Source organism: Theobroma cacao, chromosome 8 (genome assembly GCF_053813885.1).
Source record: "Theobroma cacao isolate CCN51 chromosome 8, ASM5381388v1, whole genome shotgun sequence".
Lineage (NCBI taxonomy): Eukaryota > Viridiplantae > Streptophyta > Magnoliopsida > Malvales > Malvaceae > Theobroma > Theobroma cacao.
In genome coordinates this window covers 26,916,737-26,977,684 of record NC_142646.1, presented here as the reverse complement: position 1 = coordinate 26,977,684, position 60,948 = coordinate 26,916,737, and the positions used below count along the sequence as shown (strand labels likewise).

The 60,948-nt window shown below is 33.1% G+C and overlaps 6 long non-coding RNA genes across 6 annotated transcripts; 3 read left to right on the top strand and 3 right to left on the bottom strand.

Annotated features, from left to right (window-relative positions):
• Positions 1 to 212: 212 nt before the first annotated feature.
• LOC148761282 (uncharacterized) lies at positions 213 to 2,005 on the top strand. Its single transcript, XR_016027833.1, has 3 exons — positions 213 to 309; positions 956 to 1,036; positions 1,888 to 2,005. It is a non-coding gene; the product is annotated as an uncharacterized LOC148761282 (long non-coding RNA).
• A 526-nt stretch (positions 2,006 to 2,531) lies between these two features.
• Positions 2,532 to 4,432, bottom strand: LOC148761281 (uncharacterized). Its single transcript, XR_016028023.1, has 3 exons — positions 4,335 to 4,432; positions 3,602 to 3,685; positions 2,532 to 2,733 (listed from the first exon to the last, which is right to left on the bottom strand). It is a non-coding gene; the product is annotated as an uncharacterized LOC148761281 (long non-coding RNA).
• Positions 4,433 to 9,579: 5,147 nt separating this feature from the next.
• LOC148761280 (uncharacterized) lies at positions 9,580 to 11,492 on the bottom strand. The gene is made up of 3 exons (XR_016028025.1): positions 11,395 to 11,492; positions 10,662 to 10,745; positions 9,580 to 9,793 (listed from the first exon to the last, which is right to left on the bottom strand). It is a non-coding gene; the product is annotated as an uncharacterized LOC148761280 (long non-coding RNA).
• A 5,147-nt stretch (positions 11,493 to 16,639) lies between these two features.
• Positions 16,640 to 18,552, bottom strand: LOC148761279 (uncharacterized). Its single transcript, XR_016028026.1, has 3 exons — positions 18,455 to 18,552; positions 17,722 to 17,805; positions 16,640 to 16,853 (listed from the first exon to the last, which is right to left on the bottom strand). It is a non-coding gene; the product is annotated as an uncharacterized LOC148761279 (long non-coding RNA).
• An 11,178-nt stretch (positions 18,553 to 29,730) lies between these two features.
• Positions 29,731 to 31,644, top strand: LOC148761278 (uncharacterized). Its single transcript, XR_016028051.1, has 3 exons — positions 29,731 to 29,858; positions 30,508 to 30,591; positions 31,449 to 31,644. It is a non-coding gene; the product is annotated as an uncharacterized LOC148761278 (long non-coding RNA).
• A 5,191-nt stretch (positions 31,645 to 36,835) lies between these two features.
• On the top strand, positions 36,836 to 38,611 carry LOC148761277 (uncharacterized). Its single transcript, XR_016027842.1, has 3 exons — positions 36,836 to 36,949; positions 37,599 to 37,682; positions 38,540 to 38,611. It is a non-coding gene; the product is annotated as an uncharacterized LOC148761277 (long non-coding RNA).
• Positions 38,612 to 60,948: the final 22,337 nt, after the last annotated feature.

Genomic DNA, 60,948 nt, shown 5'->3' with positions numbered 1-60,948 from the left:
TCAAAAATTACTCCACTAAGACTTTGGATAAGTCTGAGAATTTTATCTAAGCTTTGGATATGTGGGACAAGTGTATGGTGAAAATTTAGAAATAAATGGATGGCTAGAATTTAAGGAATTAATAAAACAACAAAAAAATGAATAAAATAATATTATGTTATTTTATCCTTTAAAAATGTCAAAATTCCAGAATTCTCATCTTCTTCAGCTGTCCAAACCAGGAGAGAAAAAGGGGGAAAAGAAATAAGAACCCTAGCTGAAAAAATTTGGGGAAAATCAAGAGAAATCAAGAAATCAAACATTAAAAAGGTAAATTTCATTGATTTTTCTTGTGATTTTCACTACCCATACATTTTTTTCTCATTTCCATGCAAAATTAGAAAGTGGGTATGGACACCCATGCTGGCCAAACCTCCGTGGATGAGTTTTGAGCTTGAGTTTTGGTTGATTTTAATTGAATTAAGTGATTTTAGTTAGATTATATTGAAATATAGCAAAAATAAGTTAGAGAAATAATTTTCTCCCATTGAAACCCATTATGCTGAATTTTCTAGGAGAATATTGGCTGCTGATCTTGATGTTTATTTGAGGAATTATGATGAATAATGATGAATTATGAGCCTAGAAAAATAATGGAAATTTTCGGAGCAAAAATATAAATTTTTACCCATTAGGGGTATTTTCGTAATTTGCTACCGAGACTGATAATTTGCACCACACTGAGGAACATTAAGTCAATTTGGGTGCAATTGAGGTATAAAAATTAAAAAAAATTAATTTAGAGTTTAAACGGACGCGTATATCGATTTATCGGATAAAAGACCGAAATAGGCTAACATCTCGTTTAGGCAAAATTTAGACATTTTGCACTTCATATCATGCATTAGTAGTACAAATTAGTTTATTTTGCTTTAGTACCAAAGTAGTAAACCTCTTAATTGTGCAATTTGTCAAGGTGGCGAATCCTTTAGCAAGGGCAAAGAAATCGCACCCGAGGAGTAATAGTTGGAGTACCCGAATTTAATTTTCGAAAACTGTGAGTAAACTTATTATTGTCTTAATTATCTAGAGTAGTTTTATACAATTGTGTGATTTTATGGAAAATGGGTTTAAATGGTAAATTGTAATGTTTTAAGAGAAATTGTGATTTTATAAAATGATTTTATAAATTTTCTGGAAAAATCGAATACTGGTTTTGAAAATGGAGTAATTGGAGACTGCCTGTTTGTATTGTAAATTTATGGTTTTAAATTGAATGGCTTATGACAATAAATGAGCATGAATGGCTAAACTGATTTTGGTGTTAGAATTATTTGTACTATGTATTTAGCCTTGAGAGGCTAGGTTGCGATAAATTGCCATGTCATGCAGAAAAAGATTTTATAAATCAGGTGGTAGATAAAAGATTAGCTACTGCAGTAGTTGGAGGTTTCGTGGGCCAACCTATTAGAGGGGCACGGTAAACTCCTTTATATTCTCACCTCGGTCGTAGAGGCGCGTAGGGTATCTCTTGAGGTGGGATTTTTGAGTGCACTTCACGTGGACCACCGCGTGAGAGTGAGACTCAGCCAACGCCAAGGAACGACTATGTTTCAAAATAAAAATATGATTTATGCGAAATATGAATTTTTAACAGCCTTGGCGGACTCGGTTGGATACCCTTGGTCCAGGTGTCATCGAGTACAGGATTTGGCATGAGCCAAGTTTTGATTAATTCACGAGCCATATTGATTTATTGGTTGAAATGAATATTCGTGATGTGAAAAATTTGCTAAAGTTAATTATTTTTTAATTGTCTTCATTTACTCGCCTTTAGATAGTTTAGATGGTATCTGTTTACTCACTGAGATTTTATAATCTCACCATCCTCAATTCCCCACATTTCAGGTTCGGGATAGCCGGTAGATAGCCGATTGCATCAAGGACTTCAGTTAGCCTTGCATTGTCAAAATTATAGGTTCACAGACTCGCATCTTATTGGTTAGTTGAGCGCCCACGTGTCATTGTAAAAGTAATTTTATACTTTAGTTATCTAATTTAAAATATGTATGAACATATTTAGCTTTTACACCATGTTTTTGGCGAGTTTCGGTATTATCGAAGAAAAATGACGAAAATTGTCACGACCCGGAACTCCCCATCGAGCCCGTGACAACCGCCGCGAAGCCTCGACAAACATTCTTCACCCCGAATGTCGATCGAAACCTCGCAAGGCTCTCGTATCAGCTTTCGCACTTCCCCGGTGAGCAATAGTTATCAAATAATCAAAATACGAAGGATTACAAATCATTTCCAAATCATAACATAACATTTTTTTTTTGCTCATAGGGGCATTTTTGTCATTTTTGTCGAAAACCTCGAAACTTGCTAAAAATGTAGTAGGTAAGCCGAAAATATATATTTAATGATTTAAAAAAAAATTAAGTATCTAAAACGTTCATTTGAAGTGAAAATTTGACCATTTGAATATAATAAAAATATTCAATAAAATAAATTATTTTCTTGTAAAATAATTTTCATAAGACTATCGATACATAATTCTTATAGCGTAAAAGATAATTATATACATATATACTATAAAACAAATAACCAAAGCATAAAATTTCTTTTACAGTGACACGTGGGCCCACATCTATCCAAAATGCATCGGAAGCTGGAAACCTACAGCTTTTACCGATTCGAGTCCAAATGAAAGTCCTTGTCAAAATCAGCTAACTATGGAATTCCCTGAGCCTGAAATGTGAGGAAATGAGGGTGGTGAGATTATAAAATCCCAGTGAGTAAACAGATACCATCTAAACTATCTAAAGTCGAGTAAATGGAGACAATTAAAATAAATCATCATACTGTAATTTCATTACCATTCAACTCATTTCAACCAAATAAAATCAATCCATAAAAATCGAGTAATCAACTTGGCTTATGAATTTCTTAAAACTTTGGCTCGTGCCAAAACTCATACTCGGTGATACCTTGCGCAGGGCATCTAACCGAGTCCGCCAAGGCTGTTAAAATTTTGTATACACTTAAAATATATTTTTGTTTGAAAAAAATACAGCCGTTCCTTGGCGTTGGCTGAGTTCCCCTTCACGTGGTGGTTTGGCGTGAAGTGAACCCTAAGCTATACCCCAGGAGATACCCTACGCGCCTCTCCGTTCGAGGTAATAATATAATGGAGTTTACCGTGCCCCTCTAATAGGCTGGTCCACGGAACCCCCTCTGCAGTAAATAATTAATATATAATCCACCAATCAATAAAATTCATTCTAGCATGTCATGGCAATTTATCACAACCTAGCCTCTCAAGGCTGAATACACAGTATAAATAATTATAACACCAAAATCAGTTTAGCCATTCATGCTCATTTATTGTCATAAGCCATTCAATTCAGAACCATAAATTTGCAACACAAACTAGCAGTCTCCAATTACTCTATTTTCAAAACCAATATTCGATTTTTCAGAAAATTTATAAAATCATTTTATAAAATCACAATTTCCCTTAAAACATAACAATTTACCATTTAAACCCATTTTTCATAAAATCACATAGTTGTATAAAACTACTCTAGATAATTAAGACGATAATAAGTTTACTCACAATGTCTAGAATGCAGACTTTCGAAGCACTCTGTCTACTGGTCCTCGGATGCAATTTCCTTGCCTTTATTGGAGGACTCACCACCTTGACACAGTACAAAATCGAGAATTTCACTAAGTTGGTACTAAATCAAAATTAAACTAATTTGGACTACCAATGCATGATATGGAATGCAAAAATGCACTGGTAACTATCTAAATCCAGTATTAGCCTAATTCGTCTTATCACTCGATTAAATTCCTAACGGGTTCGTTTAAACTCCAATTTAATTCTTTTCAGTTTCTATACCTCAATTACACCCAAATTAACTTAATGTCCCTCAGTGTGATGCAAATTATCAGTCCCAACAGCAAATTACAAAAATACCCCTAGTGGGTAAAAATTCGTATTTTTCCTCCGAAAATTCCCATTATTTTTCTAGGCTCATAATTCATTATTCCTTAACCAATTCTCCTAGAATAAAATCAAACTCATCCTCACTCACTACATGGTAAATTCAGCCATTAATGGTTGGGGGAGAAAATAAATTCTTTTCTTGTTGTTTTGTTTCTAAATATGCTAAACTAACTAAAAACACTAACATAAATTAAAATCAAATAAATCCAACAACTTTCTCTCTCCTAACCCATTTTTTCAGAATTGAATTCATCATGAAAACATGTAATTTAATCATGGAAAATAAAGAGAAATGCTTGGGAATAAGAAAACTCAAGCTTAATAGAAAAAATCTCACCTTTTTCACTTAATTTCCTTGAAAATTCACACTTTTTCTTTGATTTTCTCTCTCTAGGGTTTTGTTTTCTCCTTTCTCTCTCTTGTTTCTTGCTTGGCCGAATGTTGAAGAAGAAGAATGGGTGGGCTGATTTTTTTTATGCCTTTTTATTGTTTAATGAAATAATATTATTTTATTCATATTTTAAATATTTTATTAATTCATTTTTTTTTCTAGCCATCCACTTGTCCTATTTTTTTCACCATGCATTCCCTTTGACTTATCCAAGTCTTAAGTGAAATTTCCAGATTTTTCCAAAGTTTTGGTGGAGCAAATTTTTCAAAATTACACTTTTGCCCCCGAACTTTTCAAAAATTACATTTTTACCCCAAAAATTGAAAATTTTCCATAATGCATAATTTTCACTCCTCATACTCATTTCACACTCCAAATAATTAAATTTGATCAAAATCCTTTCAAAAAATTAAATTTTCGATTCCGAATGGTAAAATTACCATTTTACCCTTTTACTCCAAATTATACCGAAATTAAAAATTTTCACTTCTAAACCTCAAATCTTAATCCAATAAGTGAAATGGGGCCAAAAGTCTTTTCTAAAAATTTCCATTTTGTCCCCAGGTGGCAAATGACCATTTTGCCCCTAGATAGCGAAAATTCCAATTTGACTCCAAATTGATCCTCGAACTCCGAATCACCATATTAACCCATTCTGGGACTTTAAAATTCTTAATTTCATTGTAAATTCTCTATTTGATCTAGTTCGAGGCTTAAATCAACTTTATTGTACCTCTAGGTACAATACCGACTTTTGTAAATTTTTCAAGACTCTCTTAGCATGTAAACATGCTATCCACCACATGTATGTCATCACAAATATTTCTGTAGAGTCGGGCTTGTCATCTTCTCCCCCACTTGGATCAACCATATGATCCTCCTTCTTGATTGACTTCGACATCCGGCTAAATATTAATATTTTAATATTATTTTATTAATAAAATATTATTTTATTCTAAAAATTTTATCTTGTCTCCTTGGTACCAAAAATACCTTATTATGCCGCATTTGACTTCCAAATCGCCTTTTATCTCATAAATTCTCCTCCGAGAAAATTATTATTATTTTCTTACTTGCGAAATATTTTATCCTAAACTACTCCTTTCGTCTTTTATCACTTTTAAACATTTTAATTGACCTCAATTTGCATTCAATCAACTTTATTTATCACCATATCAAAGTATGGGGTATTTCCATCTCCCCCACTTAAATAGAATTCGTCCTCGAATTCCCATCGATGTTGCGTTATCAATCTCCTTCTATGATCCTACTCCTTGTTCCTTCTATAGGGACATTCAATTTATTTCCTTCGTTCACCTTCAGTTCAATTAAATGCTTTATTTACGGCAATTATCATCCTTTGGAATCGGATCAGTAATACTTTTCACAACCATGATCTCTTATATCTAGACACTAAGCATGCCTTTATCACCATTATTACATTTGAACCATAACTTCATCTCAATTATACCGATTTCGATCACATATCATACTTACTTATGTATACCTATTCATCGTTTTATTAATTTGCTCCATACCAATTTTCTCAACCTTGATTCATCCATCTTATACTAGTCCAAACCCTTCCTTTAATGGAGTTCTATTAAAAACTTAAACAATTCAAGGTTTACTTTCAAAGTCATTCATAACTTTAATCGTTCATTACATGTCTGTTAACACTTTAGCTCACTAACCTCTCTGGACACTATTTCAAAATCTCCCAATTACCGAGAACCATTCTTCACTTCAGTTAGTAAAATTATCAATTTCATATATACATATATACATGCATTTTCAAATGTCAACCTCTCTCTTTATATATAGGAATCCATGTGTTCACATGCCTTGGACTACATTCCCCCATTATTCATCCGTATCCCAATCCTAGTTTCAATATAATAATTCTTATAGTGCATGTCAACCTTCTTATTATACTTGTGTATAACTTCATATCATTCATATCATTTCCAACCATATGTTTGAGTTTCCTTATACTATATATCATTCATCACAATGTCATCTCCATTGAATTATAATCTATTATACGTGTATGCTTTATAATCCTATTGATGCCTCAAAGATTTATCTCAACTTGATCATTGCATCTCATGCAATACCACAATTCCTAAGAGTCATCCTTTTTGTCCTTAATCATCTTTCATGCCTCTATATTACCTTGTATCTTTCTTGCATTACGATATTGATTTGTCACTTAAGACTAAAACCCATTTGAATCATGTATGCCTTAAGCATTTTCGAATTCCAATTTCCATAATATATTAGGAAAGTTTCATTATCAGACTTCATTTTCAAGGTCAACTTCTATCATCCTTTGTTCCACTCCTTCATATGAACATAACACCATTCTTCCTTAACTAATTTATAAATTGTACTTGAAATTGTAAAACTTAAAACTAGATTCCCCTCAAGTATTTTTCAATATTAATACTAATATCACTCTCAGCTTACAGCTTCCTTTTTATAATCACATAACTTAGTGCTTGCTTTAACAAGATCCAGAGCAAAACTTCTCTTGAGTATTTCCTTGGGAATATCTATCTTAAACTTATGTCTCACAGCATGTGATCCCTTAACTTGTGATTTAGCCGTTAGGCTTCTCAGCAAGTTTTAAAAATTTTACGTTTCATACTTGCTGTGTATGATTATAATCTCTTCTCAAAGATGTTTATGTATTCTTAAAACACTTAATCTTAAAGATATATAAATACGTACTCATCCATTCAATCCTTAACTCGTCTTCATAGGTTTTCAGGGTGCCACACAATTAGCCTCATGTTGTTACTAACCCTTGTCATTTTACTGTATCAAAACAGATATTACAAATTCTCGTAATGATATTCTATATAAACTGATTTTCTATACCAGTCTCGTAATTCTTCCTTCACACTTTCATTATTTGGTATCTCATCTCAATATAGTCATTTCAAGAATCTTTCAAATTTTTTTTCTTTTAATTATATGCCTATATACAAGGCAATAAAGAAGTTTTTCAATTCATTTGGGCAAACATTCTCCAGAATATTTAAGACTCCCAGATAACAAAACACAAAGACCAACAACCAAAATTCAATTTGTAAGCTCATTATCGTGTCACTCCCATCTTACTCATGCATCATAAGTGTGAGGTATTCGGAGCATTACAGCGTTGAACAGTCAATGTTGAAGCACTGTAGTTAGTAGAAATTTTCTCATCAAAGCTATTTGTCTGCTTTCAAAGTCACCACATCAATCATTCTCAACCAGTGGTTTCCCTTCTAGATATATATCATGAGTTCCATAAGTATAGGTACCTTCTATTTTCTTGTCATACACACTAAGCCAAATTAATACTTTCATCTCATGTCATCTTTTGACTTTTATCAACATTCATAAAATTCCACCTCATAACATCCTTTCCATACAGTGTAATAAGTTCATGATACATATACCACTCCACACATAAGTTGCTCACTATCTACAACTTTCCTCAAATTTATTGTCATCCCTATCCCATTTATCTTCTTTTTCTTATATTCCAATAATCTTATTGACTTTCGGTATAATTAACTACGAAAACAACTCAGCTTCCTCCTTATTTTATTCTCACAATCCTTACTGAATCAAAATTTTATATTCCCCATATTTCATAATTTAACTTCATTGGGTTATATTTGTGCCCGACTATTACCTCATAGTGTCATAACATCACTAAATAATCCCCTTCATGCTTAAATTACAATCATTAACTTAATCACATTATCCATTCCGAATGTCATTTATGACCTTATTGCTTCCTTCTATAACCTTCCTCAATAATTATATTACCAATTTATCTCTGTTATACTAAAAGATTCCCATACATATCCAATTATTTAAACTGCTATTTTACATTCCGTTTGAGTCATACAAAATAAAAGCCACTCCTAACTCCTTTACACAGGTAACTACTACATCTTCCCTTAAACGACACTTGCCTAGATTTATGACAATACAACTTCAACTAAAGTATTAAACATCTTTAGGTTCCTCTTTGTCCTGATCCGGGCACATCAATGGATCCTCTTCCTCTTGAGATTTTCTCCTTTGTTCTTCAATCTAGGCTTGTTGTATTCTCCTATATTCTTCATCACTCACCGGTGCAGCATTTCTTCCACAACCGGGAGGAAAATGTCGTACACCTGACACTTTTCTAAGAGGTTTACTTGCCACTGTTACTTTCTCCTTATCCTTTTCTGGTTGTCCCCTTACATTTCTCCCACAGCCTGGTGGAAAGTGTCGGACTACTGTCACGCTCTTCCTAGAACGAATACCTCCTTCAGCTATTCTTAATTTCCCCCTTTCTTTAACATGTTCCTTAGATTTTCTCAAAAGGGAACCTCTTATGCTTACATTAATATTATTACTATCTGCACTTTTTGGACTACTCGATTCGAGTTGCCATCGGCTCTTAGCAGTAGAATCTAGCGATCCCTCGCTAATACTATAAGAGGCGTCGGGACTACCGTCTCTCCTAGACATGGTGTATGTGTCACTAGTGCACCTCAAAACCTATATGCAATCAAATAGTAATTGTTTAATTATTTATGCATCTCAAAAATAGGTAGATTTCTATATGTAGATGCATACATTCTATTCAATCTAACCTAACTTAACTTAACTTAATTGGACTTGGGGCCACGCAGTGTCAGTGTAGATTTCTTAAAACAACCTTAAAATCAAAAACTTTAAAATCCAAAGCTTTAAAATCAAAATATCTGATCTTTAAACCATGCTCTGATACCAATCTAAATTGTCACGACCCGGAACTCCCCATCGAGCCCGTGACAACCGCCGCGAAGCCTCGACAAACATTCTTCACCCCGAATGTCGATCGAAACCTCGCAAGGCTCTCGTATCAGCTTTCGCACTTCCCCGGTGAGCAATAGTTATCAAATAATCAAAATACGAAGGATTACAAATCATTTCCAAATCATAACATAACATTTTTTTTTTGCTCATAGGGGCATTTTTGTCATTTTTGTCGAAAACCTCGAAACTTGCTAAAAATGTAGTAGGTAAGCCGAAAATATATATTTAATGATTTAAAAAAAAATTAAGTATCTAAAACGTTCATTTGAAGTGAAAATTTGACCATTTGAATATAATAAAAATATTCAATAAAATAAATTATTTTCTTGTAAAATAATTTTCATAAAACTATCGATACATAATTCTTATAGCGTAAAAGATAATTATATACATATATACTATAAAACAAATAACCAAAGCATAAAATTTCTTTTACAGTGACACGTGGGCCCACATCTATCCAAAATGCATCGGAAGCTGGAAACCTACAGCTTTTACCGATTCGAGTCCAAATGAAAGTCCTTGTCAAAATCAGCTAACTATGGAATTCCCTGAGCCTGAAATGTGAGGAAATGAGGGTGGTGAGATTATAAAATCCCAGTGAGTAAACAGATACCATCTAAACTATCTAAAGTCGAGTAAATGGAGACAATTAAAATAAATCATCATACTGTAATTTCATTACCATTCAACTCATTTCAACCAAATAAAATCAATCCATAAAAATCGAGTAATCAACTTGGCTTATGAATTTCTTAAAACTTTGGCTCGTGCCAAAACTCATACTCGGTGATACCTTGCGCAGGGCATCTAACCGAGTCCGCCAAGGCTGTTAAAATTTTGTATACACTTAAAATATATTTTTGTTTGAAAAAAATACAGCCGTTCCTTGGCGTTGGCTGAGTTCCCCTTCACGTGGTGGTTTGGCGTGAAGTGAACCCTAAGCTATACCCCAGGAGATACCCTACGCGCCTCTCCGTTCGAGGTAATAATATAATGGAGTTTACCGTGCCCCTCTAATAGGCTGGTCCACGGAACCCCCTCTGCAGTAAATAATTAATATATAATCCACCAATCAATAAAATTCATTCTAGCATGTCATGGCAATTTATCACAACCTAGCCTCTCAAGGCTGAATACACAGTATAAATAATTATAACACCAAAATCAGTTTAGCCATTCATGCTCATTTATTGTCATAAGCCATTCAATTCAGAACCATAAATTTGCAACACAAACTAGCAGTCTCCAATTACTCTATTTTCAAAACCAATATTCGATTTTTCAGAAAATTTATAAAATCATTTTATAAAATCACAATTTCCCTTAAAACATAACAATTTACCATTTAAACCCATTTTTCATAAAATCACATAGTTGTATAAAACTACTCTAGATAATTAAGACGATAATAAGTTTACTCACAATGTCTAGAATGCAGACTTTCGAAGCACTCTGTCTACTGGTCCTCGGATGCAATTTCCTTGCCTTTATTGGAGGACTCACCACCTTGACACAGTACAAAATCGAGAATTTCACTAAGTTGGTACTAAATCAAAATTAAACTAATTTGGACTACCAATGCATGATATGGAATGCAAAAATGCACTGGTAACTATCTAAATCCAGTATTAGCCTAATTCGTCTTATCACTCGATTAAATTCCTAACGGGTTCGTTTAAACTCCAATTTAATTCTTTTCAGTTTCTATACCTCAATTACACCCAAATTAACTTAATGTCCCTCAGTGTGATGCAAATTATCAGTCCCAACAGCAAATTACAAAAATACCCCTAGTGGGTAAAAATTCGTATTTTTCCTCCGAAAATTCCCATTATTTTTCTAGGCTCATAATTCATTATTCCTTAACCAATTCTCCTAGAATAAAATCAAACTCATCCTCACTCACTACATGGTAAATTCAGCCATTAATGGTTGGGGGAGAAAATAAATTCTTTTCTTGTTGTTTTGTTTCTAAATATGCTAAACTAACTAAAAACACTAACATAAATTAAAATCAAATAAATCCAACAACTTTCTCTCTCCTAACCCATTTTTTCAGAATTGAATTCATCATGAAAACATGTAATTTAATCATGGAAAATAAAGAGAAATGCTTGGGAATAAGAAAACTCAAGCTTAATAGAAAAAATCTCACCTTTTTCACTTAATTTCCTTGAAAATTCACACTTTTTCTTTGATTTTCTCTCTCTAGGGTTTTGTTTTCTCCTTTCTCTCTCTTGTTTCTTGCTTGGCCGAATGTTGAAGAAGAAGAATGGGTGGGCTGATTTTTTTTATGCCTTTTTATTGTTTAATGAAATAATATTATTTTATTCATATTTTAAATATTTTATTAATTCATTTTTTTTTCTAGCCATCCACTTGTCCTATTTTTTTCACCATGCATTCCCTTTGACTTATCCAAGTCTTAAGTGAAATTTCCAGATTTTTCCAAAGTTTTGGTGGAGCAAATTTTTCAAAATTACACTTTTGCCCCCGAACTTTTCAAAAATTACATTTTTACCCCAAAAATTGAAAATTTTCCATAATGCATAATTTTCACTCCTCATACTCATTTCACACTCCAAATAATTAAATTTGATCAAAATCCTTTCAAAAAATTAAATTTTCGATTCCGAATGGTAAAATTACCATTTTACCCTTTTACTCCAAATTATACCGAAATTAAAAATTTTCACTTCTAAACCTCAAATCTTAATCCAATAAGTGAAATGGGGCCAAAAGTCTTTTCTAAAAATTTCCATTTTGTCCCCAGGTGGCAAATGACCATTTTGCCCCTAGATAGCGAAAATTCCAATTTGACTCCAAATTGATCCTCGAACTCCGAATCACCATATTAACCCATTCTGGGACTTTAAAATTCTTAATTTCATTGTAAATTCTCTATTTGATCTAGTTCGAGGCTTAAATCAACTTTATTGTACCTCTAGGTACAATACCGACTTTTGTAAATTTTTCAAGACTCTCTTAGCATGTAAACATGCTATCCACCACATGTATGTCATCACAAATATTTCTGTAGAGTCGGGCTTGTCATCTTCTCCCCCACTTGGATCAACCATATGATCCTCCTTCTTGATTGACTTCGACATCCGGCTAAATATTAATATTTTAATATTATTTTATTAATAAAATATTATTTTATTCTAAAAATTTTATCTTGTCTCCTTGGTACCAAAAATACCTTATTATGCCGCATTTGACTTCCAAATCGCCTTTTATCTCATAAATTCTCCTCCGAGAAAATTATTATTATTTTCTTACTTGCGAAATATTTTATCCTAAACTACTCCTTTCGTCTTTTATCACTTTTAAACATTTTAATTGACCTCAATTTGCATTCAATCAACTTTATTTATCACCATATCAAAGTATGGGGTATTTCCATCTCCCCCACTTAAATAGAATTCGTCCTCGAATTCCCATCGATGTTGCGTTATCAATCTCCTTCTATGATCCTACTCCTTGTTCCTTCTATAGGGACATTCAATTTATTTCCTTCGTTCACCTTCAGTTCAATTAAATGCTTTATTTACGGCAATTATCATCCTTTGGAATCGGATCAGTAATACTTTTCACAACCATGATCTCTTATATCTAGACACTAAGCATGCCTTTATCACCATTATTACATTTGAACCATAACTTCATCTCAATTATACCGATTTCGATCACATATCATACTTACTTATGTATACCTATTCATCGTTTTATTAATTTGCTCCATACCAATTTTCTCAACCTTGATTCATCCATCTTATACTAGTCCAAACCCTTCCTTTAATGGAGTTCTATTAAAAACTTAAACAATTCAAGGTTTACTTTCAAAGTCATTCATAACTTTAATCGTTCATTACATGTCTGTTAACACTTTAGCTCACTAACCTCTCTGGACACTATTTCAAAATCTCCCAATTACCGAGAACCATTCTTCACTTCAGTTAGTAAAATTATCAATTTCATATATACATATATACATGCATTTTCAAATGTCAACCTCTCTCTTTATATATAGGAATCCATGTGTTCACATGCCTTGGACTACATTCCCCCATTATTCATCCGTATCCCAATCCTAGTTTCAATATAATAATTCTTATAGTGCATGTCAACCTTCTTATTATACTTGTGTATAACTTCATATCATTCATATCATTTCCAACCATATGTTTGAGTTTCCTTATACTATATATCATTCATCACAATGTCATCTCCATTGAATTATAATCTATTATACGTGTATGCTTTATAATCCTATTGATGCCTCAAAGATTTATCTCAACTTGATCATTGCATCTCATGCAATACCACAATTCCTAAGAGTCATCCTTTTTGTCCTTAATCATCTTTCATGCCTCTATATTACCTTGTATCTTTCTTGCATTACGATATTGATTTGTCACTTAAGACTAAAACCCATTTGAATCATGTATGCCTTAAGCATTTTCGAATTCCAATTTCCATAATATATTAGGAAAGTTTCATTATCAGACTTCATTTTCAAGGTCAACTTCTATCATCCTTTGTTCCACTCCTTCATATGAACATAACACCATTCTTCCTTAACTAATTTATAAATTGTACTTGAAATTGTAAAACTTAAAACTAGATTCCCCTCAAGTATTTTTCAATATTAATACTAATATCACTCTCAGCTTACAGCTTCCTTTTTATAATCACATAACTTAGTGCTTGCTTTAACAAGATCCAGAGCAAAACTTCTCTTGAGTATTTCCTTGGGAATATCTATCTTAAACTTATGTCTCACAGCATGTGATCCCTTAACTTGTGATTTAGCCGTTAGGCTTCTCAGCAAGTTTTAAAAATTTTACGTTTCATACTTGCTGTGTATGATTATAATCTCTTCTCAAAGATGTTTATGTATTCTTAAAACACTTAATCTTAAAGATATATAAATACGTACTCATCCATTCAATCCTTAACTCGTCTTCATAGGTTTTCAGGGTGCCACACAATTAGCCTCATGTTGTTACTAACCCTTGTCATTTTACTGTATCAAAACAGATATTACAAATTCTCGTAATGATATTCTATATAAACTGATTTTCTATACCAGTCTCGTAATTCTTCCTTCACACTTTCATTATTTGGTATCTCATCTCAATATAGTCATTTCAAGAATCTTTCAAATTTTTTTTCTTTTAATTATATGCCTATATACAAGGCAATAAAGAAGTTTTTCAATTCATTTGGGCAAACATTCTCCAGAATATTTAAGACTCCCAGATAACAAAACACAAAGACCAACAACCAAAATTCAATTTGTAAGCTCATTATCGTGTCACTCCCATCTTACTCATGCATCATAAGTGTGAGGTATTCGGAGCATTACAGCGTTGAACAGTCAATGTTGAAGCACTGTAGTTAGTAGAAATTTTCTCATCAAAGCTATTTGTCTGCTTTCAAAGTCACCACATCAATCATTCTCAACCAGTGGTTTCCCTTCTAGATATATATCATGAGTTCCATAAGTATAGGTACCTTCTATTTTCTTGTCATACACACTAAGCCAAATTAATACTTTCATCTCATGTCATCTTTTGACTTTTATCAACATTCATAAAATTCCACCTCATAACATCCTTTCCATACAGTGTAATAAGTTCATGATACATATACCACTCCACACATAAGTTGCTCACTATCTACAACTTTCCTCAAATTTATTGTCATCCCTATCCCATTTATCTTCTTTTTCTTATATTCCAATAATCTTATTGACTTTCGGTATAATTAACTACGAAAACAACTCAGCTTCCTCCTTATTTTATTCTCACAATCCTTACTGAATCAAAATTTTATATTCCCCATATTTCATAATTTAACTTCATTGGGTTATATTTGTGCCCGACTATTACCTCATAGTGTCATAACATCACTAAATAATCCCCTTCATGCTTAAATTACAATCATTAACTTAATCACATTATCCATTCCGAATGTCATTTATGACCTTATTGCTTCCTTCTATAACCTTCCTCAATAATTATATTACCAATTTATCTCTGTTATACTAAAAGATTCCCATACATATCCAATTATTTAAACTGCTATTTTACATTCCGTTTGAGTCATACAAAATAAAAGCCACTCCTAACTCCTTTACACAGGTAACTACTACATCTTCCCTTAAACGACACTTGCCTAGATTTATGACAATACAACTTCAACTAAAGTATTAAACATCTTTAGGTTCCTCTTTGTCCTGATCCGGGCACATCAATGGATCCTCTTCCTCTTGAGATTTTCTCCTTTGTTCTTCAATCTAGGCTTGTTGTATTCTCCTATATTCTTCATCACTCACCGGTGCAGCATTTCTTCCACAACCGGGAGGAAAATGTCGTACACCTGACACTTTTCTAAGAGGTTTACTTGCCACTGTTACTTTCTCCTTATCCTTTTCTGGTTGTCCCCTTACATTTCTCCCACAGCCTGGTGGAAAGTGTCGGACTACTGTCACGCTCTTCCTAGAACGAATACCTCCTTCAGCTATTCTTAATTTCCCCCTTTCTTTAACATGTTCCTTAGATTTTCTCAAAAGGGAACCTCTTATGCTTACATTAATATTATTACTATCTGCACTTTTTGGACTACTCGATTCGAGTTGCCATCGGCTCTTAGCAGTAGAATCTAGCGATCCCTCGCTAATACTATAAGAGGCGTCGGGACTACCGTCTCTCCTAGACATGGTGTATGTGTCACTAGTGCACCTCAAAACCTATATGCAATCAAATAGTAATTGTTTAATTATTTATGCATCTCAAAAATAGGTAGATTTCTATATGTAGATGCATACATTCTATTCAATCTAACCTAACTTAACTTAACTTAATTGGACTTGGGGCCACGCAGTGTCAGTGTAGATTTCTTAAAACAACCTTAAAATCAAAAACTTTAAAATCCAAAGCTTTAAAATCAAAATATCTGATCTTTAAACCATGCTCTGATACCAATCTAAATTGTCACGACCCGGAACTCCCCATCGAGCCCGTGACAACCGCCGCGAAGCCTCGACAAACATTCTTCACCCCGAATGTCGATCGAAACCTCGCAAGGCTCTCGTATCAGCTTTCGCACTTCCCCGGTGAGCAATAGTTATCAAATAATCAAAATACGAAGGATTACAAATCATTTCCAAATCATAACATAACATTTTTTTTTTGCTCATAGGGGCATTTTTGTCATTTTTGTCGAAAACCTCGAAACTTGCTAAAAATGTAGTAGGTAAGCCGAAAATATATATTTAATGATTTAAAAAAAAATTAAGTATCTAAAACGTTCATTTGAAGTGAAAATTTGACCATTTGAATATAATAAAAATATTCAATAAAATAAATTATTTTCTTGTAAAATAATTTTCATAAAACTATCGATACATAATTCTTATAGCGTAAAAGATAATTATATACATATATACTATAAAACAAATAACCAAAGCATAAAATTTCTTTTACAGTGACACGTGGGCCCACATCTATCCAAAATGCATCGGAAGCTGGAAACCTACAGCTTTTACCGATTCGAGTCCAAATGAAAGTCCTTGTCAAAATCAGCTAACTATGGAATTCCCTGAGCCTGAAATGTGAGGAAATGAGGGTGGTGAGATTATAAAATCCCAGTGAGTAAACAGATACCATCTAAACTATCTAAAGTCGAGTAAATGGAGACAATTAAAATAAATCATCATACTGTAATTTCATTACCATTCAACTCATTTCAACCAAATAAAATCAATCCATAAAAATCGAGTAATCAACTTGGCTTATGAATTTCTTAAAACTTTGGCTCGTGCCAAAACTCATACTCGGTGATACCTTGCGCAGGGCATCTAACCGAGTCCGCCAAGGCTGTTAAAATTTTGTATACACTTAAAATATATTTTTGTTTGAAAAAAATACAGCCGTTCCTTGGCGTTGGCTGAGTTCCCCTTCACGTGGTGGTTTGGCGTGAAGTGAACCCTAAGCTATACCCCAGGAGATACCCTACGCGCCTCTCCGTTCGAGGTAATAATATAATGGAGTTTACCGTGCCCCTCTAATAGGCTGGTCCACGGAACCCCCTCTGCAGTAAATAATTAATATATAATCCACCAATCAATAAAATTCATTCTAGCATGTCATGGCAATTTATCACAACCTAGCCTCTCAAGGCTGAATACACAGTATAAATAATTATAACACCAAAATCAGTTTAGCCATTCATGCTCATTTATTGTCATAAGCCATTCAATTCAGAACCATAAATTTGCAACACAAACTAGCAGTCTCCAATTACTCTATTTTCAAAACCAATATTCGATTTTTCAGAAAATTTATAAAATCATTTTATAAAATCACAATTTCCCTTAAAACATAACAATTTACCATTTAAACCCATTTTTCATAAAATCACATAGTTGTATAAAACTACTCTAGATAATTAAGACGATAATAAGTTTACTCACAATGTCTAGAATGCAGACTTTCGAAGCACTCTGTCTACTGGTCCTCGGATGCAATTTCCTTGCCTTTATTGGAGGACTCACCACCTTGACACAGTACAAAATCGAGAATTTCACTAAGTTGGTACTAAATCAAAATTAAACTAATTTGGACTACCAATGCATGATATGGAATGCAAAAATGCACTGGTAACTATCTAAATCCAGTATTAGCCTAATTCGTCTTATCACTCGATTAAATTCCTAACGGGTTCGTTTAAACTCCAATTTAATTCTTTTCAGTTTCTATACCTCAATTACACCCAAATTAACTTAATGTCCCTCAGTGTGATGCAAATTATCAGTCCCAACAGCAAATTACAAAAATACCCCTAGTGGGTAAAAATTCGTATTTTTCCTCCGAAAATTCCCATTATTTTTCTAGGCTCATAATTCATTATTCCTTAACCAATTCTCCTAGAATAAAATCAAACTCATCCTCACTCACTACATGGTAAATTCAGCCATTAATGGTTGGGGGAGAAAATAAATTCTTTTCTTGTTGTTTTGTTTCTAAATATGCTAAACTAACTAAAAACACTAACATAAATTAAAATCAAATAAATCCAACAACTTTCTCTCTCCTAACCCATTTTTTCAGAATTGAATTCATCATGAAAACATGTAATTTAATCATGGAAAATAAAGAGAAATGCTTGGGAATAAGAAAACTCAAGCTTAATAGAAAAAATCTCACCTTTTTCACTTAATTTCCTTGAAAATTCACACTTTTTCTTTGATTTTCTCTCTCTAGGGTTTTGTTTTCTCCTTTCTCTCTCTTGTTTCTTGCTTGGCCGAATGTTGAAGAAGAAGAATGGGTGGGCTGATTTTTTTTATGCCTTTTTATTGTTTAATGAAATAATATTATTTTATTCATATTTTAAATATTTTATTAATTCATTTTTTTTTCTAGCCATCCACTTGTCCTATTTTTTTCACCATGCATTCCCTTTGACTTATCCAAGTCTTAAGTGAAATTTCCAGATTTTTCCAAAGTTTTGGTGGAGCAAATTTTTCAAAATTACACTTTTGCCCCCGAACTTTTCAAAAATTACATTTTTACCCCAAAAATTGAAAATTTTCCATAATGCATAATTTTCACTCCTCATACTCATTTCACACTCCAAATAATTAAATTTGATCAAAATCCTTTCAAAAAATTAAATTTTCGATTCCGAATGGTAAAATTACCATTTTACCCTTTTACTCCAAATTATACCGAAATTAAAAATTTTCACTTCTAAACCTCAAATCTTAATCCAATAAGTGAAATGGGGCCAAAAGTCTTTTCTAAAAATTTCCATTTTGTCCCCAGGTGGCAAATGACCATTTTGCCCCTAGATAGCGAAAATTCCAATTTGACTCCAAATTGATCCTCGAACTCCGAATCACCATATTAACCCATTCTGGGACTTTAAAATTCTTAATTTCATTGTAAATTCTCTATTTGATCTAGTTCGAGGCTTAAATCAACTTTATTGTACCTCTAGGTACAATACCGACTTTTGTAAATTTTTCAAGACTCTCTTAGCATGTAAACATGCTATCCACCACATGTATGTCATCACAAATATTTCTGTAGAGTCGGGCTTGTCATCTTCTCCCCCACTTGGATCAACCATATGATCCTCCTTCTTGATTGACTTCGACATCCGGCTAAATATTAATATTTTAATATTATTTTATTAATAAAATATTATTTTATTCTAAAAATTTTATCTTGTCTCCTTGGTACCCAAAATACCTTATTATGCCGCATTTGACTTCCAAATCACCTTTTATCTCATAAATTCTCCTCCGAGAAAATTATTATTATTTTCTTACTTGCGAAATATTTTATCCTAAACTACTCCTTTCGTCTTTTATCACTTTTAAACATTTTAATTGACCTCAATTTGCATTCAATCAACTTTATTTATCACCATATCAAAGTATGGGGTATTTCAAAAATGCCCTTATGAGCCAGAAAATAATATTTTATAGTTTTGATTTGGAAACGACTTATGATTTCTTGAAATGCAAGATTTAATAACTATCACTCATCGGGGAGATGCGGAAGCTGATGCTAAGCCTTGCGGGGTTTCGATCGGCATTCGGGGTAATGAATGCCTATCTAGACGTCGCGACGGTTGTCACGGGCCCGATGGGAGTTTCGAGTCGTGACATTTTTACTCCTTCTAGATACTTTTTTTTTTATAATTATTATCTTTCTTTTATAGTTGTTCTTTCAGTTTATATTTCATAACAAGACTCAAATATAATTTTAATTTTTTATAAAAAAATCAATTTAAAAAAAATTTAAACATAAATAACATAAAATTCTTATTTTTTTCTCTCATTTTAATTGTTTAAGAATTTAATGTTTTTAATAAAATATAAAGAAAAATCTATAAAAATTCATTTTCTTTCTTGTGTACTTAAAATAAAATTTATATTTTGAGTATTATTCATTTGAAAAACTTTTGTATGCACAAAATAAATTTAAATGTGCATGTACAAACATTAATACAAAATTTATTATATATGTATACATTACATACAGAATATATATTATTTTTTATAATTTATGTTTATCAATATCTTGTATGTACATGAAGTTGGAAAAAATATATATTTAAATTGAATCACTTCATTTTTTATGAAAATATTGATAATTTAATTTAAAATATCATTACATTATTTTACTTCATAAATTTTTAATTAATTTTAAAATTTTCTATCTTACCATTCAATTCAATGTTTCTAAAAATTAAGATTTTGATTCACAATATGAATCTCGATTCGATAATGATTCACATGATGAATCTAGATTCGATAACGATTCACAGTATGAATCTCTTAATTCGATAAGGATGCTAAAAATGAACATTTAATAAGGAAAAATTGTCTTGAAAAAATTTCACATGACCAAACGTTTAAACAGACAAAGTTCATTGAAAAGACTCTAGTGATGGGTAGCAAAGCAATCATTTTGGAAAATTTCATTGAAGAGACTAAAGATAGGGCCTATGTATGGAATATGAAACTTGACAATAATGGCTTATCTTGTTCAGGTATAAGATGGAGTAGAATTGTAATTTGTTTAGTTAAATAGAATTGAAATATAGGTAAAAAGAAGATCTTTTCTATTACTGGCAAGAAGCCATTGTCGTAACATGTGAGTCTGGGAACCAGACTTCTAGATGTGAAAATTTAAAGAGTCGTCACTAATCTTTTTTCTCTATGTGTGATTGGTCACCTATTGATTTGGTTGTAGTCAACAAGGTTCTAAATTGATTTTAGGTCCGTCTAAAAAACAATAAACTGGTCTACAAATTTTAGAGTGGGCTTGGGAGTACGGTTATACACGGGGAAGGATTAGCATCCCAATGACATCTGTTCCACGAACGGTACCATTTAATCATATTTATCTTATTTGACCATTGATTTTTATTTATTTTTATGTGTCCTATATATATTTTCTAGTCTTGATTTTATATGTATATTTTCTAGTCTTGATTTTATATGTATTGCTTTTTCTAATATTTCTTTCTAATTTATTATTACTATTTATTTATTTATTTTTATTATTATTATTTTAAAAAAACCAAAGTTTGATTATTTGGCTTTACGTATGCACATGATGCAATTATAAAATGATGTAATGATTTACCAATTTTAAATAATGGGAAGCAAAAACTTTGTATCATAAATCATTTGTAGACCATTCCAACGCTTTGGTGAAGTCTCGAAAGTTTTTTCACTTAGGGATGTCCCCGAAAGAACTCATCTCTACAAGTCTTTCAAGAAAATCCCATCATCGAGATTCTCGTCCCATTAATAAAATAAACATGTCGTATGCTATGTCAAGATAAAATCGTGAATGATGCCAAATGAATGTGTTTATGAATATAATTTCATTGATTACAATTTCTATAGTAATATAGTTGATATTTTAATATGATTACCACTTTTTTTATTTTTACTACATGTCTTTTAGAGAAACATTTTATTTAGATTGATAATTAAATTTTTTATGGGTTATTATTATTATCTCATTTTTTTGAATTATTTTTATTGAATAGGTTACATTGATATTCTATTTGCAATAATTGTCTAAATTAATTAATAACTATATCGCTTTTAATTTTTAAATAGGATATTATATGAATTTATTCCTTTAAATGTTTAAGATAGCTACTTGAATTAACTATATATTGAAATATAAGATTATGATTTATCCCGATTCTTCAGTGAAAACCATTATTGAATTCCGCATTTAGCAAAATCATTCCAAAAATAGCAACTCTTTGCTTTCTTGGATGAAATTCCATCATTGGAGTTTGTTAGTTAAAATTCCACTATGTAAGTATACGTATTGAATAGATAGTATATAAGCAAGTAGAGTATCGATTTCACAAAAAATTGATCTAAAATTTTACTAAGTACTAAAATTATATAATTTAATCTTATCCAAACAATCAAAATTAATTAATTAACTAAAACTAATTAACCAAAATTTAAACTAAAAAGAAAAATAAAAGTAAAAATAACTTGAGTAAAAATCAAATCAAACAAGTCTAGGATTACAATATCCTTCACATTTTATCTAAATCTTAACTCTCTCCCTTAACTTATTTTAATGGGTTGAATTGCTAACCTAGAGTCCTCAATTATTTATAAGGGTCTCCTAGACTCATCTTATAAAAATATCTATTTTAACCAAATATTATATCCCTATATGATTGGAATTAAAACAAACTCATTAAGTTTAGGCTCTAATCTAGCTACATAAGGCCTATAGGTATATCCTTATCCTATAAGCAAATCAATGAATATGATCATGTGCTATCCCAATTTTAGTATACACTAAACTCTCTTTCCCAAGTTTGTTTATATTCCTAAATCAATCAATTGGTGATTAAGCAATTAAAAGCATTAAGAACAAATTGGAATAAACAATTCAAATCCCATTAAAGATAAGCAAAAAAGAGATTAAAAGTTTAGATTATATGTGAGTTCAATTGCAATCCTAGAAAAATAAATTTAGCACATAATATCTAATAAAAACTTTATCCAAAGAAAATTAACCATTACTCCAAGTCAAAGAAAATAAGAAAAACACAAAAGTAAAGAGAGAAAACTAATAGTTGAAGCTTTATGATCTTGATTCTCCCTCCAATTCTCTTATTTTCTTGCTTTGTTCTTGGCTCCAAATCTCCAAAATAGTTGCTTGTTGCCTCCCCCTTTAAACCTCTAAAAAAGGTCCTTAAATAAGCTTTAAGTAACCTAATTTCCAAAATCCCATTAAACTTTTATTTTGGAAAATCACCCAACGCCACGGCCTTGATTTCTTGGCACCGCGACTCTGGATTCTTGCTACAATAGTGCTGCTGCACTCTTTTTCTGATGCTGCAGCATTGAGCTCTCGAAAAATGTGTTTTGTGCTTCCTTTCACCAGTGCTGCAGCCTTATTCTCCCAATGTTGTGGCAGTCTATCGACTTCAAACATAATTTTTACTCTGATCTGCTCTGAACTGGGCAAAGTGTAAACATAAAAGTTTTAACCCTATCTCTTACTTTTACAATGGCTCAATAATCACATCAATTGGACTCCTGGATTAAAAGATATGCTCCAAATACCATATCATAATTAGTCCACGCATACTACTATAGTGCTCCTAGGTGGACAAATATTTTGACCATGATTTGATGATAACTAGACAAAGTGGTAAATATAAAAGTTGTAGCCCTTCCTCTTAGAGTTCTAGTGGTCTAAGAATAACTTGATTTGGAGTTCTGTAGAGAGAGATATGCTCAAAATACCGAAATATATACGAATGAAGACATCACTATACTTGCTTGTATTTTCATCAAAGGAGCCTTTTTCAATAAATTTCCTGCAAAAGCAATAAAAGAAATTAGCAATAACTACTCTCAAAGTAATTTAAAACAAAATAACATAAAATTTAAGTAAAATAACTTAAATTAACTACTCAACATGTAATCAAATTTAAACAAGAAAAACACCTAAAATGCTATGGTCTGAACCTAAAATCTTAAAGATCTAACTACTTATGCCCTTAAAATATGTCAAAATAACTCTATATAATAGAGTTATCAAAGTTAATTCAAAATTAACCACTCTATTTGAAATACCCCATACTTTGATATGGTGATAAATAAAGTTGATCGGATGCAAATTGAGGTCAATTAAAATGTTTAAAAGTGATAAAAGACGAAAGGAGTAGATTAGGATAAAATATTCCGCACGCGAGAAAATAACAATAAAATAATAATAATTTTATCGTAGGAGAATTTGTGAGATAAAAGGTGATTCGGAAGTCAAGTGAGGCATAATAAGGTATTTTGGGTACCAAGGAGACAAGATAACATTTTTAGAATAAAATAATATTTTATTAATAAAATAATATTTAAATATTAATATTTAATCGGATGTCGAAATTAGTCATGAAGAAGGATCATATGATTGATACAAGTGGGGGAGAATAAATACAAGTGAATTTTTGGAGAAATGAGTGACAAAAGTGAAATACGCGTATTTTGTTAAGTCGAACCAACGCGGTTAAGTAAATATTTAAATATTGTGGTAATACCGCGTTGAGATGCAATTTTTATATTTCTGTGGTACACGCATCAAGAAAGGAAGTTAGATAAAAATTGAAATTTTTAGACGTATTAAAAGGATTGAAATTGGAATATAGAGATTAAAGGATATGTAGTGAAATTGGTGAGAAAAATAAAATGATCATAGAGTAAAAAAAAAAAAATATTAGAAGACCAACATGGGTAAAAGCCCATGTGGTCAATAAAAGAGTCAAAGACTCTTTACTTAGTGAATTGGAGGGGGGGCCGGCCATGTGGAGCAACAAGTGAAGGAAGAAAAAACAATATTTTGATGTGGCCGGCCATGAAGGAAGTTTGTGGAACATTCAAGAGAGAAATAATATATATATATATATATATATATATATTGTCACGACCCGAAACTCCCATCGAGCCCGTGACAACCGCCGCGACGTCTCAATTTACATTCATTACCCGGAATGTCAACCGAGACCCCGCAAGGCTTTAATATCAGCTTCTCATTTCCCCTGTGGGTAACTGTTTCCAAATACCACATTTTAAAAGATTTTAAACTGTTTCCAACTTAAACAAATGAAATAATAATTTCCGTCTCATAGGGGTATTTTTGTCATTTATCCCAAAAATCTCAAAAATCATCTAAAAATATAGTATGTAAGTGGAAAACACATATTTCTTAATCAAAAATAATTTTGGATGTCTAAAACATTCGTTTAAAATGGAATTATGACTGTTATAATAAAATAAAAATATTCAATAAAATATTCAATTTTCACATAAAACGATATTTTAAGAACACTGCATAAATAATTTTTATAGCGTAAAAGCAAAATAAATTCTTACATACCGTAATACAAATAACCAAAGTATAGAATTTAATTTCAGTGACACGTGGGCCCACGAATGACCAAAAGTATCAAAAGAAATGAACCTACAGTCTTTGGATGTGGCAAGTTCAACTGTAATCCTTGCCGATATCAGTTATCTACAATCTATTCTGAACCTGAAATGGGTGGAAATGAGGGTGGTGAGATTATAAAATCCCAGTGAGTAAACAAACATCACTCAAAATATCTAAAGTCGAGTAAAATGAGACTATTAAAACATTTCATCAAACTGTAATTTATCATCTTTCAACTTATTTCAACCAAATGAAATCAATTTATTTAAAGCAAGTAATCAGTATGGCTTATGAATTTCTTAAAAAGCTTGGCTCATGCCAAAAATTATTATCATACTCAGTTATTTGGGATACCTTGGCCGAGGGCTATCCCAACTGAGTCCGCCAAGGCTATTAGAAAGTCATGTTTTTATTTTGAAAACATAGCCATTCCTTGACGTTGGCCGAGTTCCCCTTCACGAGGTGGTTTGGCGTGAAGTGAACTCTAAAAGTTATACCTCAGGAGTTACCCTACTCGCCTCTCCAACCGAGGTAAAAATATAACAGGATTCCGTGCCCCTCTAATAGGCTAGTCCACAGAATCCAGCCCACTGCAGCAGGTCAAACCCACCATACAATAAAATTTTGACAGCATGACAGGGCTAATATATTACTACCCAGCCTGCAAGGGTAAAATAAAGCAATTCATATAATTCATAAAAACACAGCCCAGCCAGTCATGCCAATACAATAACATAAGCCATTAATTCAATTTTAAATTTACAACATATCAGTGGTCTCCAATTACTCTATTTTTCAAAATCGTTATTTCGTTTCAAGACAATTTATAAAATATTTTCATTTAAACTCATTTTGTTTACAAAACATAAAAATTTACCATTTGAACTCATTTTCATAAAATTCACCAAAACCGAATAAAAACATACTTTAGATAATTAAAATGATGGTAAAGTTACTCACCGTGTCTAGAGTGAGGATTTTCGAAATACTCAGACTATTGGTCCTCGGGTGCAATTTCCTTGCCTTTATCAGAGGACTCACCACCTTGACATAGTACAAAATCGAGAAATTCACCACATTGGTACTAAATTGAAATTAAACTAATTTAGACTACTAATGCTTGATATGGAATGCAAAAATGTCTAAATTTTTGCCTAAATGCGGTGTTAGCCTATTTCGGTCTTTTACCCGATAAATTGATATACGCGTCCGTTTAAACTCCAAATTAATTTTTTTCAGTTTCTATACCTCAATTGCATCCAAATTGACTTAATGTCCCTCAGTGTGGTGCAAATTATCAGTCCCGATAACAAATTACGAAAATACCCCTAGTGGGTAAAAATTTGTATTTTTGCTCCGAAAATTTCCATTATTTTTCTAGGCTCATAATTCATCATTATTCATCATAATTCCTCAAATAACCATCAAGATCAGCAGCCAATATTCCCCTAGAAAATTCAGCATAATGGGTTTCAATGGGAGAAAATTATATTTCTAGCTTATTTTTGCTATATTTCAATATAACTTAACTAAAATCACTTAATTCAATTAAAATCAACCAAAAATCAAGCTCAAAACTCATCCATGGAGGTTTGGCCAGCATGGGTGTCCATACCCACTTTCTAATTTTGCATGGAAATGAGAAAAAAATGCATGGGTAGTGAAAATCACAAGGAAAATCAATGAAATTTACCTTTTTAATGCTTGATTTCTTGATTTCTCTTGATTTTCTCCAAATTTTTCAGGTAGGATTCTTGTTTTTTTTTTCCCTTTTCTCCCCTGGTTTGGACAGCTGAAGAAGATGAGAATTTCGGAATTTTTACCTTTTTAAAGGCTAAAATAATATAATATTATTTTATTTATTTTTTTAATGTTTTATTAATTCCTTAAATTCTAGCCATCCATTTGTTTCCAAATTTTCACCATACACTTGTCCCACATATCCATAGCTTAGGTAAAATTCTCAGACTTATCCAAAGTCTTGGTGGAGTAATTTTTGAAATTTACACTTTTACCCCCGTAAAAGTTAAAAATTACATTTTTGCCCCAAAAATTGAAAAATTGCCCATAGACATATTTTTCATCCCTTATACTCATACCATTCTCCAATTTGTCAAATTTGATCTAAATTCTCTCAAAATCTCAAATTTTGTCCGCGGGTGGCAAAATTACGATTTTTGCCCCTACACTCTAGAAATCACTGGAATTAAACTTTTTCACTGCCAAACCCCCAAATTATACTCCAATACTCAAATCATACTCCAATAAGTCAAATGGGGCTAAAAAAATTCTTTTCTAAAAATTCCCATTGTGTCCTTGGGTGGCAAATGACCATTTTGCCCCTGGACAGTAAAAATTCTAGTTTGACTTCAAATTGATCCTCGAACTCCAAATCACCATATTAAACCATTCTGGGACTTTAATATTCTTAATTTCATTTTAAATTCTCTATTTGATCTAGTTCGAGACTTAAATTAACTTAATTGTACCATTTGGTACATTGTCATCTTTTAACAATTTTTCTTTCAAGGCTTTCCAAGTATGCAAGCATATTGTCAATCATATGAATGACATGGAAAGTATTTTATAAGATCGGGCTTGACATATATATATATATATGTGTGTGTAATTAACCAAACTAAGTGAATAAGATCAAGAAGAAAAGAGAGGTCGGTTGAGGGAGAGTAAAGGAGAAATAAAAGAGCAAAGGAAGAAGAAAGAACCGAGAGAAAGAAAAACAAAAAGAAAACCGTGCATGAGAAAGGAAAACAAAAGAAAAAGAGAGTTGAGTTGAGGGGCTATTTTTGCTACCATTCAAGAAGGGAAAGAGAGCCATTTAAGGGCTGGTTTTGGAGGCTGATAAGAGCCATTTTTTTGCTCGTTTTGGAGCCTGGAAAGTGCCATTTTTCTGCTGATTTTGGAGGCCAAAAAGTGTAAAATTTTGCAGCAAAAAATTTAAGGTTTGAGGTGCTGTTTTGATGGTTAATTGTGGTTGTTTTGGCTGTAAATTTTTTGAAGGAAAGGTGCAGCTTAGTTGCTGAATACTTGAGGAAAAACAGAGCAGCATAGCTGCTGATTTTGGAGCCAAAATAAGCAGTTGTAGCTGCTGAAAAATTTAGAGATAAAAAGCTAGGAAGTGTGACAGTTGGTGAGAGGGAGAGAAAGGAAGAGAGTGGACGGTTTGTGCATGTGAAGAGAAGAAAAAGGAAGACAACAAGGCTGCTGGACAGTGGGAGAGAAAGAAAGAAAGAAAAGAAAAGAAAAGCAAAGAAAAGAAAATAAGAAGGAAAATGGGCATGGCCCAACAAGCAAGGAAAATTGGACATGGTCCAATAAAGGAAGAATGGGCATGACCCAATTAAAAAGAAATGGGAGAAGTCCATGAATAAGAGTCCAAAAACAATAGAGGAAGAAAAATCCAAAAGAAAAGGAAGGTGGAGATTTGGGCCAACCTAGCTTAATTGGGTAAAAATTTCTTTACTCTTCACCATGATTTATTTTGAAATTGGATTATATGGAGGCTAAATTATTTTATTTAATTAGGTATTGGTTAATTGGTGATATGAAGTAAATTTAAGTTGCTTAGCAGGTTGAAATAGGCACTTAATACCGTAAATAAGTTACCGATGTTAATACTCTAAAGAATTACGTGAACAAAGGATGCAATTAATTATAGTAAAAATATATTAAGATGTAAATTAGGTGTCAAGCCCGATCTTATAAAATACTTTCCATGTCATTCATATGATTGACAATATGCTTGCATACTTGGAAAGCCCTGAAAGAAAAATCGTTAAAAGACGACAATGTACCAAATGGTACAATTAAGTTAATTTAAGTCTCGAACTAGATCAAATAGAGAATTTAAAATGAAATTAAGAATATTAAAGTCCCAGAATGGTTTAATATGGTGATTTGGAGTTCGAGGATCAATTTGAAGTCAAACTAGAATTTTTACTGTCCAGGGGCAAAATGGTCATTTGCCACCCAAGGACACAATGGGAATTTTTAGAAAAGAATTTTTTTAGCCCCATTTGACTTATTGGAGTATGATTTGAGTATTGGAGTATAATTTGAGGGTTTGGCAGTGAAAAAGTTTAATTCCAGTGATTTCTAGAGTGTAGGGGCAAAATCGTAATTTTGCCACTCGCGGACAAAATTTGAGATTTTGAGAGAATTTAGATCAAATTTGACAAATTGGAGAATGGTATGAGTATAAGGGATGAAAAATATGTCTATGGGCAATTTTTCAATTTTTGGGGCAAAAATGTAATTTTTGACTTTTACGGGGGTAAAAGTGTAAATTTCAAAAATTACTCCACCAAGACTTTGGATAAGTCTGAGAATTTTACCTAAGCTATGGATATTTGGGACAAGTGTATGGTGAAAATTTGGAAACAAATGGATGGCTAGAATTTAAGGAATTAATAAAACATTAAAAAAATGAATAAAATAATATTATATTATTTTAGCCTTTAAAAAGGTAAAAATTCCGGAATTCTCATCTTCTTCAGCTGTCCAAACCAGGGGAGAAAAGGGAAAAAAAAAAAACAAGAATCCTACCTGAAAAATTTGGAGAAAATCAAGAGAAATCAAGAAATCAAGCATTAAAAAGGTAAATTTCATTGATTTTCCTTGTGATTTTCACTACCCATGCAGTTTTTTCTCATTTCCATGCAAAATTAGAAAGTGGGTACGGACACCCATGCTGGCCAAACCTCCATGGATGAGTTTTGAGCTTGATTTTTGGTTGATTTTAATTGAATTAAGTGATTTTAGTTAAGTTATATTGAAATATAGCAAAAATAAGCTAGAAATATAATTTTCTCCCATTGAAACCCATTATGCTGAATTTTCTAGGGGAATATTGGCTGCTGATCTTGATGGTTATTTGAGGAATTATGATGAATAATGATGAATTATGAGCCTAGAAAAATAATGGAAATTTTCGGAGCAAAAATATAAATTTTTACCCACTAGGGGTATTTTCGTAATTTATTATCGGGACTGATAATTTGCACCACACTGAGGGACATTAAGTCAATTTGGGTGCAATTGAGGTATAGAAACTGAAAAAAATTAATTTGGAGTTTAAACGGACGCGTATATCAATTTATCGGGTAAAAGACCGAAATAGGCTAACACCGCATTTAGGCAAAAATTTAGACATTTTTGCATTCCATATCAAGCGTTAGTAGTCTAAATTAGTTTAATTTCAATTTAGTACCAATGTGGTGAATTTCTCGATTTTGTACTGTGTCAAGGTGGTGAGTCCTCTAATAAAGGCAAGGGAATTGCACCCGAGGACCAATAGTCTGAGTATTTCGAAAATCCTCACTCTAGACGCGGTGAGTAACCTTACCATCATTTTAATTATCTAAAGTATGTTTTTATTCGGTTTTGGTGAATTTTATGAAAATGAGTTCAAATGGTAAATTTTTATGTTTTGTAAACAAAATGAGTTTAAATGAAAATATTTTATAAATTGTCTTGAAACGAAATAACGATTTTGAAAATAGAGTAATTGGAGACCACTGATATGTTGTAAATTTAAAATTGAATTAATGGCTTATGTTATTGTATTGGCATGACTGGCTGGGCTGTGTTTTTATGAATTATATGAATCGCTTTATTTTACCTTTGCAGGCTGGGTAGTAATATATTAGCCCTGTCATGCTGTCAAAATTTTATTGTATGGTGGGTTTGACCTGCTGCAGTGGGCTGGATTTTGTGGACTAGCCTATCAGAGGGGCACGGAATCCTGTTATATTTTTACCTCGGTTGGAGAGGCGAGTAGGGTAACTCCTGAGGTATAACTTTTAGAGTTCACTTCACGCCAAACCACCTCGTGAAGGGGAACTCGGCCAACGTCAAGGAATGGCTATGTTTTCAAAATAAAAACATGACTTTCTAATAGCCTTGGCGGACTCAGTTGGGATAGCCCTCGGCCAAGGTATCCCAAATAACTGAGTATGATAATAATTTTTGGCATGAGCCAAGCTTTTTAAGAAATTCATAAGCCATACTGATTACTTGCTTTAAATAAATTGATTTCATTTGGTTGAAATAAGTTGAAAGATGATAAATTACAGTTTGATGAAATGTTTTAATAGTCTCCTTTTACTCGACTTTAGATATTTTGAGTGATGTTTGTTTACTCATTGGGATTTTATAATCTCACCACCCTCATTTCCACCCATTTCAGGTTCAGAATAGATTGTAGATAACTGATATCGGCGAGGATTACAGTTGAACTTGCCACATCCAAAGACTGTAGGTTCATTTCTTTTTATACTTTTGGTCATTCGGGGGCCCACGTGTCACTGTAAATTAAATTCTATACTTTGGTTATCTGTATTACGGTATGTAAGAATTTATTTTGCTTTTACGCTATAAAAAAATTATTTATGCAGTGTTCTTAAAATATCGTTTTATGTGAAAATTGAATATTTTATTGAATATTTTTATTTTATTATAACAGTCATAATTCCATTTTAAACGAATGTTTTAGACATCCAAAATTATTTTTGATTAAGAAATATGTGTTTTCCACTTACATACTATATTTTTAGATGATTTTTGAGATTTTTGGGATAAATGACAAAAATACCCCTGTGAGACGGAAATTATTATTTCATTTGTTTAAGTTGGAAACAGTTTAAAATCTTTTAAAATGTGGTATTTGGAAACAGCTACCCACAGGGGAAATGAGAAGCTGATATTAAAGCCTTGCGGGGTCTCGGTTGACATTCTGGGTAATGAATGTAGATTGAGACGTCGCGGCGGTTGTCACGGGCTCGATGGGAGTTCCGGGTCGTGACAATTAAGTTGGTATCAGAGCTGTTGGTTTGAAAGATTAGAGTTTTGGGTTTAAAGTTATTTTAAAGTTGTTTTAAAAATTTACAGTGTCAGTGTGGCCCCGAGTTAAGTTAGGTTAGGTTGAATAAAATACATGCATAAGCATATAGAGCCTGAGGTTGCCTAAACTCACTTTGTTCCCTATTATAGATTATTATGTCTCCTCGACGCGAACAACCACTTTTCACTAGATCAGCTGGAAGGGGAAGAGGTCGTTTCCAACGTCGTCAGTTAGGTGCAATAGAGGAGGAATTGACTGCATCCACCATTCGGGCAGCACCTACTGCTGAACAAACCAAGACTCCTCCACATCCTCCACCTCCTCTACCACTTACTAGTATTCCTGCTATGCCTCTTGAGGCAGTTCAGGCATTAGCAGCCTTCTTTACTGCTATTGCTGGCCAGGCTCAGGCTAGTCAAGCTCTTCCTACAGTTCCTCTGGCTGCTCCTTCAGTACCACCATCCCCACCTCCTGTCCCACCACCAGTGCTGGATGTTTCTGATTCTAAGAAGCTTAAAGAGGCTAGGCAACATAATTGTGTTTCTTTTATGGGTGAGTCGGACGCAACCGTGGCTAAAGAGGTGGTGCGAATGGCTTTAAGAGCCGAGAAGCTTGCGAATGAAAATAAGAGTCTGCGAGCTGAGTTAGCAAAAAGGAGAAATCTAAGTGTATCTTCTAGTCAGCCACCAAACAGGGGCAAAAACTCTTCTGTTTCAGGAAGTTCACGTAGATGCAGAAATTGTGGGAATTATCATGTTGGGCCGTGCAGAGGGCCTGCACGATGTTTTTATTGTGATCAACTGGGTCACATTAGGAGAGATTGTCCACAGTTAGGACGGGCTACGGTAGCTGCTCCATCTCCACCAGCTCATACGGATATACAGAGGAGAGATTCCTCTGGATTGCAACCGAGACAGGGATGATTTTGACAGACCACCAAGGGTAGATTAAATAAGTTGAAATTAGTGCTCTAATAAAGTACGTATGATAGAAAGCTAGTTTGTAAGTTGTAGTTTTCATGATCATGAAATATATAAAGATTATCAATATATGGACATACATTTGGAGTTGTAATTTACAAGTTTGAAGTATTTAAGATATGATTAAATGGAATTAGCATTAGTTAGGGTACGTAAATCTTTTAATTAATTTCTATGGAGTATCCATGATAGTAGAATGGAGGAACATCGTGCAGTGATGCTATATGGTGAAATCACTATACAATATGGAAAGGGTATTTTTGAGTGGGATTTATTGACTGATGATAAGTGATGAGCAATTTGAGATACATGTGGCTATGAATAAATTTGGAGATCTTTGCTTAAACAAACTCGTATTAAATGTTATGGTAAAGATATATGAATGCTAGTGGCAAAAAAAAAAAAAAAAACGTTAAATCAATGTTTTGATTTCACACTTGTGATAGAAAGTTAGTCTTGCTAATTGTGGTATAGACTCGAAGGGAAGCCACACGATTGTGAATAATTGAGGTAGTAGCTTTAAAGGTGGAAGAGTTGCTAAGATAAAGTGAATTCAAACCGTTGCAACGCCACAGTACTGACTATCAAACGCTGTCACGTTAAGAACCCCTAATGGCTAGAAAGCAGAGCAAATTGAGAGTGGCATGAAGATGAAACACACGAGTTGAAGAATGGTCATTGGTTTTCATGCTAAGCTTTGTTGTTTGGAGTCTTAAGTGCATTGGGAGGTATTAAGATAAAGATGATGAGTGAAATTGCAAAGTTTTTTTTTTTTTTTTTATTTTCTTATTATTGCCTTATATATATTGGCATGTAAGAGAAAGAAAAGTTAGAGAATTTTTGAGATGGCTACATAAAAATAAATTAACATGTGGAGTGTTAAGATGAATAATATGATGATTGAAGTCAAATCTTAAGAAATAAAGAAGACAAGAGATTAAGTCTTGTTAAAGACTAAAGAGGAAGCGAGCGAAAGGTTAGATGAATGTATGAGATACTGATAAGAGATGTCAATAGCAAGTGAGGAAAATGTAAATAAAGATTTCAATAATGATATAGCAAATGAGTTTATATAGAATATTGTTATGAGAATATACTGATCTTGTCTTGACCTTGTTGAAAGGAAAGGATTAGTAACAACACAAGTAAACTAGGTGACATGCTAGAAACCCATGGAGATAAATTGAAGCATGAGTAGTTGGGCATGCCTTTATGGAAATGATATACTTGGTGTATAAAAGAGTAAATAAGTGATTAAGTGTTTCAAGAATGTTTACACGCCCTTGAGAAAGAATTATAAGTTATACATGATGGGCATAAGATGCGTGACTTTGAAACTTGCTAAGGAGCCAAATGGCTAAGTTACGGGTTAAATGATCATATGTTATGAGACATAAATTTAAAATAAATATCCCTAAGGAAATACTCAAGAGAAGTTCTGCCATGGATCTTGTGAAAGCAAGCACTAAGTTATGTAGTTATAAAAAGGAAGCTATAAGCTGAGAGTGGTATAAGTATTAACATTAAAAAGTACTTGAGGAGAATTTAGTTTCAAGTCTTGTAATTTCAAATACAATTTGTAAATTAGTTAAGGAAGAATGATGTTATATTCATATGAAAGAGTGGAATAAAGGATGATAGAAGTTAACCTTGATAATGAAGTCAGATAATGAAACTTTCTTAATATATTATGGGAATTGGAATTCGAAAATGCGTGAGGCATACATGATTCAAATGAATCTGAGTTTTAAGTGACAAATCAATATCGAAATGCAATAAGGATACAATATATAGGAGACATGAAGGATAATCGAGGAATAAGGATGACTTTTAGGAATTGTAGTATTGCATAAGATGCAATGATCAAGTCAAGATAAATTTTTGAGATACCAATGGGATTATAAAACATACACGCATAATAGATTATAATTCAATGGAGATGACATTGTGATGCAATGATATACAGTGCAAGGAAACTTAAGCTAATATTTGGAAACGATAAGAAGAGAATATAAGTATATAAATGATGAGGAACTATACACAGGCATGATGAGAATTTGTATGAATTATGAAGCTTATTCTATTGAATCTTGATTGTGGATGGGAATGAATTAAGAGAAATTAGTCTGAAGGCATTTGAAAACAGAGACTCGTATACATAATGAGGAATATAGACATTTGAATGTATATGTATATGTATGTGTGGAGTAGTGATGTACCCAACTAAATGAATAATGGTTTTAGTGGTTCAAGATTTGAACTCAATATATTTGATGAGTTGTATAGATAATGTAACGATTAAGAATCTTATCAGAAGACGATTTATGGTGACCTAAGGAATTTTGGAGAAATAGTTAAGGGAATATAATCTATAGTACGATTAAGCCATATGAGATGGATTAATAGGATTGAGAAGATTGAAATTTCCTAAATGCAAAGTAAACATGAAATAAGTAGAAATAATTAAAGCCATTAATTTTCCTGAACGCTGAGGATATGTACAGGAATGAGTATGGCGTGTTAATGATGTTGTAAACTACACAATAGTGTATGAGGATAGGATGAATGAATGAAAGTCGAGAAGTTTGATATGGAATGAAGTAATAAGATAGTGATTGGTATACCTAAATAAGAATAAAATGCGATCGAAATTGGTATGATTGAGATGGAGTTATGGTTCAAGCTTAATGATAGTAATAGAAGCATGCTTAATGTCTCAATATAAGATATCATAATTGTGAAGGTTATTGTTGATCTGATTTTAAAGGATAATAATAGACATAAGCGAAATACTTGAGTTGAATTGGAGGTAAATGAGGTGAACAAATCGAAATTCCCTATAAAGGGGAAGACATAAGAATTCGAGCATTATATGAGAAAACAATATCCCCACATTTTCTCTGAGTTCAGTACATGAAATTTTGAGGTCAAAATTTTATTTTAAGGGGGATAGTGTTGTCAAGCCCGATCTTATAAAATACTTTCCATGTCATTCATATGATTGACAATATGCTTGCATACTTGGAAAGCCCTGAAAGAAAAATCGTTAAAAGACGACAATGTACCAAATGGTACAATTAAGTTAATTTAAGTCTCGAACTAGATCAAATAGAGAATTTAAAATGAAATTAAGAATATTAAAGTCCCAGAATGGTTTAATATGGTGATTTGGAGTTCGAGGATCAATTTGAAGTCAAACTAGAATTTTTACTGTCCAGGGGTAAAATGGTCATTTGCCACCCAAGGACACAATGAGAATTTTTAGAAAAGAATTTTTTTAGCCCCATTTGACTTATTGGAGTATGATTTGAGTATTGGAGTATAATTTGAGGGTTTGGCAGTGAAAAAGTTTAATTCCAGTGATTTCTAGAGTGTAGGGGCAAAATCGTAATTTTGCCACTCGCGGACAAAATTTGAGATTTTGAGAGAATTTAGATCAAATTTGACAAATTGGAGAATGGTATGAGTATAAGGGATGAAAAATATGTCTATGGACAATTTTTCAATTTTTGGGGCAAAAATGTAATTTTTGACTTTTACGGGGGTAAAAGTGTAAATTTCAAAAATTACTCCACCAAGACTTTGGATAAGTCTGAGAATTTTACCTAAGCTATGGATATTTGGGACAAGTGTATGGTGAAAATTTGGAAACAAATGGATGGCTAGAATTTAAGGAATTAATAAAACATTAAAAAAATGAATAAAATAATATTATATTATTTTAGCCTTTAAAAAGGTAAAAATTCCGGAATTCTCATCTTCTTCAGCTGTCCAAACCAGGGGAGAAAAGGGAAAAAAAAAAACAAGAATCCTACCTGAAAAATTTGGAGAAAATCAAGAGAAATCAAGAAATCAAGCATTAAAAAGGTAAATTTCATTGATTTTCCTTGTGATTTTCACTACCCATGCAGTTTTTTCTCATTTCCATGCAAAATTAGAAAGTGGGTATGGACACCCATGCTGGCCAAACCTCCATGGATGAGTTTTGAGCTTGATTTTTGGTTGATTTTAATTGAATTAAGTGATTTTAGTTAAGTTATATTGAAATATAGCAAAAATAAGCTAGAAATATAATTTTCTCCCATTGAAACCCATTATGCTGAATTTTCTAGGGGAATATTGGCTGCTGATCTTGATGGTTATTTGAGGAATTATGATGAATAATGATGAATTATGAGCCTAGAAAAATAATGGAAATTTTCAGAGCAAAAATACAAATTTTTACCCACTAGGGGTATTTTCGTAATTTATTATCGGGACTGATAATTTGCACCACACTGAGGGACATTAAGTCAATTTGGGTGCAATTGAGGTATAGAAACTGAAAAAAATTAATTTGGAGTTTAAACAGACGCGTATATCAATTTATCGGGTAAAAGACCGAAATAGGCTAACACCGCATTTAGGCAAAAATTTAGACATTTTTGCATTCCATATCAAGCATTAGTAGTCTAAATTAGTTTAATTTCAATTTAGTACCAATGTGGTGAATTTCTCGATTTTGTACTGTGTCAAGGTGGTGAGTCCTCTAATAAAGGCAAGGGAATTGCACCCGAGGACCAATAGTCTGAGTATTTCGAAAATCCTCACTCTAGACACGGTGAGTAACCTTACCATCATTTTAATTATCTAAAGTATGTTTTTATTCGGTTTTGGTGAATTTTATGAAAATGAGTTCAAATGGTAAATTTTTATGTTTTGTAAACAAAATGAGTTTAAATGAAAATATTTTATAAATTGTCTTGAAACGAAATAACGATTTTGAAAATAGAGTAATTGGAGACCACTGATATGTTGTAAATTTAAAATTGAATTAATGGCTTATGTTATTGTATTGGCATGACTGGCTGGGCTGTGTTTTTATGAATTATATGAATCGCTTTATTTTACCCTTGCAGGCTGGGTAGTAATATATTAGCCCTGTCATGCTGTCAAAATTTTATTGTATGGTGGGTTTGACCTGCTGCAGTGGGCTGGATTTTGTGGACTAGCCTATTAGAGGGGCACGGAATCCTGTTATATTTTTACCTCGGTTGGAGAGGCGAGTAGGGTAACTCCTGAGGTATAACTTTTAGAGTTCACTTCACGCCAAACCACCTCGTGAAGGGGAACTCGGCCAACGTCAAGGAATGGCTATGTTTTCAAAATAAAAACATGACTTTCTAATAGCCTTGGCGGACACAGTTGGGATAGCCCTCGGCCAAGGTATCCCAAATAACTGAGTATGATAATAATTTTTGGCATGAGCCAAGCTTTTTAAGAAATTCATAAGCCATACTGATTACTTGCTTTAAATAAATTGATTTCATTTGGTTGAAATAAGTTGAAAGATGATAAATTACAGTTTGATGAAATGTTTTAATAGTCTCCTTTTACTCGACTTTAGATATTTTGAGTGATGTTTGTTTACTCACTGGGATTTTATAATCTCACCACCCTCATTTCCACCCATTTCAGGTTCAGAATAGATTGTAGATAACTGATATCGGCGAGGATTACAGTTGAACTTGCCACATCCAAATACTGTAGGTTCATTTCTTTTTATACTTTTGGTCATTCGGGGGCCCACGTGTCACTGTAAATTAAATTCTATACTTTGGTTATCTGTATTACGGTATGTAAGAATTTATTTTGCTTTTACGCTATAAAAAAATTATTTATGCAGTGTTCTTAAAATATCGTTTTATGTGAAAATTGAATATTTTATTGAATATTTTTATTTTATTATAACAGTCATAATTCCATTTTAAACGAATGTTTTAGACATCCAAAATTATTTTTGATTAAGAAATATGTGTTTTCCACTTACATACTATATTTTTAGATGATTTTTGAGATTTTTGGGATAAATGACAAAAATACCCCTGTGAGACGGAAATTATTATTTCATTTGTTTAAGTTGGAAACAGTTTAAAATCTTTTAAAATGTGGTATTTGGAAACAGCTACCCACAGGGGAAATGAGAAGCTGATATTAAAGCCTTGCGGGGTCTCGGTTGACATTCTGGGTAATGAATGTAGATTGAGACGTCGCGGCGGTTGTCACGGGCTCGATGGGAGTTCCGGGTCGTGACATTAGGTGAGTGGATTTATGATAGAATGAGAGAGAGAAAAGTAGAATTGATTCACTAAATGTATTGAATTTAAATGGTTGCTAGGAAAGCGTGTTGAACGAAGTAGGTGATGGGCAATTAGGTATAATTATACGTATATACGAAGTAATAGCGACGTAAAAATCCCGGTATTGTGAGGTCAGTAACCTTACCATCATTTTTATTATCTAAAGTATGTTTTTAATCGATTTTGATGAAATCTTATGAAAATGAAATTAAATGGTAAATCTTGAGTTTTACAAACAAAATGTGTCTACATGAAAAGATGTTATAAATTGATTTGAAAATAGAATGTTGGATTTGAAAATTTGAGTAATTGGAGACCATGTGATTTATTGTAAATTATGATTCGAATTAAATGGCTTGTGATAAATTGGCATGATTGGCTGAATTTATACTTGTGTTGAAAAATATGAATTGTCTGTTTTGTCTTGATAAATTGGTTAGTAATGTAATTGCCATGCTATACCATTGAGATTTGATCAATTGGTGGATTAAAGATTAGCTAGTGCAGTGGCGGGGTTCCGTGGACCAGCCTATTAGAGGGGCACGGTGTCACGACCCAGTACTCCTCTCGAGCCCGTGACAACCGCCTCGGTGTCCCGGTAGACACTTATTGCCCGAAATGTCAATCCGAAACCCCGCAAGGCTTTACTATCAGTTTCTCTGTTCCCTTGTGAGCAACCATTGTCAAATATCGTGTTCTAAAAGATTTTAAGTTGTTTCCAACTTTAAACAAATAAAATATTAATTTTTCGTCTCACAGGGGTAATTTGGTCATTTTTCTCAAAAATTTCGAAACTGGCTAAAACGTAATATACAAGTACAAAACACACAATTCATATTCAAAATGAGTTTAAAAGTCTAAAATCTTCATTTAAAACGAAATTATGGTTATTTGAATATAATAAGAAAATAAAAGAAATATTAAGTAAAATATTCTATTTTCTTATAAAACAATATTTATAGAGTTATACGTGAATAATTTTTATAGCGTAAAAGCTAAATAAATTTATACATACTTAAATACAGTAAGCCAAAATATTTAATTTAATTTACAATAACAAGAGTGCCCCCGAATAAACAGAAGTAAAGAGAACTGTGAACTTACGGTTTGGAAAATGCAGATCCCACTGTAGTCCTCGATGAGATCAGCTATCTACAGTCTATACTGAACCTGAAATGGGTGGAAAGGAGGGTGGTGAGATTATAAAATCCCAATGAGTAAACAGACATCATCATAAACATCTAGAGTTGAGTACATGGAGATAATAAAGTAAATCATCATAAACTGGGTTATACAATTAGAACACATCTCGTTCAAAATACGTAAAAAAAAGCTTATGAATCTCATAAAAATCTAGGCTTGTGCCATAAATCCATTCTCGGGGACACCTTGGCCGAGGCATCCTACTGAGACCGCCAAGACTATTAAAATTCACATTTCACATAAATCATGTTTTTGTTTTGAAAACATAGCCGTTCCTTGGCGTTGGCTGAGTTCCCCCTCACGTGGTGGTTTAGCGTGAAGTGAACCCTAAACTTTACCCCAGGAGATACCCTACGCGCCTCTCCGTTTGAGGTAAGAATATAATGGGGTTTACCGTGCCCCTCTAAAAGGCTGGTCCATAGAAACCCCCTACTGCAGTGATTAATTAATATATAATCCACCATATAATAAAACTCAATAACATGATATGGCAAATTTTGAAATTCGCAGTTTTTCAAGGCAACCAAACAATTCGCATTTAAATACAATTGCCAACTAGCCAATCATGCTCGATTTATCATAAGCCAGTCAATTTAAACAATCAAATTGTCACAATTAACAATCTCTGTGTACTCTATTTTTCAAAATCATTATTAATTCCAAAACAATTTATAAATTAATTTCATTAAAACTCATTTATTCATAAAATATGAAAATTTACCTTTTTAAATTCCTTTTTTCATAGAATTCATGAAAGCATCTAAAAACCACCCTAGATAATTAAAATGATAGTAAGTTTACTCACAATGTCTAGAATGCAGATTTTCGAAGCACTCTGTCTACTGGTCCTAGGATGCAATTTCCTTGCCTTTATTGGAGGACTCACCACCTTGACACAGTACAAAATCGAGAGTTTTACCAAGTTGGTACTAAATCAAAATTAAACTAATTTAGACTACCAATGCATGATATGGAATGCAAAAATGCACTGGTAACTATCTAAACCCGGTATTGACCTAATTCGTCTTATCACCCGATTAAATTCCTAACGGGTCCGTTTAAACTCCAATTTAATTCTTTTCAGTTTCTATACCTCAATTGCACCCAAATTAACTTAATGTCCCTCAGTGTGGTGCAAATTATCAGTCCCAACAGCAAATTATGAAAATACCCCTAGTGGGTAAAATTCATATTTTTGCTCCGAAAATTCTCATATTTTTTCTAGGCTCATAATTCATTATTCCTTAACCAATTCTCCTAGAATAAAATCAAACTCATCCTCACTCACTACATGGTAAATTCAACCATTAATGGTTGGGGGAGAAAATAAATTCTTTTCTTGTTGTTTTGTTTCTAAATATGCTAAACTAACTAAAAACACTAACATAAATTAAAATCAAATAAATCCAACAACTTTCTCTCTCCTAACCCATTTTTTCAGAATTGAATTCATCCTGAAAACATGTAATTTAATCATGGAAAATAACGAGAAATGCTTGGGAATAAGAAAACTCAAGCTTAATAGAAAAAATCTCACCTTTTTCACTTAATTTCCTTGAAAATTTACACTTTTTCTTTGATTTTCTCTCTCTAGGGTTTTGTTTTTGTTTTCTCTCTCTTCTTGCTGGTTTGGCCGGCCATGGGGTGGAAGATGGGCTGATTTTGTGCCTTTTAAAAAGGAAAATAATAAATTAATAAAGGCATGACACATGGCATCATGTCATTGGCCCGTTTTTAAAATTTTAAAAATTTAAACATTTTATCTCCACCACATATTTAGTCAAGGGTCAAAGATGAAGACAAAGGAAGACCATGTGCTGGAAAAATATCCTAGTGGTGGAAAATTACAATTTTGCCCATGAGGTGGCAAAATTACCATTTTACCCCTATACTCCAAATTATACAGAAATTAAAATTTTTCACTTCTAAACCTCAAATCATACTCCAATAAGTCAAATTATACTCCAATAAGTCAAATGGTGCCAAAAATTCTTTTCTAAAATTCCCATTTTGTCCCCAAGTGGCAAATGACCATTTTGCCCATAGTTAGTGAAAATTTCGATTTGACTCCAAATTGATCCTCAAACTCCAAATTACCATTTTAAGTCATCCATGAACTGTGAAACTCTTAATCTCACCTTAAAATTCCTATTTGATCTAGTTCGAGGATTAAATAAACTTTGTTGTACCTCTAGGTACAATACCGACTTTTGTAAATTTTTCGGGACTCTCCTAGCATGCAATCATGCTATCATCACATGTATGTCATGAATAGTATTTTATAAGGTCGGGCTTTACACACGGTAAACTCCTTTATATTCTCACCTCGGTCGTAGAGGCGCGTAGGGTATCTCCTGAGGTGGGCTTTTTAAGTGCACTTCACGTTAACCTCCACGTGAAGTGAGACTCAGTCAACGTCAAGGAATGTCTGTGTTTTCTCAAGCTAAAAATATATTTTACGTGTATACGAAATTTTTAACAGCCTTGGCTGGCTCGAGTGTACGCCTCTGATCAAGGTGTCATCGAGTATATCTAATGGCATGAGCCAATTGTTAATGAAAGTCATAAGCCCTAATGAGAAATTAAATGAAATACAACCGTTTGCATGGGTTGGGATGAATTTTCAAATTGTAAAATACTTAAAATGATGGGATATTTTAATTGTCTTCTTTTATTCGGCTTTAGCTAATTGAAATGATGTTTGTTTACTCACTGAGATTTTATAATCTCACCATCCTCCTTTCCACCCATTTCAGGCTCAAAGTAAGCTATAGATAGCTGATTCCATCGAGGGTTTCTATTGGATTAGCGTCCTCCACACAGTAGGTTCACAGTTTTCCTTAATTCTAGTTATTTGTGGGCACACTTGATGTTGTAAATTTAAATTAATTTAAATACTCTAGTTTATTGTGTTACAGTAAGAATGAATTTATTTTGTTTTTACGTTACAAAAAGTATTTACGTATAACTCTAAAATTACTGTTTATAATAAAATAAAATATTTTATTGAATATTTTGTTTTATCTTCTTATTATATTCAAATAATTATAATTTTATTTTAAATAAAGGTTTTAGATGCTTAAACTTATTTTTGAATATGAATTATGCGATTGGTACTTGTTTACTACATTTTTAATTGATTTTGAAATTTTCAGTGGAAAAAGACCAAAATGCCCATGTGAGACAAAATTTTTATTTTATCAGTTTTAAGTTGAAAATAGCTTAAAATCTTTTAGAACATAATATTTGGCAATAGTTACTCATTGGGGAGAACGAGAACTGATATTAAGTCTTGCGAGGTTTCGGTTGGCATTCTGGGAGATAAGTGACCATCGGGGCACCGCGACGGTTGTCACAGGCTCGAGGGGAGTTTCGGATCGTAACAATTTTATTAGTATCAGAGCTTTTGATTTTAAAGATCTGAACTTTTGGGTTTAAAGCTTTTTTAAAGTTGTTTGAAAATTTACAGTGTTAGTGTGGCCCCAAGTTAAGTTAGGTTAGGTGGAATAGAACGCGTACATCCACATATAGAAACCTACCTACTCTTGCGATGCAAAATTGATTAAGTAATTACTACTTGGTTGCATATAGGTTTTGAAGTGCACGGGTGACATACACACTATGTCTGAAAGAGGTGGTAGTCCCTATACCCCTTATAATACTAGCAAGGGATCTCTAGATTCTACGGCTAGAAGCAAATGGCGCCCAAATCCAGGTGATTCGGAAGGTGGTCCATCTCGAATTCCTGATAATAGAATTCCTAAGAACTTATCAGAATGGGTTCATAATAAGGGGAGGTTCGAGAGTAGCAAGAATTTTGAAAGTGAGAGTAACTCCAATACACCGAAAATTGAACAAGATTTCCTTTCGGAACAACTTGGAGAGCACCCTAGAGAATGGACGAGGGAAAAAATTGCAAGGGGATATATTCATTCTAGGAAGAGCATGACAGTAGTCCGACACTTTCCACTAGGCTGTGGGAGAAATGTAAGGGGACAACTAGAAAAGAATAAGGAGAAACTAACAGTGGCAAGTAAACCCCTTAGAAAACTGTCAGGTGTACGACATTTTCCTCCCGATTGTAGAAGAAATGCTGCATCGATAAGTGATGAGGAACGTAGGAGAATGCAACAAGCTTGGATTGAAGAACAAAGGAGAAAATCTCAGGAGGAAGAAGATCCATTGATGTGCCCGGATCAAGACAATGAGGAACCTAGAGATGTTTAATACTTTAGTTGAAGTTGTATTGTCATAAATCTAGGCAAGTGTCGTTTAAGGGAAAATGTGGTAGTTACCTGTATAAAGAAGTTAGAAGTGGCTTTTATTTTGTATGACTCGAATGGAATGTAAAATAGCTGTTTAAATAATTAGATATGTATGGGAATCTTTTAGTATAACAGAGATAGATTGGTAATATAATTATTGAGGAAAGTTATAGAAGGCAGCAATAAGGTTATCAATGACATTCGAAATGGGTAACGTGATTAAGTTGATGATTATAATTTAAGCATGAAGGGGATTACTCAGTGATGCCATGATACTAGGAGGTAATAATTGGGCACAAATATACCCCAATGAAGTTAAATTATGGAATATGGGGAATATAAAATTTTAATTTAGTAAGGATTGCGAGAATAAAGTGAGGAGGAAGCTGAGTTGTTTTCGTAATTAACTATATCGAAAGTCAATAAAATTAATGGAGTACAAGACAAGGAAGATAATTAGATAGGGATGACAATAAATTTGAGGAAAGTTGTAGATAGTAAGTAACTTATGTGTGGAGTGGTATATTTATCATGAATTTATTACACCGAAATGATGTTTTGAGGTGGAGTTTTATGAATGATGATGAAAGTCAAAATATGATATGAGTTAAAAGTATTAACTTGGCTTAGTATATATGACAAGAAAATAGAGGGTACCTATACTTATGGAACTTATGATATATGTCTATAAGGGAAACCCACTGGTTGAGAATTATTAATGTGGTGACTTTGAATGCAGACAAATGGCTATTGAGTTTTGTTATTTAAGAGTTTTAAATATTCTAGAGAATGTCTACTTGAACAGATTGAGAAGCTTCTTTATCACCTTGTGTATGAGCATACAAATAAAAAAAAATTAGAGATGGCTACTTTGAGATAAGATATTAAATGATAAAAGTGTGAAGGAAGAATTACGAGACTGGTACAGAAAACCAACTTATATAGAGTATCATTACGAGAATTTGCAATTTCTGTCTTGATTCAGTTAAATGAAAAGGGTTAGTAATAACATGAGGCTAGTTGTGTGACACCTTAGAAGCCTATGAAGATGAGTTAAGGATTGAATGGATGAGTACGTATTTATAAACCTTTAAGATTAAGTGTTTTAGGGATACATAAACATCGTTGAGAAGAGATTCTAATCATACACAGCAAGTATGAAATGTAAGATTTTTAAAACTTGCTGATGAGGATAACGGCTAAGTCACAAGTTAAGTGATCACATGCTGTGAGACATGAGTCTAAGATAGATATTCTCAATGAGATGCTCAAGAGGAGTTTTACTATGGATTTTGTGAAAATTAGCATAAAGTTATGTAGTTATAAAGAGGAAGTAGTAAGCTGGAAGTGAAATTTGTGTTGACATTTGAAAATGCATGTACACGTGTATATATGAAATTGATAATTTGACTAACTAAAGTGAAAAGTTGTTCTCAGTAATTTGGAGATTTTGAAATAATGCTAGAGAAGGTCAGTGAGCTAAAGTGTTATCGGGCATGTAATAAATGATTAGAGTTATGAGTGACTTTGAAGGTAAACCTTGAATTGTTTAAGTTCTTAATGAAACTCTATTAAAGGAAGTGTATGGAAAAGCATAAGCTGAGTGAATCAAGGTTGAAAAATTTGGCATGGATCAAATTAATAAAATGATGATTAGGTATACATAAGTAAGTATAATAGGTGATCAAAATCGGTATAATTGAGATGAAGTTATGGTTCAAATTTAATAAGGGTGATAAAGGTATGCTTAGTGTCTCGTTATAAGAGATCATGGTTGTGAAAAGTATTACTGATCTGGTTCCAAAGGATGGTAATTGCCATAAATAAAGTATTAAATTGAACTAAAGGTGAACGAGGTAAATAAATTGAATGTTCATATAGAAGGAAAAAGGAATAGGATCATAGAAGGAGATTGATAACGTAAAATCGACGGGAATTCGAGGACGAATTCTGAAATACCCCATACTTTGATATGGTGATAAATAAAGTTGAGCGAATGCAAATTGAGGTCAATTAAAATGTTTAAAAGTGATAAGAGACGAAAGGAGTAGTTTAGGATAAAATATTTCGCAAGTGAGAAAATAAAAATAAAATAATAATAATTTTATCAGAGGAGAATTGTGAGATAAAAGGCGATTCGGAAGTCAAGTGAGGCATAATAAGGTATTTCAGGTACCAAGGAGACAAGATAAAATTTTTAAAATATTAATATTTAGCCGGATGTCGAAATCAGTCATGAAGAAAGATCATATGGTTGATCCAAGTGGGGGAGAAGATGACAAGCTCGACTCTATAAAAATATTTGTTATGACATACATGTGATGAATAACATGTTTGCATGCTAAGAGAGTCCTGAAAAAAAATTTTACAAAAGTCGGTATTGTACCTAGAGGTACAACAAAGTTGATTTAAACGTCGAACTAGATCAAATAGAGAATTTACGATGAAATTAAGAATTATAATGTCCCAGAATGGTTTAATATGGTAATTCGGAGTTCAAGGATCAATTTGGAGTCAAACCGAAATTTTCGCTATCTAGGGGTAAAATGGTCATTTGCCACTTGAGGACAAAATGGGAATTTTTAGAAAAGATTTTTGGCCCCATTTGACTTATTGGAGTAAGATTGGAGGTTTAGAAGTGAAAAATTTTAATTTCGGTATAATTTGGAGTAAAAGGGTAAAATGGTAATTTTACCACTCGAAATAAAAAATTTAATTTTTGAAAGGATTTTGATCAAATTTAATTATTTGGAGTGTAAAATGAGTATGAGGAGTGAAAATTATGCATTATGGCAAATTTTCAATTTTTGGGGCAAAAATGTAATTTTTGAAAAAGTTCGGGGGCAAAAGTGTAATTTTGAAAATTTTGCTCCACCAAAACTTTGGAAAATTCTGGAAATTTCACTTAAGACTTGGATAAGTCAAAGGGAATGCATGGTGGAAAAAGTAGGACAAATGGATGGCTAGAAAAAAAAATGAATTAATAAAATATTCAAAATATGAATAAAAAAATATTTTTTCATTAAACTAATTAAAAAAGTATAAAAAAAATGAGCCCACCCATTCTTCTTCTTCAACATTCGGCCAAGCAAGAAACAAGAGAGAGAAAGGAGAAAATAAATGTCACGACCCAGAACTCCCATCGAGCCCGTGACAACCGCCGCGACGTCTCAATTTACATTCATTACCCAGAATGTCAACCGAGACCCCGCAAGGCTTTAATATCAGCTTCTCATTTCCCCTGTGGGTAGCTGTTTCCAAATACCACATTTTAAAAGATTTTAAACTGTTTCCAACTTAAACAAATGAAATAATAATTTCCGTCTCACAGGGGTATTTTTGTCATTTATCCCAAAAATCTCAAAAATCATCTAAAAATATAGTATGTAAGTGGAAAACACATATTTCTTAATCAAAAATAATTTTGGATGTCTAAAACATTCGTTTAAAATGGAATTATGACTGTTATAATAAAATAAAAATATTCAATAAAATATTCAATTTTCACATAAAACGATATTTTAAGAACACTGCATAAATAATTTTTATAGCGTAAAAGCAAAATAAATTCTTACATACCGTAATACAGATAACCAAAGTATAGAATTTAATTTACAGTGACACGTGGGCCCACGAATGACCAAAAGTATCAAAAGAAATGAACCTACAGTCTTTGGATGTGGCAAGTTCAACTGTAATCCTTGCCGATATCAGTTATCTACAATCTATTCTGAACCTGAAATGGGTGGAAATGAGGGTGGTGAGATTATAAAATCCCAGTGAGTAAACAAACATCACTCAAAATATCTAAAGTCGAGTAAAAGGAGACTATTAAAACATTTCATCAAACTGTAATTTATCATCTTTCAACTTATTTCAACCAAATGAAATCAATTTATTTAAAACAAGTAATCAGTATGGCTTATGAATTTCTTAAAAAGCTTGGCTCATGCCAAAAATTATTATCATACTCAGTTATTTGGGATACCTTGGCCGAGGGCTATCCCAACTGAGTCCGCCAAGGCTATTAGAAAGTCATGTTTTTATTTTGAAAACATAGCCATTCCTTGACGTTGGCCGAGTTCCCCTTCACAAGGTGGTTTGGCGTGAAGTGAACTCTAAAAGTTATACCTCAGGAGTTACCCTACTCGCCTCTCCAACCGAGGTAAAAATATAACAGGATTCCGTGCCCCTCTAATAGGCTAGTCCACAGAATCCAGCCCACTGCAGCAGGTCAAACCCACCATACAATAAAATTTTGATAGCATGACAGGGCTAATATATTACTACCCAGCCTGCAAGGGTAAAATAAAGCAATTCATATAATTAATAAAAACACAGCCTAGCCAGTCATGCCAATACAATAACATAAGCCATTAATTCAATTTTAAATTTACAACATATCAGTGGTCTCCAATTACTCTATTTTTCAAAATCGTTATTTCGTTTCAAGACAATTTATAAAATATTTTCATTTAAACTCATTTTGTTTACAAAACATAAAAATTTACCATTTGAACTCATTTTCATAAAATTCACCAAAACCGAATAAAAACATACTTTAGATAATTAAAATGATGGTAAGGTTACTCACCGTGTCTAGAGTGAGGATTTTCGAAATACTCAGACTATTGGTCCTCGGGTGCAATTCCCTTGCCTTTATTAGAGGACTCACCACCTTGACACAGTACAAAATCGAGAAATTCACCACATTGGTACTAAATTGAAATTAAACTAATTTAGACTACTAATGCTTGATATGGAATGCAAAAATGTCTAAATTTTTGCCTAAATGCGGTGTTAGCCTATTTCGGTCTTTTACCCGATAAATTGATATACGCGTCCGTTTAAACTCCAAATTAATTTTTTTCAGTTTCTATACCTCAATTGCACCCAAATTGACTTAATGTCCCTCAGTGTGGTGCAAATTATCAGTCCCGATAATAAATTACGAAAATACCCCTAGTGGGTAAAAATTTGTATTTTTGCTCCGAAAATTTCCATTATTTTTCTAGGCTCATAATTCATCATTATTCATCATAATTCCTCAAATAACCATCAAGATCAGCAGCCAATATTCCCCTAGAAAATTCAGCATAATGGGTTTCAATGGGAGAAAATTATATTTCTAGCTTATTTTTGCTATATTTCAATATAACTTAACTAAAATCACTTAATTCAATTAAAATCAACCAAAAATCAAGCTCAAAACTCATCCATGGAGGTTTGGCCAGCATGGGTGTCCATACCCACTTTCTAATTTTGCATGGAAATGAGAAAAAAATGCATGGGTAGTGAAAATCACAAGGAAAATCAATGAAATTTACCTTTTTAATGCTTGATTTCTTGATTTCTCTTGATTTTCTCCAAATTTTTCAGGTAGGATTCTTGTTTTTTTTTCCCCTTTTCTCCCCTGGTTTGGACAGCTGAAGAAGATGAGAATTCCGGAATTTTCACCTTTTTAAAGGCTAAAATAATATAATATTATTTTATTCATTTTTTTAATGTTTTATTAATTCCTTAAATTCTAGCCATCCATTTATTTCCAAATTTTCACCATACACTTGTCCCACATATCCATAGCTTAGGTAAAATTCTCAGACTTATCCAAAGTCTTGGTGGAGTAATTTTTGAAATTTACACTTTTACCCCCGTAAAAGTCAAAAATTACATTTTTGCCCCAAAAATTGAAAAATTGCCCATAGACATATTTTTCATCCCTTATACTCATGCCATTCTCAAATTTGTCAAATTTGATCTAAATTCTCTCAAAATCTCAACTTTTGTCCGCGAGTGGCAAAATTACGATTTTGCCCCTACACTCTAGAAATCACTGGAATTAAACTTTTTCACTGCCAAACCCTCAAATTATACTCCAATACTCAAATCATACTCCAATAAGTCAAATGGGGCTAAAAAAATTCTTTTCTAAAAATTCCCTTTGTGTCCTTGGGTGGCAAATGACCATTTTGCCCCTGGACAGTAAAAGTTCTAGTTTGACTTCAAATTGATCCTCGAACTCCAAATCGCCATATTAAACCATTCTGGGACTTTAATATTCTTAATTTCATTTTAAATTCTCTATTTGATCTAGTTCGAGACTTAAATTAACTTAATTGTACCATTTGGTACATTGTCGTCTTTTAACGATTTTTCTTTCAGGGCTTTCCAAGTATGCAAGCATATTGTCGATCATATGAATGACATGGAAAGTATTTTACAAGGTCGGGCTTGACAATAAAACCCTAGCCAAGAAATTTAAAGGGAAAATAGGTGAAAATTCAAAAATCAAGTGAAAAAAGGTAACATTTCTTAAATTTGTCTTGTGCTTTACCTTTCCCATGCATTTTCCATCATTTTCCATGGTTGAATCATGTGATTTGAGGATGGTTTCAATTCTGGTCATATGGGTTTAGAGAGAGAAAGTTGTTAGATAAATTTGATTTTGAGCTATGTTAGTGTTTAGTGTTAGTTTAGCATATTTATGAGCAAAACAACAAGAAAAATATTTATCTTCTCCATGAATTTCTCTAGGCCGAATTTGGCCAATGGTATGTGAGGATGAGGTTGACTTTATTTTAAGAGAATTGGGTGGAAAAATGATGAATTATGAGGTTGGAAATTAAATGGGAATTTTCGGTGCAATAAATTGAAATTTTTACCCACTAGGGGTAAAAGCGTAATTTATAGTCCGAACTGATAAATTGGACCAAATTCACAGTCATTGAGGTATTGTGGATATAATTGGATAATTGAAATTGAAATGGATGGAATTGGAGTCGAGTTGGGGATTTTAGGAATTTACACCGTGTATAGGCGAGTTAGGTCGGACACCGCAATTAAGCGATTGTCTAGACATTTCAAATCCTATCTAGTGCATGCGCATGGATAAGAGCCTGAAATAATTTATGATAAATTGACACAATTTATTGAATTTTGTGTCATGGATTATGGATAGGTGGTGAGTCAATTGTTTCGGGTAAGAGACTGCACCCGAGGGCGGATGATAGGAGTATTTCTACTCCTAATACTGTGAGTAAACTTATTATCATCTTAATTATCTATAGTAGTTTTATACAATTGTGTGATTTTATAGAAAATGGGTTTAAATGGTAAATTGCTATGTTTTAAGAGAAATTGTGATTTTATAAAATGATTTTATAAATTTTCTGAAAAATCGAATATTGGTTTTGAAAATAGAGTAATTGGAGACTGCCAGTTTGTGTTGCAAATTTATGCTTTTGAATTGAATGGCTTATGACAATAAATGAGCATGAATGGCTAAACTGATTTTGGTGTTAGAATTATTTATACTGTGTATTCAGCCTTGAGAGGCTAGATTGCGATAAATTGCCATGTCATGCTAGAATGAATTTTATTGATTGGTGGATTATATATTAATTATTTACCGCAGAGGGGGTTCCGTGGACCAGCCTATTAGAGGGGCACGGTAAACTCCATTATATTATTACCTTGAACGGAGAGGCGCGTAGGGTATCTCCTGGGGTAAAGATTAGGGTTCACTTCACGATAAACCACCACGTGAAGGGGAACTCAGTCAACGCCAAGGAACGACTGTATTTTTCTCAAACTAAAATATATTTTAAGTGTATACAAAATTTTAACAGCCTTGGCGGACTCGGTTAGATGCCCTGCGCAAGGTATCACCGAGTATGAGTTTTGGCACGAGCCAAAGTTTTAAGAAATTCATAAGCCAAGTTGATTACTCGAATTTTATGGATTGATTTTATTTGGTTGAAATGAGTTGAAAGGTAATGAAATTACAGTATGATGATTTATTTTAATTGTCTCCATTTACTCGACTTTAGATAGTTTAGATGGTATTTGTTTACTCACTGGGATTTTATAATCTCACCACTCTCATTTCCTCACACTTCAGGCTCAGGGAATTCCATAGTTAGCTGACTTTGACAAAGACTTTCATTTGGACTCGAATCGGTAAAAGTTGTAGGTTTCCAGCTTCCGATGCATTTTGGTTAGAGGTGGGCCCACGTGTCACTGTAAAAGAAATTTTATGCTTTGGTTATTTGCTTTATAGTATATATATGAATATAATTAACTTTTACGCTATAAGAATTATGTACCGATAGTTTTATGAAAATTATTTTACAAGAAAATAGTTTATTTTATTGAATACTTATTATATTCAAATGGTCAAATTTTCACTTCAAATGAACGTTTTAGATACTTAATTTTTTTTAAATCATTAAATATATATTTTCGGCTTACCTACTATATTTTTAGCAAGTTTCGAGGTTTTTGACAAAAATGACGAAAATGCCCTGTGAGACAAAAAAAATGTTATGTTATGTTATGATTTGGAAATGATTTGTAATCCTTCGTATTTTGATTATTTGATAACTATTGCTCACCGGGGAAGTGCAAAAGCTGATACGAGAGCCTTGCGAGGTTTCGATTGACATTCAGGGTGAAGAATGTTTGTCGAGGCTTCTCGGCGGTTGTCACAGGCTCGATGGGGAGTTTCGGGTCGTGACAAATTCTATTTAAGTGGGAGAAATTGAAATACCCCATACTTTAATATGGTGATAAATAAAGTTGATCGGATGCAAATTGAGGTCAATTAAAATGTTTAAAAGTGATAAAAGACGAAAGGAGTAGTTTAGGATAAAATATTCTGCACGCGAGAAAATAATAACAAAATAATAATAATTTTATCGGAGGAGAATTTGTGAAATAAAAGGCGATTCGAAAGTCAAGTGAGGCATAATAAGGTATTTTGGGTACCAAGGAGACAAGATAAAATTTTTAGAATAAAATAATATTTTATTAATAAAATAATATTTAAATATTAATATTTAATCGGATGTCGAAATTAGTCATGAAGAAGGATCATATGATTGATCCAAGTGGGGGAGAAGAAATACAAGTGAATTTTTGGAGAAATGAGCGACAAAGGTGAAATATGCATGTTTTGTTAAGTCGAACCAACGCGGATAAGTAAATATTTAAATATTGTGGTAATACCGCGTTGAGGTGCAATTTTTATGTTTTGGTGGTACACGCATTGAGAAAGGAAGTTAGATGAAAATTGAAATTTTTAGATGTATTAAAACGATCGAAATTGGAATATAAAGATTAAAGGATATGTAGTGAAATTAGTGAGAAAAATAAAATGATCATAGAGTAAAAAAAAAAAAATATTAGAAGACCAACATGGGCAGCAGCCCATGTGATCAATAAAAGAGTCAAAGACTCTTTACTTAGTGAATTGGAGGGGGGGCCGGCCATGTGGAGCAACAAGTGAAGGAAGAAAAAACAAAATTTTGATGTGGCTGGCCATGAAGGAAGTTTGTGGAACATTCAAGAGAGAAATAAAATATATATATGCGTAATTGACCAAACTAAGTGAAGAAGACCAAGAAGAAAAGAGAGGTCGGTTGAGGGAGAGTAAAGAAGAAATAAAAGAGCAAAGGAAGAAGAAAGAACTGAGAGAAAGAAAAACAAAAAGAAAACCGTGCATGAGAAAGGAAAACAAAAGGAAAAGAGAGTTGAGTTGAGGGGCTGTTTTTGCTACCATTCAAGAAGGGAAAGAGAGCCATTTAAGGGTTGGTTTTGGAGGCTGAAAACAACCATTTTTCTGCTGGTTTTGGAGGCTAAAAAGTGCCATTTTTTTGCTGATTTTGGAGACCAAAAAGTGTAAAATTTTGCAGTAGAAAATTTAAGGTTTGAGGTGTTGTTTTGATGGTTAATTGTGGTTGTTTTGGCTGCAAATTTTTTGAAGGAAAGGTGCAGCTTAGTTGCTGAATACTTGAGAAAAAACAGAGCAGCATAGCTGCTAATTTTGGAGCCAAAATAAGCAGCTGTAGCTGCTGAAAAATTTAGAGATAAAAAGCTAGGAAGTGTGATCGGTGGTGAGAGGGAGAGAAAGGAAGAGAGTGGACGGTTTGTGCATGTGAAGAGAAGAAAAAGGAATACAACAAGGCTACTGGACGGTGGGAGAGAAAAAAAGAAAGAAAAAAACAAAAAAGAAAAGAAAAGAAAAGAAAATAACAAGGAAAATGGGCATGGCCCAACAAGTAAGGAAAATTAGACATGGTCTAATAAAGGAAGAATGGGCATGACCCAATTAAAAAGAAATGGGAGAAGTCCATGACTAAGAGTCCAAAAACAATAAAGGAAGAAAAATCCAAAAGAAAAGGAAGGTGAAGATTTGGGCCAACCTAGCTTAATTGGGTAAAAATTTCTTTACTCTTCATCATGATTTATTTTGAAATTGGATTATATGGAGGCTAAATTATTTTATTTAATTATGCATTGGTTAATTGGTGATATGAAGTAAATTGAAGTTGCTTAGAAGGTTGAAATAGGCACTTAATACTGTAAATAAGTTACCGATGTTAATACTCTAAAGAATTACGTGAACAAATGATGCAATTAATTATAGTAAAAATATATTAAGATGTAAATTAAGTGAGTGGATTTATGATAGAATGAGAGAGAGAAAAGTAGAATTGATTCACTAAATGTATTGAATTTAAATGGTTGCTAGGAAAACGTGTTGAACGAAGTAGGTGATGAGCAATTAGGTATAATTATACGCATATACGAAGTAATAGCGACGTAGAAATCCCGCTATTGTGAGGTGAGTAACCTTACCATCATTTTTATTATCTAAAGTATGTTTTTAATCGATTTTGATGAAATTTTATGAAAATGAAATTAAATGGTAAATCTTGAGTTTTACAAACAAAATGTGTCTACATGAAAAGATGTTATAAATTGATTTGAAAATAGAATGTTGGATTTGAAAATTTGAGTAATTGGAGACCATGTGATTTATTGTAAATTATGATTCGAATTAAATGGCTTGTGATAAATTAGCATGATTGGCTGAATTTATACTTGTGTTAAAAAATATGAACTGTTTGTTTTGTCTTGATAAATTGGTTAGTAATGTAATTGCCATGGTATGCCATTGAGATTTGATCAATTGGTGGATTAAAGATTAGCTAGTGCAGTGGCGGGGTTCCGTGGACCAGCCTATTAGAGGGGCATGGTAAACTCTTTTATATTCTCACATCGGTCATAGAGGCGGGTAGGGTATCACCTGAGGTGGGCTTTTATAGTGCACTTCACGTTAACCACCACGTAAAGTGAGACTCAGTCAACGTCAAGGAACGATTGTGTTTTCTCAAACTAAAAATATATTTTACGTGTATACAAAAATTTTAGCAACCTTGGCGGGCTCGAGTTTACACCTCTGATCAAGGTGTCATCGAGTATATTTGATTGCATGAGCCAACTGTTTATGAAAGTCATAAGCCCTAATGAGAAATTAAATGAAATACAACCGTTTGCAAGGGTTGGGATGAATTTTCAAATTGTAAAATACTTAAAATGATGGGATATTTTAATTGTCTCATTTTTCTCGATTTTAGCTGATTTAAATTATGTTTGTTTACTCACTGAGATTTTAACCTCACCACCCTCCTTTCCACCCATTTCAGGCTCAGAGTAAGCTGTAGATAGTTGATTCCATCGAAGGCTTCTATTGGATTAGCGTCCTCCACACAGTAGGTTCATAGTTTTCCTTAATTCTAGTTATTTGTGGGCACACTTGATGTTGTAAATTTAAATTAACTTAAATATTCTAGTTTATTGTGTTACAGTAAGAATGAATTTATTTTATTTTTACGTTACAAAAAGTATTTACGTATAACTCTAAAATTACTGTTTATAAGAAAATAAAATATTTTGTTTTATCTTCTTATTATATTCAAATGATTATAATTTCATTTTAAATAAAGGTTTTTGATGCTTAAACTTATTTTTGAATATGAATTATGCGATTGGTACTTGTTTCCTACATTTTTAATTGGTTTTGAAATTTTCAGTGGAAAATGACCAAAATGCCCCTATGAGATAATTTTTATTTTATCAGTTTTAAGTTGGAAATAGCTCAAAATCCTTTAAAACATAATATTTGGCAATAGTTACTCACCAGGGAAAACGAGAAACTGATATTAAGCCTTGTGGGATTCTGACGCCCATCGGGACACCGCGACGGTTGTCACGGGCTCGGGGGGAGTTTCGAGTCGTGATACTATTACTATCTATATGTATATTTTAATTAACCTACCCCTTTTGTGAATAAATATCTTAATATATATTTTATTTTTAAGACCAAATAAAATTTATTTTGCTTGCTCACTTAACCTCTTTTCTTGTGATTGAATATATTTTAAATCTATCTTTTTCATTTACCTAGCCTATTTTTTCTTATGGCTAAATTTATATTTTGTATTTTACTTGACTAACCTATTTCTTCTGACTAAATATTTTTTCTTTTTCCTTTTTTTATTATTTTATATATATTCATCTAAATCTATTTCCTTGCAATGAAATATTTATTCACATTAATTTATTTTAAGACTAAATCTACCTTTATAAATAAATATTCATAAAGTTTTCTAAATTTATATTCTTTTTTAGTTAAACATATTTTAAACATTTTTATTATTTTTGTTATTATTATTATTTTTATAGTTTGCATTGTTTTTATTTTTGGCCAATAAAATATCATATAAAATTTCTATAACATTATTCTAAAATTATTTAAATTAATCCTACATCATCAAATAATGTATTTATAACTGAATGAAATGGGCTAGCCCCAATAAACCCAATCTAGAGCAGATTCGCGAAGAAGTAGAAAGGCTTGACCTTGTTGGGCTAAGAGTGGCCCAGGTTACCGGCCTATGGAAAGGCACCTAAACTTGTTGCACCGCGCACTGTCTAGTGCCTACATAGCAGCTCCCTTTCCTCTCCAAACTACGCTATTTGAACTAGGATGTGTTTTCCCTTTTTTCTCTCAAAACGACACCATTTAACCTTTAATTGTCACAACCCGGAACTTCCATCGAGCCCGTGACAACCGCCGCGAAGCCTCGACAGACATTCTTCCCCAGAATACCTTTCGAGACCTCGCAAGGCTTTTGTACCAGTTTTTCCATTCCTCTCTCTTTTTCTTTTTTTTTTGAATAATAAAATAAAATAAAAATATTAATTAAAATAATCTATTTTAATGTAAAATAATATATATATATATATATTTTTGAAACATCAAAAATTAATTTTCTGCACATAAAAACAAAATAAATTTATACGTATTGTAATATAGAAAACTAGAGTATGCAATTTAAATTACAATGACACGTGGGCCCCCAAATAACTGAGAAGGTTTAAGTCTATAACCTTGCTTTCTAGGATGCAACTCCGAAATTTACTTCTTGATGCAATTGACAATCTATTATCTATTCTGAGCTTGAAAAATGTATAAGAAGAAAGGGTGAGATTATAAAATCCCAGTGAGTAGACAGACATCATCAAAATAATCTAAAGTCGAGTAATAGGAGACAATTAAAATAATTTATCCTAACCCATATAAATAATTGGATTTCATCCAATTACTTAACATGGCTTACGTACTTTTCAAAAACTTGGCCCTTGCCAAAAATCCAGTCTCAGGGATGCCTCGCAAAGGCATCTTACCGAGACTGCCAAGGCTGTTTATTGTCACACACATAAACACATTTCACCTCTGACAACACAATCATTCCTCGACGTTGGCTGAGTCCCAGTTTCACGTGGTGGCCAGCGTGAAGTGTACTCAAATCCTACCTCGGGAGTTATCCTATGCACCTCTCCAATCGAGGTAAGCTCAATAATTGGGAATCGTACCCTTGTAATTAGGCTAGCCCACGGAACCCCAGTCACTGCAGTGCCCACTTTATAATCCACTAACCAATAAAATCACAATAGTATGACATGGCTCACTTAACACATTCAAGGCAAATCAAAGTAGTTCACATATTCTTTAAATCATAAAAATAACCAATCATACCCACATTTATCATAAGCCATTTTCTTGGGACATGTAGGGTTCCATCCTCACCATTATTCAACTGGATCCCTAGAGATTTCATCTCAAGTAACATCGAAAAATAAGAACTTTGAAGTGTTGCTAACGACGATGAGGATTTACGACTTAAGGCATCCGCTACAACATTTGCTTTTCCCGGATGATAATCAATCACTAAGTCATAATCCTTAATCAACTCCAACCATCGTCTCTGTCTCAAGTTAAGCTCTTTCTGGGTGAGCAAATACTTCAAACTTTTATGATCAGAAAAAATCCGACAACGCTCACCATATAAATAATGTCTCCAAATCTTCAATGCGAATACTACTGCTGCTAACTCCAAGTCATGAGTAGGGTAATTCGTCTCGTGCTTCTTCAACTGTCGGGAAGCATAAGCTATTACTTTCTCATCCTGCATCAACACACACCCTAATCCCAACTTAGATGCATCGCTATATACCACAAATTCTTTTCCACTAACAGGAAGTGTTAAAACGGGAGCGGAGGTTAACCGGTTCTTTAGCTCCTGAAATCGATTCTCACAAACATCATCCCACTCATACTTAACTCCTTTACGAGTCAAACGAGTCAGAGGAGCTGCTATCAAAGAAAATCCCTGAACAAATCTCCGGTAATAACCGGCTAAGCCAAGGAAACTACGAATCTCAGTTACCGTTCTCGGTTGCTCCCATTGCAAGATTGCCTCAATCTTCTAGGGATCGACATAAATTCCAGCTCCGGACACCACATGTCCCAAGAAAACCACTTCCTTCAACCAGAATTCACATTTAGAGAACTTGGCATAGAGTTGTCTCTCGCGCAAAGTTTGCAACACAATGCGCAAATGGGCAGCATGTTCATCATCATTCTTCGAATAAACCAGGATGTCATCGATGAATACTATCACAAACTTATCCAAGTATGGATGGAACACCCTGTTCATAAGATCCATAAAAACTGCCGGGGCATTAGTCAAACCAAACGGCATCACCAGAAACTCATAATGCCCATAACGCGTCCTGAAGGCAGTCTTAGGTACATCCTGCTCCTTAATCCTCAACTGATAGTACCCAGATCTCAAATCAATCTTAGAGAATACCATAGCATCTCGTAATTGATCAAAAGATCATCTATCCGGGGTAAAGGGTATTTATTCTTGATGGTCACTCGGTTCAGCTGACGGTAATCAATACACAATCGAAGAGTGCCATCCTTCTTCTTTACAAATAGGACTGGTGCTCCCCAAGGAGAAATGCTAGGGCGAATGAAACCTTTATCCACCAAATCTTGCAACTGGGCTTTCAGTTCCTTCAACTCTGCTGGGGCCATTCTATATGGAGGAATAGAAATAGGTGCGGTACCCGGAAGTAAATCAATAGGGAACTCAAGCTCTCGATTAGGAGGTATTCCCGGTAAATCATCAGGAAATACATCAGGAAACTCACTCACTATTGGGACATCCTCTAACTTAGGTTCCCCCTTTGAAGTATCGATCACGTATGCCAAATAAGTCGGATACCCTTTTTGCACTAATTTTGAAGCTTTGATGGCCGAGATTACACAAGATGGTAATACTCGACGTTCCCCTACAAACACAATCTCTGCTCCCTCAGAATTCCGAAGAACAACTTCTTTTCGGAAACAATCCACGTTCGCCCGATGTGCAGTTAACCAGTCCATACCTAATATTAAATCAAAATCCAAGATCTCTAGAGGAATTAAGTCACCCCTAAATTCTTCCTCACCTACCCTTACCCCACAGTCTCTATAACAAGTATTTCTAATCAACTGTTCTCCTAGAGGGGTATGCACTACAATTTCTTCCTCTAATGGTGACAGGTTTCTATTAGTAATTGATGCAAATGTCGTACTCACATAAGATCTATCTGAGCCAGAATCTATCAAAACATAAGCATCTTTATCAAATAAAGACATAGTACCTGTCACTGCTCCAGGTCGGACTCGTGCCTCATCTTCTGTCACAGCAAAAACTCTTGTCGCGGTACGAGTCTGTGGTCTCGAAGGTGGATGTGACGGGGTATTACTCTCCACACCAGACCGTATGGCTACTCCCTGTCTCGGTGGTAACCCAGAAGAATCTCTCCTCTGTATATCTGTGCGAGCTGGTGGAGATGATGCAGCTACAGTGGCTCGTCCTAACTGTGGGCAATTACTCCTAATGTGACCCGTCTGTCCACATTGGAAACATCTTGTTGGCCCTCTACATAGCCCACTATGATAATTCCCACAATTTCTGCATCTGTCAGAACCTCCGAGACTCTTCCCAGAACCAGTCATAGCAGATCTGCTAAACCTCGAAGGTCTCTGCTGTGATGGTGGAAATGGAGGTCGAGGAGATGTCACGGAAACAGAAGT